The 65814-nt window shown below is 52.7% G+C and overlaps 2 protein-coding genes and 1 pseudogene across 15 annotated transcripts; all 3 read right to left on the bottom strand.

Moving 5' to 3' along the window:
• Nucleotides 1–6151: 6151 nt before the first annotated feature.
• On the bottom strand, nt 6152–29294 carry FLYWCH1 (FLYWCH-type zinc finger 1). 14 transcript variants are annotated; one of them, XM_088017286.1, is made up of 11 exons: nt 29212–29294; nt 26740–26857; nt 17271–17372; nt 16033–16473; nt 15302–15763; nt 13601–14047; nt 13201–13464; nt 12603–12866; nt 11440–11712; nt 9678–9750; nt 6152–7088 (listed from the first exon to the last, which is right to left on the bottom strand). In XM_088017286.1, exons 4-11 carry the CDS (start codon nt 16364–16366, stop codon nt 6863–6865), a joined length of 2343 nt encoding a protein of 780 aa, XP_087873412.1. In that variant the 5' UTR covers nt 16367–16473; nt 17271–17372; nt 26740–26857; nt 29212–29294; the 3' UTR covers nt 6152–6862. The 14 variants fall into 14 exon arrangements, with proteins under 14 accessions (XP_087873412.1, XP_087873415.1, XP_087873414.1 ...); XM_088017289.1 differs by lacking the exon at nt 29212–29294 and adding an exon at nt 28974–29193 and having other exon boundaries at nt 13225–13464; XM_088017288.1 differs by lacking the exon at nt 29212–29294 and adding an exon at nt 28974–29193 and having other exon boundaries at nt 15302–15760.
• Nucleotides 29295–31190: 1896 nt separating this feature from the next.
• Nucleotides 31191–33096, bottom strand: LOC148162829 (10 kDa heat shock protein, mitochondrial pseudogene; annotated as a pseudogene).
• A 2863-nt stretch (nt 33097–35959) lies between these two features.
• On the bottom strand, nt 35960–45914 carry FLYWCH2 (FLYWCH family member 2). The gene is made up of 3 exons (XM_088017282.1): nt 45815–45914; nt 38764–39207; nt 35960–37144 (listed from the first exon to the last, which is right to left on the bottom strand). Exons 2-3 carry the CDS (start codon nt 39092–39094, stop codon nt 37041–37043), a joined length of 435 nt encoding a protein of 144 aa, XP_087873408.1. The 5' UTR covers nt 39095–39207; nt 45815–45914; the 3' UTR covers nt 35960–37040.
• Nucleotides 45915–65814: the final 19900 nt, after the last annotated feature.

The following is a 65814-nucleotide window of genomic DNA, read 5'->3' as shown; positions in this document are numbered from 1 at the left end:
TCTTCCCCCTTCTTTCCGTAGGACCCCCAGCCCAGGCTCGCTGGAGCCCTCGCAGAGCAGTGGAATTCCCCCAGCGGAGCGCCCCCCCCCGAACCTGGCGGGGGAGGGGGAGGGGAGCAGGCCCAGGCAGGCGTGGGGGGAAATTCCCCGCCCCCTCCCCCGGGCCCAACTCCTCCGAATCCTCTGATCTCCCAGCGCCGCCCGCCGGCTGCCCCCAGGGCTTGGGGGGAGGCCAGCGCAGGTGCGTGGGAGGGCGGGGGCGGGCGCCGGGAGGAGATGGGTGGTAGCCCGGGCCCCGGAGCGGCCTCGCCCCGCCCAGATCCCTTGCCCCTCAATCCAGCCTCCCCACCTCTCCTCAGCCTTCACCAAGCTCTACAGCCCTGACGGACTGTGCCCGCCCGTCAGCTAGGGGCGTGCAGGAAGGATTCTAGAAAGGCCAAGATGTAGGTAGCGACGATGGGACCGGAGACCTAGCAAAGTCAGTGCCTCTCGTGATGAGGCTCCTGCATCCTAGGGGAGGGCAGCCCAGGGGGTGAACATTCGAAGGAGGTGGGCTTGCTGAAACTCGAATTGGACACCAGGGTCGCCTCCGGGGGAAGCCCTCTCAGCTGCCAGGCTGGCCAGGACCCGCCTCCCAATTTCCTGGCCCTGCTGAGCACTGGACTGGGAGTCTCACATGCACATGCTAGCCCAGCATACAACCTGTGTCTGAGGCCCCCCTAACCAGGGAATGACCAGGGGCCACCCTTTGACCTGGCCCCCTTCTCCCATGAAGGGGGGTACGGAGACAGGCAGTTGCTGCTGGGGCTTGTAGGTGTCCTCCCAAGTCTCTGGCCCACAGGCAGCATCTGGGGACCGCAGGCCTGGACCATGGCCTCTGTGATGGAGGTGCGTGGGGAGCATCACCTCCAGGGTCACAGACTGCCCAGGAAAGGGCTAGGTGGGGGACAGGGACAGGGGTCAGTAGGGAGAGTAGAGTAGGGACAGGCTCCTGTCCTGTCAGGGATGGACCAAACTGTCCATCCAGTCTACTGTACTTCAGCCTTCCGTTCCCCAAGCGCTCAGTCTCCTGCAGAGGAGCTATTGGACGACAGGGATGGGGTGCTCAGTTCTAGGACTGGGGCACTGAGATGAGGGGCAGGGTCTCATTGCAAGCTCCAGTCCCAGATGGCTCACAGAGCCTCAAACTAAAGAAGACCTTGGCTCTCACCCTGTCACTTACAGAGAGTTCAGGAAGGCTGAAGGGCCCCACAGTCTCAGTGAGTACTTCCCCTTGGTCCCTGCAGAATAACGGGACTGCCGTGGTCCCTCCTACCTGCTCCTGCCCTCCACCTGTGTTTACTGATCCTGGTTCCTCCAGCTCCGTGAAAACAGCTGAACTTCATTTCCCCACCTCCCTTGCGTTTGACTATGGGAATGAGTTCAAGCCAATGGGGCGTGGGCAGGAGTGATGCCTCTCAAAGTGGGGGCCCAGACCAGCAGCATCAGCATCACTGAGGCGCTTGTTAGAAATGCAGATTCTCAGCCTCCACCCCAGACCTCCTTCATCAGAACCTGTATTTAACATGATCTCCAGGTTTGCAGCACGCACATGTAGGTCTCTGCCAGGGCTCTCTCTCCTCCCTTCACCAGCTAGATGTGGGAGATGCCCAGGGCCCGGGGAGGGTGGAAGGAGCTGGATTCCTGAGTGACCTGGTGGAAGGTGCCCACCAACCCGAAGTGTGGGGATGCATGCAAAATAAACGTGTGTTGTGTAGCTGCTGAGATTGGAGTTTTGCTTGTTACACCAACCGGCACAACTTAGCTCCACCAGCGCACCTCCTGCTCCACCTAGTTGTTGTCTTCCCTTTGCTTTCCTAGGGCGTCCTAGCGGAGTCCCACAGACTGGGGGCTGGAATTCCAAGACCAAGCCGTCAGCAGGGAGGGTTCCTTCTGAGAGCTGTCAGTGTGGATTTGTTCGATGCCTCTCCACTGGCTTCTAGAGGTTGGTCATCACAGGTGTTCCTTGGCTTGTAGAAGCATCACCTTGATGTCTGGCTCCATCTTCATATGGTGTTCACCCTGTGTGTGTGGGTCTGTGTCCAAATTTCCCTTTTTTATAAGGACACCAATCATATTGGCTTAGGCGCCCATCCTAGGTCAGTGTGACCTCATCTTAACTAATTGCATCTGCAATGACTTATTTCCCAATAGGATCACACTCTGGTACTGGGGGGAGGTAGGACTCCCACACACATGAACAGGGAGTGCACAGGTCAACTCATGACATTTCATCTCTTGTCCCTTTTCCGTCCTTGCTGCCACCTCCCTAGTCTGGGCCACTACCATCTCTTCCTTGGGCAAATCACACTCCAAACTGAGGTCCAGCTCCCCACTCTCACCCTCTACAACCCCTCTGGCAGCCAGAGTCTTTGAGGGGAGGCATTTATTACAAACACCTTCTGGCTCTTGGCATCCGCTCATTTTTCTTTTTTCAGTGGTAAACAACACCTAACATTAAGTTTATCATCTTAGCCATTTTTGAGTGAACATTTCAATAGTGTTAAGTATATTCACATCATTGTGCAATGCTGAAGGTCTAGCCCATCAAACACTAATTCCCCTCCCCTCTCCCAGCCCCCCAGAACCACCTTTCTACTTCCCCTTTCTGTGATTTTTTTGTTTTTACTACTTTAGGTATTTCACATAAGTAGAATCACACAGTATTTGTCCTTTTGTGACTGACTTGTTTCACTTCACATAATGTCCCCCGGGGTCATCCATGTCACGGCATATGACAGATTTCCCTCTTTTTAAAGGCTGCAGGCTAGTCCATGGTATGGCTAGCCCACATTTTCTTCATCCATTCATCGGTCGATGGACATTTGGGTCACTTCCACCATCCAGAGTCCAACAGATGTGGGACAGGGGCCTGAGCAGCACCCTGACTGGGCCCCCACCCGTCCCCTCTTCACTTAATCACATCTTTAACAAATATTTTTGAGTACTTGCTAGGTGCTAGGCAAATACTCCTCCTTTCTCTCAAGCATTGGGGGTGAGAGGCCAGAGCCCAAGGTCTCATTTCCAAAGCTCAGGGGCCCTTCTAGTGCCCTCCGAGCCCTTGGGGGGACAGTGGGGTGGGCAGCCAAAAGGGTCTGGGCTCTGCAGGGCTGTGGTGAGGATATGGCCCAAGGCCAGGGGCTGCCCTGTCCTTGGCTGGTCTCCAGAGGACGCCCCGCCCCAGTACCTCTGGCTTTCGGTCCTTGAACCAGGCAGTCGTAAGTAATGTGGAAACCAGAGAGAGAACACCTGGGCCACGTGTTGCATGATGGGACTGCGCTGTAGAAAAGCCCCTGGCTATCTGGCTACCTGGCTATCATAGGGATGGACTGCTGCTGTGGTCATGTAGGCAAGTGGCTCGGGCTCGGGATGGGGATGTTTATTAATGTAAGGACCAACTAAAGTGTCCTCTTTACTATAGGAGTGCCTTAGCTGGTGCTGTGGAGTGAATGTTTGTGTCCCTCCGAAATTCTCATGTTGAAACCCTAATCAACTGTGATGATCTTAGGAAGTGGAGCTTTTGGGAGGTGTTTAGGTCAGAGTGGAGCTTCATGATGGACTAGTGCCCTTAGGAGCGGAGGTCAGGGAGTTAGCCAGTCAGCCCTCACCCCATAAGAGGACCCAGCAAGAAGGCAGCCATTATGCCTCAGGAAGGAGGTTCTCGTCACAACTCACTTGTGCCTGCACTCTGATCTCAGGCTTCCAGCCTCCAGGACTCTGAGGAAACAAGTGGGTTGTTTAATTGCGCCCCACCCCCCATCTATGGTATTTGTTATGACAGCCTGAGTGGACTAAGACCCCTGAATTCCCCAAAACCTCCCAGTGCCAGAGAAAGGAACCGCAGAGCGAGTGAGGCTAATGGGTCTGGGGTTTCCTTTCGGGGTGACGAATATTCTGGAATTAGATGACGGGGATGGACGCACCACTCGTGAATATACTAAGGGCCACTGAGTCACACTTTGAATGGGTGAACCGTATGGTGTGTGGGTGACAGGCAGGGTGGCGCCAGTGGGCAGTCACAGTTAACGGGGACAGGGAAGACAGCGTCAAGCACAGCTCTGGGTTTCTCCTTGTGTGGCGGAACCATCGTGAGGCGGACAACAGGTGGATGCCCCCTGTTGTTGCCTGTGCCCCCTGCCCACAGGTTAGTCAGGGCCAAGGCCGCGAGGCTCATGCTGCAGACTGACAAACTGGGAACCCTCCAAGCAGCTGGGCAGAGAGGGGCTGAGGTCCAGTCCCCACAACACCCAACCACGAAGCTTCTAGGCCAGGTGGGGGCAGAACAGCCCTCCAGGGAGGCCGAGGACTGAGAGGAGCCATCCTTGGGAGGCGTTGGCAGGGGCTGGTCAGAGCCTGAGCGCGAGAGAGCTCTGAGAAGCCTCTGCTGACTTCGGGCCCGAGGAGGTCCTTGGTGCCACCTTCCTGCAGGAAGGATGTGGGGACCGGAGGTTAGGCGGGGACCAAGGGGGAGCGGAGCCGTGAGAAGCATTTTGATGATGCTCACCTTACCACCCTGGGGACAGGGCCTGGGGGCCGGGGCTCCCATAGCTGGGCCACTGCTCCCCATTTTTAAAAATTGAGCTCCTTGTTGATACTTTTGTTATCCCTAGTGAGCTTTTTTAAAGAATTTCATAATTGAAACATAATTTCATAATTGTCGCTCACTGTCACTAACTACCTGCTCCGTGTGGTGCAGACATCATAAAATCGGGTTTATTGGGGGACACTAGCAGCAGAGCGGGAGCAGGGAAGGAGGAGGGCACTGCCCTGCTGATCCATCTTCAGCCACGGAGGGGCCAGCTTCCGAGGGCCTGCCCCCGGGCACTTTGCTCCGTGACAGGACAGGGCAGGGGATGTCTCTGTGGCTAGGCAACGGTGGAGGAAGTGGCCGTATGGGAGGAAGCTTCTGGAGCTGGAGCAGCCAGGGGGCCACCCAAGGTGACGGTGGTGTCAAAATTCCTGTCCATGTGAGCATCCTCGGTCCAAGCAACACAGGCCATCCATCTGTCCTCTGAAGTCAAAGCAGGAGCAGAGAAGAGGAAGAGCACGCAGGCCTTCGTCAGCATGAACGTCCAGGATGAGAAGCCTGTATCCCTCTGTGATTCTCCTTGTGCTGCATCCTGGAGCCTGGCCAAGCTGAGGGGCACGGGACGTGCGGCGGAGGAAGTCACTGTCCCCGCACAGAGCCGGCTGGGGAGGCTGCAGAGCCAGCAGATCCTGCAGGCCGTGCAGGGGTAACAGCCCTCAGGACTCAGCGTTTCTCGCTGGAGCACCTCATGCCGTGTGGGGCGCCCCTTCCACAGTGGGGCTGAGCAGAGACTCAGCGGGTAGAGGCACGGACCTTCCTCCAGGTGTGGCCACCTCTCGTGGGCATGCATATTTGAGACACGAAGATGGGCCCGGGATTGGGGTCTCCTATCTCTTCCCACAGGGCTGTGTCTTTGGCCTTGGCCGTGGGCAGTCACTGTCTCAGGGCAGTAGGCTTCATGGCCACGAGCACTGCTCAAAACATAGTCCCTGCGTAGAGCGTCCATGTTGAGGGCCGTCAGCACAGGGGTCCTCCCGCAGATAGCTGCCTCCCACCTGGGAGGTGGGCTGCCGGTTCGCGGCCCGTCTTCTTGACTGCTGGCCAGGCTGCTAGGGTAGGGCCCCATGGGGCCGGTAACCGGGTCAGCCGATGGGCCACAGACTCGCCTGGGAGGGAAGCCACGGTCTGAATTGGGGGTCGGGGTTGCCCTGTCCTTGGGGGCGCCACTTTCATTTTAAGCTCGTCCCAGTTCATGAGAAAGACGGGGCTCGGGACGAGGGGCTGCCGGGGAGAACCAAGGCCTCTCTTCCAGGGCAATGAGGGCAGTGGTCAGCAGGGGCCGCAGCGCCCCCTGCAGGCCGGAGGCAGAGCCCTCAGCAGCTGCTCCAGAGGGCGCCCCCCTGCTCTTGGTCCAGCCGGCATCCGGGCAGGTGAGCTGCCTGCTGCGTGGGGGTCTCTTCTGGGGATGCCCAGCCAAGCTCCATCACTCCCGACCTCGTGGCACGGAGACACAGTGCGTGTGGCTCCGTGGTGGCCGACTGCTGTTGCACAAGGGATGTGGGCGCACATACCAGTTCTACACGGTGAGATATAAAACGGGGTTTATTGGCGGGAAATCTATCAGCAGAGGGACAGTGGGGTCCCAAGCTGTCGCTCTCCCACAGCCAGACAGCAGGCTCGGCGGCCAGCTTGGCAGGAGAGGGGCCCTGGGCTTGGGGCTCCCTCTGCGACTACAGCACGGGTCACAGCGCGCGCAAGAAAGCTGGCGGTGAGGCGTGGCCCCGTTAGTGACCCGTTAGCAAGCAGCTGCCTCTGGAGCTCCTGGCCCATGTCAGCCTGCTTCTCCGCGGGCCTGCTAGGCCAGCCCGCTGCCGCGCTCCCAGCCGGGAGAACGGGGTGGGCCTCCGCCACCACCGGGCCTGCCTCTCGTGCTTCAGCCAGACAGGGCAGCCCGCTGGTGTCTGCCCCGGCTTCCCGTGGGCATCCGGGCTGGCTCCCGCTGCCGGGAACGACACCTGCTGTGCCGACCAAGGCCCTGGTTTAAGTCGGAAGCCTGCAAAGGGGAGAGACTCCGACGGGGGGTGTAGTGAGGCCTCTGCTTTGGCTTGCTCTGCCGCCACGAGGGCCGGCTGCAGCGCAGCAGCAGGTGGCCCAGGAGCGCGAAGGTCCACTTGGCACCGGCCCGGAAAACCCGTGGGGGGGGGGGGGGGCGGCGCTCCGCGGGGGCAGCTCAGCGGGAAGCAGCGGCACCTTCTCCGAGTACGCCCACACCACACTGGACCGTCCTTGGCAAAGTCACGCTCTGAAAATGGATGGGTGCTTGCAGCTGGGAGCAGCAGCGCAGGGAAGAGGCCTCTTTGTGGAAAGACGCTTCTTCAGCTCTTTCGTGGGCCGGACCTTTTGCCCCAGGTCACGCACACCTGCAAGCCGCCAGCTCCTGGCACTCTTGTTTGCCTGCTCGGAGACACCACCAAAGCAGGGCTCCTGGGAGACCCTCGAGGAAACGTGAAGGCCACCAGCACTGCAGAAGGGCGGAAGAGAGTTTGTGTGAAGCAAGGTCTAACCGGGTGGGAAAGGCCAGGGGCCCGGGCGCACTCGGCGCGCCCTTGACGCTGGCAACACATGAGGTCCGTCTGCTGGAGTTGGGAGGAGATTGGCCTCACGGGGACTGGCTGTCCCGTTTTGTACCTTCCACCTTCCTGATTATAAAGAAACACATATTCATTATACAAATCCAAACACGGCAGAAGTAGGCAACACAGAGGGTTTCCTTTTCCCTAGAGATGACAGTCAGCTAGGTTGTTTTTATACACGTTCGCATACGCACATTGCACCATTTCCTTTAAAAGGGGAAGTTGCCCCATAACACGCACTCTGGGGGTGCCTGGCTTTCTACACTAACGTGTCCTGGGAGGAGACCCACACTCCTGAGAGGTCCCGCCTCCCGCTCCGGAAGATTCTTTGTCGAGAAAGGAAAAGTTCTCTTGGATTACTGTGATGGGTTTGGGAAATGTCCACAATTCTTTGCTCTCCCACAGGGGATGTGGGACGGGGCAGAGGGAAGGAGCCTGATTCCCCTCCCCTTGCGCCGTGGCTGCATGTGCTAACGGGCTTCCAAGGAACAGAGTAAAGCAGGAGTGGCAGGGTGAGAGACTGTTCAGAGAGTCACTGTCGCTTCCTTCCTGGTTTTTTTAGACAGCTTTACTGAGCTGTCCTTCCCACGCCACCCGGCTCGCCACGTCAGGGTGGGACTCCACGGGGTCGGTGTATCCATACCCATGAGCCCATCCCCACAACCACTTGGAGGACGTTTCCACTCTCCCTGAAAGTCCTCTCTCTCCTTTTCTACTTTGGGGGAGAGATTGTGAAGGGCTGGTGCTAATTCTTGGCTGAGTGTTTGGTAGAGGGCACCAGGGACGCCATCCAGGCCCCAGGGGCCTTTTTTGGTGGGAAGTTTTAAAATGACTAATTCAGTCTCTGTACCTATTACAGGTCTATTCAGATTTTATTTCTTCTTGATTCGGCCTTGGTAGCTTGCCTTTCTAGGAAGGTTTTCACTTCATCTTGGGCACCCGGTCTCCTGGCATGCTGCGGCTCATAGCGTCCTTTAAGACCCTTCTGTGCGTGTGTGGTTTTTCCTGTGGGGTAGGCAGTAATGCCCCATTTTTCATTCTTGATTTTAATAATTTGAGTCTTCCCTCTCTTTATTTAAAGATTTTATTTGGGGGGGGGGCGCCTGGGTGGCTCAGTCGGTTAAGCATCTGCCTTCGGCTCAGGTCATGATCCAGGGTCTTGGGATCGAGCCCCACATCTTTTTTAAAGATTTTATTTATTTATTTGACAGAGAGAGCGAGAGAGAGAGAGAGCGAGAGCGAGAGAGCACAAGCAGGGGGAGCAGCAGAGGGAGAGTGAGAAGCAGGCTCCCCGCGGAGTAGGGAGCCCGATGCAGGGCGAGCCCAGGACCCTGGGTGAAGGCAGACGCTTAACTGACTGAGCCACCCAGGCACCCCTGAATAAATAAAATCTTTAAAAAAATAAATAACGATATATTTTTTTAAGTAATCTCTACACCCAACGTGGGGCTCAAACTCACAACCCCGAGATCAAGAGTCACACGCTCCTCTGACTGAGCAGGACGGGCGCCCCTGAGTCTTCCCTATCTTTACCAACCAATTTTGAAAAAAATAAAATTAATTTAATAAAGAAATAAAAACCAATTTTGGGGGCGATGTAGTTAAAGGTTTGTCAATTTTGTTGATTCTTTCAAAGAACCAACTTTCGGTCTCGTTCATTTTCTCTTCTCTATTTCATTCGTTTCTGTTCTTTCTCATCGTCCTCCTGCTTTAGGATTGCTCCATTATTCTTTTCATAGTGTCCTGACATGGAAGTGTAAGTTGCGGATCTGAGATCTTTCTTCTCCTTTAATGTAAGTCTTTCCAGCTACAAGTTTCCCTTCAAGCACTGCTCTACCACCGCCCACGTGTCTTCGTGTGCCATGTCTCCATTTCGCTCACTTCAGACCATTTTCCACTTGCCTCGGGATATCTTCAAGTCACTCAGGAGTGTGTTGACTGTCAGATACTTAAAAGTTCCCCAACTTTCTTTGTGTTGCTGATTTCTGGCTTCATTCTGCTGTGAACACATAACGTACTTCGTGTGATTTCAGTCCTTGTTGTTGGATGAGTCTTGTCTCGGGGCCCACGTTCCGTCTATCCCGGCGAGCGCCCCACGTGTGCTTGGGGAGAATACCAACTGATCTTGCTGGCGGCCTCCCCCTCGCTCTGCCCTCCCCCTCGGGCCCCTCGTCTGGGGGGGCGAGAGCCGTCATGTTGGAGGAGCGGTCCACACAGCGAGGAGCTGAGGCCCGCAGCCCATGGCCGTGCGAGCAAGCGAGGCACCGTGGACAGGGCTCCTCAGCCCACGCAGGCCTTCAGGTGACCGCAGCCCTGGCCCCTGTCCTTCTCCAACCTCAGGAGAGACCCTGAGCCAGAACCAGCAGCCCAACCACTCCTGACATCTTGCCCACAGACACCGTGAGAGATAGTAAGTGTTTGCCGCCATAAGCCACTACGTGTTGGGGTGACGTGTGTGCGAGACAACTCACAATTACCCACACATCTGCTGGCTTTCCGGAGAGCCAGGCTGGATGCACACCTGCACTTCCGGCGGAAGTTTCATCTTCTCTGAGGAAAGAAAATTGAAAACATGGATTAATCATTCTTTTCTTGTTTAAGATTCTTTTTATTATTTTTTTAAGTAGGCTCCATGCTCAGGGTGGAGCCCAACATGGGGCCTGAACTCACAACCCTGAGATCAAGAGTCACACGCTCCTCTGACTGAGCAGGGCGGGCGCCCCATTAATTCTTGTTGAAGCTGCTAGAGCCAAAGGTACACACTTTGTAACAATGACCTTAAGGCCTTGAGGATAAAGAAAACCGGGTAGAATGACTCTGATTTGGGCAGTCATTGGGAATTCTGGTTTTCGAATGCCCCCAACTACCTGTGCCTGGTGAAAGAAGCTATTTGGGACCCCGAGAGTCATCGTTCAACCCATCCTTCAGCAGAGCAGGACTGAATGAGACACCAAACTGAGGTGCCCTCGACTGTGCCACAGGCGTACCACAACTCCTATTGCTTTTTTTTTTTTTTTTAAGATTATTTACTGGGGAGCCTGGGTGGCTCAGTCAGTTAAGCAGCTGCTGCCTTCAGCTCAAGTCATGATCCTGGAGTTGGGGGATCAAGCCCCATGTCAGGTTCCCTGCTCAGTGGGGGTCTGCTTCTCCCTCTGCCCACCCTCCCACGCCCCCCTCTCGCTCACTCTCTCTCAAATAATCTTTTAAAGATATTAAAAAATCTTTTTTAAAAAAGATTATTTATTTATTTGACAGAGAGAGAGAGAGCACGAGCCGGGGGAGCAGCAGAGGGAGAGGGAGAAGCAGGCTCCCCGCCAAGCAGGGAGCCCGATGCGGGACTCGATCCCAGGACCCTGAGATCACGACCTGAGCTGAAGGCAGTCGCCCAACCAACTGAGCCACCCAGGCGCCCGACTTCTGTTTCTTATTGACGCCAAACAGTGGCTTTTTCCCAGAAGCCTCCATTTTATTCGAGCAGAAATAGTATTTCTTTTGGTTTATACAACTTGGATTCATTTTCATATTTTATAAGATATGGACCTTATTATTCACATGAATTAATATGAAACACAAAAATGCTTCCTAACAACTAGTTTTCTATTCTGTTTATGTGAAGGGAATCCATTTTCAGTTCAATAAAATTAATTCTTGGCAAAATCTCACAAGTGTAAGTTGATGTGCACGTGTGCATATGCATGTGTATATGCATGTATGCACGTCCATGTATGTGTGCATTGTGCACGTGTGTGCATGCTGGTGCATGTATGAGTGTGTGCATTGTGCAAGTGTGTGCACTGTGCATGTGTGTGCACGTGCATGAGTGTGTGCATTGTGCACATGTGTGCGTGCTGGTGCATGTATGAGTGTGTGCATTGTGCACGTGTGCGTGTGTGTGCGTACACACAAACATTTGCATGCTCTTCTGGAGCAGTCTCTGTTTTTTCATCTGATTTTCAAGAGACTGATCTGTAACCAGTTAAGACCTCCTAGGATAAAGGAAAGGAGAGGAAATGAACTAGAAGGGGAGTCATTTTGAGAATGGGATGATCTAGGGGTGTTTTCAGGTTCCGGAGAAGGTGCCAGTAGCCAGGATTGGTAGAAGACTCTGGAAAGGCCAGGGCACAAAGCTCCTCAGATGGTGCCTGTCCCTGAGGTGTCTGAAACTTAGGCTGGGAGAGTCAGTCGAGAGGCCCACAGCTGTTTTGTACTCCCACCTCTGACCCCCATCCCCATCTGCACCTGGGTCCTCCTGCTGGGCCACGCTGGGGAGCCTCTCCCGCTGCCTCAGGGCCTCCAGGCCTGCCAGGTCGGGCGGGTGGCAGTGGCTACGCATCACCGTCACCAGCTGGCCCTGTGTGATGGCCCGGCTGCGGCAGCCCAGCCGGGCCTGGTCCCGGCACATCCAGTACACCTTCTCCCCAGCTGCCTTCTCCTTCCTGTAGAGGAAGGACTCGTACACCAGGAACCTGCCCCCGAGGGACGTCCTCAGGAACTCCAGAGGCCGGAGGGTTCCTGGAAGGAATGTGGCAGCGTGAATGGGGCAGCTTGGAAGCAGGGTGCAGAACCTGGGCGCCAGGGACAGAGGCTGTTTCCTTTGTGCCGGCAGCCTGCCCCAGGAAACCGCAATGCTCCCACAGAACCCACTCTGCTCTCTGCCTCCACGGCAGCCCGTGCTGTGGGGCCCCGAGGACTGCAGCTCGGATCGCCACCCAGGGCCCATGGCCCGGCACCCTCGAGGACAGACTGGCCGTCTCCTTCTCAGGGCTCTGGTGCTGCCCGGGAGGCTGGCCCTGCTTTCCTGCAGGCCTCCCCTGACCCGGCTTGGATTCCACACTTGCTGGCGAGCACCCCGGTCAAAGGCTGGGCTGGAACATTCAGCAGGGCCCCCGGCTGGTTGGGGCCATGCACCAGGAGCCTCCTGGCTCGGTGTCCACCGTCTCCTCAGCCAGCTGACAACCAATCAAATCTCTCTTGAGGCTTTTAAGACCCTGATTTGAAAGGTCATGTAATGTTGGGGTTCGGGTGGCTAAAGAGAACTGGGAGGGGGAGGGAGGAAAACAAACACGAGAACCTAGAGAGGGGAGACAGAGGGTCCCTGAGGTCCAGGCTCATTGCCCCGTAAACGGGTGCTGAGCACTTCCTGTAGCGGACCATGCCACCCCACCCCCTTCCCTGCAGCTGTCTGAGTGGGTTTCTCTCTGCTGCCAGCCAATCCCAGACTAGCACTGGCCACGGGTGTGGAGCCCACATGCAGCCCTGCCTTTAGGGAGCTCACGCTGTGGGCCGACGGCCTACCACACGTGGGTGGCTAGACCCCACCAGGCACGGGGCCGCGGGCAGAAGGTCCCAGCAGGGAGGCCAGGGCCGAGCACCCGCCCCGCTCCACATCCTCTCACCCGCACCTGAGCCTTCCCTCTGGGCCGGGCTGGGGAGCTGCTCCCGCTGCCTCAGGGCCTCCAGGCCCCCCAGGTCGGGCGGGTGGCAGTGCCTGCGCATCACCATCACCCGCTGGCCCTGCGTGATGGCCCGGCTGCGGCAGCCCATGCGGGCCTGGTCCCGGCACGTCCAGTACACCTTCTCCCCGGCCGCCTTCTCCCTCCTGTAGAGGAAGGACTCGTACACCAGGAAGCTGCCCCCCAGAGGGGTCCTCAGGAACTCAGGGCCTCCTGGGGAGAAACGGGAGAGGTGGGTGGGGGAGGGAGAGCTGGGAGCCAGGTACTGGGGTTCAGCAGTGAGGTGAGGGGGGCCCCTGTCCTCAAAGCAAGAACAGCATAGCTCCTGGAGGGAGCAGGCCCAGGAGGACCCCCCCCCCCCCACCGAGAGAGTAGGACTGAGGTGAGGAGGGGAGGGGAGAGCAACAGGAGAGGGCTGTAACCCCTCACAGAGTGCTCCCTTAAGGCTGGGAGAATGCTTGCTGGGGGCAGAGGAGGTCAAAGGGAAAAGCTGGTCGTCTGGGTCTCCTGCCCGTCACCACGGCCCACTGGCCACAGTCTGTCCTACCTGGGCTCCCCCGCTGAGCCGCACCTGGGCGTTTCTCCCGCTGCCTCAGGGCCTCCAGGCCCCCCAGGTCGGGCGGGTGGCAGTGGCCCCGCATCACGGTCACCCGCTGGCCCTGCGTGATGGCCCGGCTGCGGCAGCCCATGCGGGCCTGGTCCCGGCACGTCCAATACACCTTCTCCCCGGCCGCCTTCTCCCTCCTGTAGAGGAAGGACTCGTACACCAGGAAGCTGCCCCCCAGAGGGGTCCTCAGGAACTCAGGGCCTCCTGGGGAGAAATGGGAGAGGTGGGTGGGGGAGGGAAGTGGGAATTCAGGGTCTTGGGATCCCCTCCCACCTCCCTGGACCTGAGGAAGCAAGACTTGAGGGGTCCCAGCTCTGGGCCAGTGCTGTGAAGGACTCACCAGGGTCCTCGTCCGGGTCCTCAGTGGGGGATCCCTGCGGGGCCTGGGGCTGGGCCGGAAGGACTTTTGTGCGCTTCCTAGGCCGGGCTCTGGTGAGAGTCAGAGTCCCCGGCCCCCTGCGGTAGAGCAGGCTGTCCACGCCTTGGAGCAGCTTGTCCACTTGGCCCCCAGGCCCACCAGGCCTGGCCTGCAGCGTTTCCACGGCTTTCTCCTGCTGCCGCCGGGCTTCCAGGCCCTCCACATCAGGCGGGTGGCAGTGGCCCCGCATCACAGTCACCCGCTGGCCCTGGGTGATGGCCCGGCTGCGGCAGCTGTGCAGTGCGTGGTCCCGGCACGTCCAGTAAACCTTGTCCCCCACGGCCTTCTCCCGCTTGTACAGGAAGGACTGGTGCACCAGGAAGCTGCCCCCATAGCACGTCCTCAGGAACTCCAAGGGCTGGGGTTCTCCTGGAGGAGGAACCCAGGGCAGTCATGGCAGGCCGAGGAGAGGAGGCTGGGGGAGCATGGGGGGCCAAGGGCTTTTCCCCTTTATGTGGACACTGACTGTGGCTTCCCCCGAGCTGGGCGTGTGTGGGCCCCGCGTGCATTCCCACCAAGCCCCCACCCAGTGCACCAGGGAGAAGGTGCAGTTCCACTCCTGGAGGTCAGTGGGGAGGCCACGGCTCACGGTGGTTACACGTCACATCCAAGGTCGCACACCCGGGAAGGACAGAGCTGGCTTTGACATCCTAGCCTATGTGTTCAGTCACTCCTGGCCACACTCTTTTTTAGGGCTTGTTTGAAACTTTTATTTAATTTTTTTTTTAAAGATTTTATTTATTTATTTGAGAGAGAGAGAATGAGAGATAGAGAGCATGAGAGGGAAGAGGGTCAGAGGGAGAAGCAGACTCCCTGCTGAGCAGGGAGCCCGATGCGGGACTCGATCCCGGGACTCCAGGATCATGACCTGAGCCGAAGGCAGTCGCTTAACCAACTGAGCCACCCAGGCGCCCTATTTAATTTTTGAATAGCACATGCACACGCCATAAAATTCAAATGGTGGCAAAAGATAGACAGTAAAAAACAAGTGTTCCCCCCCACACACCTAGTACCCAGCACAGCAACTGCCCTAAATCCTTAAACCCTCGAATCTGGGTCAGAAGGGAGCCAACCCTTGGGATCAAGCCCACCTCCCACTTGCTGGTAATAAAAGCCACCAAGAAGACCCCAGCTACTGGGCACTCAGTGTCACCACACGTGGGACGGGCGCTGGGTGCTTCCCGCACATCGAGCATCTAATCTCCCTGGCATCTGAGTGATCACCCATCCCCGACAAAGTTCCCAAAACCCAAGAGGTTCAGCACCTGTACTGAAACCAGGTGGGGCTGTGATTTGAACCCGGTCCAAAGCTCTCCCCTAGGCCAACCTCCCCTAACCTCATGGGCTACCAGGACCACCTGGCCCTGTTAAAACTCAGGTTTCTGGGCCTCACACCAGACCCTGCTACATCAGAAAGTTCCAAAAGGACTTGAGCCCTTGGTTTTAGAGCACTAGTTCTATCCCCCAGGCTTGATGATTTCTGGGACAGGTTTCTATCTTTTAGCCATGTTGACTTGGAGCACATTACAAACCATGTGGGACCCCACGTTTCCATCTGGGCACAGGTAAGGACCCATGGGTTCCCATTTGCCCCAGAGTGGAGCCCAGGTGCAGGGCACTCACCGATCCCCAGTGTTGGGCGTTTCTTGGGGGGCAAGCTCAGCAGTGACAGGGCTCGCAGCCCCTCATCCTCCTCTGTGGCCGGTTTGCTCAGCACCAACCCGGGGGTGGGCTCTGGCTCCTCAGGGCACAGCCATGGGCCCACCCCTTCCAGCGGCTCTTCCACTCGGCCCCGAGGGCCCTCTGGAACCCCCAAGCCTTCAGGCAGGGCTGGGCCGGGCAGTTTCTGTCTCCGGCGCCGCGCCTCCAGGCCCTCCTCGTCCGGCGGGTGGCAGTGGCCCCGCATCACTGTGGCCCGTGGGCCTCGGGTGATGGCCCGGCCCCGGCAGCCCAGCTCACAGTGCTCACGGCACTTCCAGTAGACTTTGTCGCCCACTGCCTTCTCCTGCTTGTACAGGAAGCACTCGAGCACCAGGAGGCGGCCCCCGAAAGGGGTCCTCAGGAACTCCAGGGGCTTGGGGGCTGCTGAGGACAAGAGAGGGCTGGGTCAGCTGGAACAGAGCAAGGCTGGAGGCCAAGGGCATGGATGAGAGCAATGTGGGATGCACAGGGATGACATCCTGAGATCATCACACCAGCCTGAGGCAGAGTCCTGATTAGAGACAAGGATGCTTAGCTCTGAGCAGAGATGGGACCCCAAGGCCACCCCCTAGAAAGGGGGTGTACAGGGCCTATGTCTGAGCATGCAGGGCCACAAAGGGGCCTGGGCCAGGAGCAGTAGGCCTGGAACCCACCTGTATCTGGCTTGCTGCATGTCTGCTCAGGGGCCTGGGGGGTTGGCTGGGCTGCCCCCACTTGCTCCTCCACTGGCAGGATCTGGGGGGTCCTGGCCAGTGTGTCAGGACCAGACATCTTCAGGGACATGACACAGTGCCCTCCTTTGGGCTGGGAGTCCACCCCATCCACATTCTCCATGGAGGCCGTCAGCAGGACCAGTTTGGAGAACTCTTTGGGCTTTGTGGGCGCTGCAAGGACAACATCTGTGCCTGGCTCAGGGGATTCCGGGGACGGCTCCTGGCCAGCCTTCACACTCTCGCCCTCCTGCTCGCTGGGCTCCGGCAGGGGCATTCTGGGACGATGGCCCGTCCCCCAGGCCACACTCAGGTCCCAGCAGATGGACTTCTCTTCCTCCTCCTCCTCCCTGGTCGGGAACCTGGCAGTCCAGGGGCTCCGTCCTAAGGAAGGAGGCAAAACCCATCAGTGGAGGCCCCCTTGGGCCTGGGGCTCAGAAAATGGATGTGGGGTGGAGGTGGAGGCAGAGGGGGCTGAAAGGCTGGGGAGGGTCCCACACAGAGCTGGGGAACCCCGGGTTGGTGCTTCCACTCGGCTGCATCCTCTCAGGCAGCTGGGGTCTGTCACCTCCCCTCCCCAAACGCCACTTTCCCGTCTGTAAAATGTGCCACAGGCAGGGCTCTCTGGGGGCTGTTGGGGTGCAGGCAGTGAGGCACCGAGAACCGTGAGCTTCTACAAAGAGAGGCCCGTAGGTGCTGAGCATGGTGGGATGTGTCTTCACGGGGTTTCCCATTTAACTTGGCCCCGTGTTATGAAAGTCGATCACCCAGTGTACAGATGAGGACACTGAGGCACGCCAGGATGGCCAACATGGCCACGAAGTGCTGGGCTGGGAGTCTGGTCGAGGGGGATCCAGAGCCTGCCCCACACAGTACCTGGTGTGCCTCGCCCAGGATGACGGTAACTGGCCTTCCTGAGCACCAAGCCTCAGAGACCAGCACTTGGCACATGGGCTCAGGTCACAGACCCTCCCAGAATGCCCGGTGGCCTTCCTCCTGACACTGTGTCACAGGGAGACCGAGCCGGGCACCCGCCGGTGCTCTGCAGACCACAAAGGGGACACCTGGCTCTGGGAGGCAGGAGTCTCTGGACTCACAACTAGATCCGTCTCTCATCCCAGGCTGGAGGCCCTGGACCACGCAACACTCAGGAGATGCCGGGGCCCCAGGAAGGCAGTGACCTTGTGCCTGAAGCGGGGCTCGCGCTGCCTCAGCTGGGAGGGGACGGGGCTGTAGAGGTGTCCGGAAAATCCACAGTCACTCCGGGCTCCCTGGCTTCTGGCCTGGAGAAGCAGAAAGGACGTATTACGGGGGTAGAGCTAGCATGGAGATGGGGCCCTGGGTATCAGTGTGGGGTGAACATTTTGCTTTCTTGAGGGACTGGGTGGTGGGTGAATGGCTGGGTCTCCCCCACCTCTCCTTAAGAGCCCAGAAGCAAGACCACAGCCTTCCTGCACATTTCAGCTCCCCATTTGTGAGCTGTCACCCTCGGTTCCAAGTTCTGCAATTCCAATGCATTCTTGCTCTGAAGTTCCCTGGTTTGGGGCCCAGATTCAGCTCCCCAAAGCCCGGTCAGCCTAATGGCAGGGCCCCAGAGTCCCCACTAAGACAGAGCCAAGGCTGAAGACTCAGAGGAGCGCCTCATCCCCACCCCATCCCGCAGTATACGCCTGCTCATCCCAGGGCAGCAGGGAAGCCCATCCTGGAGGGGTTGGGGTGGGGGGGGGTGGCGAGACTCAAGGAAATCTTCCAGGTAACGGGCCACCTGACTGAGAGTTCCGGCTGGCCTGCCCTCCCGGGTCATGCCCCTGGACGAGCCGACCCTCGCTCCTCCCATGCGGCCCTTCTTTGCCCTGCCCATCCCGCCCCACACCGCGACGAGGCGGGGCACGGACACGCGGGACCCTGGGGACCAGCCGCGGTGAGACCCGGTGCGTGGCTCCGGCAGGAGCTGTCTGGGCGGAAAAGGGAGCCGGTGGGAGGCCCCGCCCCCGGGCCGCCCCGCCCCCCTCGCCGATTGGCCCCGGCGCCCATCCCTCAGCCGGCAGCCCGCCCCCGGCTGCAGCCCTCTGTCCCCGCACTCCGGATCCCCCCGCGGCTGGCGCGCTCCTGCCGTCCCATCGGCCTCCAGCCTGCGGGGCCAAGGGCGCTGTGTGTGTGTGGGGGGGATGCCTCAGACAACTCGGGCCAGCCGAAGCGCTGCGGTCACTGTCCACACAGCACGCACACTCCTACAGGCCTGGGCCTGGGTCCCCGCCACGCGCGGGGCAAGAGGGGACGCTGTGGGGACTCCAACACGCCATCGGCCTTAGCCTCAAACCATCAGACGCCGAAGCTGCCTCCTCGGGGGCCCAACCAGAGGGCGTTGGCATGACCAAGAGCCCCCACATTCCACGGGAACCGGACCCGAAGTCATGGGTACCCCGAGTCAGGAGACGGCGCGGTCCCTTCAACTTACAAGTTCTGCCTAAAAGGCTTCCAAGATGCACGCACCTCAATGGATACGGAAGAAATTCCAGCACAACAAAAGGCAAACTATGGCCGCCTCCCCCTCCCCCAGCCCCATCTGCGGAAAAGCATGGGTCTGGCGATGACCTAGAATTTGGATTGGATTGACGGTTACCATTCTCAACCATTACGGGACCTTGTAATATAGACTGTCTAATGACCACAAATCCTCCCATAAAGTATGCAGGTCCCCTTGCAATGTGGTCTAGAATCTGGACTGGCTTCAGCCCAGACGGGTGCCTTGCTGTGTGACTTGCTGAGTGTGGCAGAAGCATGCTGTGGGGGTTGGCAGTCCTCACCCTCAGGAGACATGGCCCTGAGCCTGCCAGGTTAGGAAGCTGTGTGAGAGGCCACATGCGGGCACGGAGGCACTGCCAGGCATGGAGGAAAACCATCTTGCAGACCCCCCAGCCGTGTGTAGCCACATGAAGGGGCCACAGGACACCAAGCCAGCCGGTGCAATCTGCATGGTGGCCACATGAATGGGCCACCCACCTTATGGAACACTGATCAATAATAAACCGTTATTTTAAGCCAGTGAGATCAGGATCTTTTTTTACTCAGCAGTAACTGATACTCTTGGCAAGTGACTGAACCTGGTGGGTTTGGGCTTTTTTTTTTTTTTTTTAAGATTTTTATTTATTTATTTGACAGAGACACAGGAGAGCCGGAACAGAAGCAGAGGGAGTGGGAGAGGGAGAAGCAGGCTTCCCGCTGAGCAGGGAGCCCGATGCAATGCAGGGGTTGATCCCAGGACCCTGGAATCATGACCTGAGCCGAAGGCATAAGCTTAATTAACGACTGAGCCACCCAGGCGCCCCAAGGGTTTTGGCTTTTTGATGGATGGAACAGTAAATGTTGTGAGATACACATCAAAGTGCTTTTGAACTTCAGGTGCCATGCTACACAAATGTTATATCCCTCAGTTGGTCACGTTTAAAGGGCTGCTAATTCAGTGAGAAGAACAAAAATATTAAGTATAAAGGATAGCAATGAGAATTAAATACTTAAAAAGTCCGTAACGGGGGCTCCTGGGTGGCTCAGTTGGTTAAGTGTCTGGTCATGAGCCCGGAGTCCTGGGATGGAGCCCCGTATTGGTCTCCCTGCTCAGCCAGGAGACTGCTTCTCCCTCTACCTCTGCCGCTCCCCCTGCTGTGCTCTCTCATGCACTCTCTCTCAAATAAAATCTTAAAAAAGTAAAAAGTCTGTAATGCAAAATAAACCAGTCACAAAAAAACTAATGCTGTATGATTCCACTTATGTGATGTCCCTACACTTGTCAAATTCATAGAGGCAGAGTTGGCGGTGTTGCGGGGCTGATGGGGGGTGTGTGGAATGGGGGACTGTTGTTTAGTGGGTGTGGTTTCAGTTTGGGATGACAATGACGTTCTGGCAGTAGATGGTGGCGATGGTGGCATGCCAGTGTGAGGGTCCTTAATGCCACCAAGCTGTGCACTTAGAACGATTCAAATTGTAAATTTTTGTGATATATATTTTACCACACACACACAAATATGTAACAACCTACATGTAGTAATGTTCCTTTTACCTAACATCATTGGTGAATGAAGTTCTTCAAAAAAGGCAGACTTCAAACTCACTAAAGTTATCTCTCCATGATGTGGGCTTTTACCATTTTATGTTTCAGTTTACCCATTGAGGATGGATCTCTTCATAAGCTCTTATCACTCTTCTCTATCTGGATGTAGGGGGCATACATATTTTATCCTGATTTGGAAATAAACATGTCTCCACCCAGTTCCCTTGGTACAGCTGCCCTCCTCCCTTGGGGCCCTTTCTCTACCCTTTGAGTCCTGCTCTCTCTGGTCACTAGAGCTCTCTGCCTCTGCAGTTCTTTGCACTGGGACCACCAAGGTTTTTCGGTCTCCTGTGTCCAAAAACAAGACCTAACAAAAGCCCCTCCTTCCCTCAACAGTTCAACTTTGCAAGAACAGCCCACACTCCTTCCTTCTCAGCCCAGCTGTCTGCAGGCGGCCCGCCAGCTCTGTGGACACCGACCACTCTCGTCTGGCCACCACGCAGGGTCGGCACCAGCTGGGTCCGTCCGGACACCGCGTTCTCCCTTGGAACCACCTGCACTGGCCTATGTGTTGTCCATCCATACAATGGAATATTATTCGGCCATAACCAGGAATCATGTTTTGGCACGTGCTGGATGAACCTTGAAAACGTCATGTTCAGTGAAAGAAGCCAGGCACAGGGGCCCCTGGGTGGCTCAGTTGGTTAAGTGTCTGCCTTCGGCTCAGGTCGTGATCTCCAGGTCCTGGGATCGAGCCGCACATCAGGCTCCTGGCTCAATGGGGAGTGTGCTTCTCCCTCTCTCTCGCTGCCTCTCCACCCTTCTTGCGCTCTCTCTCTCTCAAATGGATAAATAAAATATTAAAAAAAAAAAGAAGCCAGACACAAAAGATAGCATACTATATGACTCCATTTATAAGGCATGTTCAGAACGGGCAAATCCACTGACACGGAAAGCAGATGAATGATTGTATAGGACTGGGGGAGAGGCAGGGGAAATTTAGAAGTGATGCTAAGGGGTGTGGGGTTTCTTTTTGGGGTAATGAAAATGTAAAATTGACTGTGGTTGTTCGACTCTGAATACACGGAAAACACTGAGTTACACACTTTTGATAGGGGAGTTATGTGTATGTAAAACATATCTCAATAAAACTGTTTTTTAAAAAATCCTTATAGGGACTCAGGTCCTCAGGGTCACTTGGATGAAAACTGGTTTTCTTTTTCTTTCTTTTTTTTTTTAAGAATTTTTTTTAAGTCATCTCTACACCCAACGTGGGGCTTAAACTTACAACCCTGAGATCAAGAGTCTCACACTGCACTGACTGAGCCCACCAGGCACCCCCAAAACCAGTTTTCTACACCATAAGCAGGACTTTCACTACTGGGCTTGGTTTCCTCATCAAAGAAGAGGGGTGGCATGGATTACATATTAAGATATTGTGTAAGTTGCTAATAGTATATTGTAAAAACTATATACCAATATGTTTAAACTGTTAAGAACCTAATTCCTAGTAAACGGCCCATAATCCTGCCACCCAGATGCACTTGCACTGCTCTGTTTGTTCTTGGATCAGAGCTCTTGAATGACATTTTGTTTCCTGTGGCACATACATTGCATTCAACATGTTGTTTCCTATTTCACCCCACTTTACAGTGGGAGGCCCTCACCTGCAGACCAGATGGAGCCCTTGCAAAGGACCAAATCATTATGTAAGGTAGGCCCAGAACAGGCAGGAACACACACCTAAATCCTCGGCAGCAATGCTCCTGAAGGCCACAAGATAGCGGTGTTGCTCCTTAGGATGAACGCACTGCATCCTTGGTAAAAAATTAACTGCCTGACACAAACGTTTCCAAAACAAGAATGTGAGAGTTCTTCCATGTAGCAAAAATAACTGAAGATTTCCAAAAATGTTTGTATTTACAAAACCTAACAGTTAGACAGCAGATGCAGTTAGCAAAGTCTGCAAATACTATCTTTTTAAGCTAAGGTTTTCCCCAAAAAAAACCCACCCAAATCCAAGTATGGCTCAGACCCGGCAGGGCCTGTGGCCTTCAGCCCACACGCCTCTCCAGCCTCTGGAGGGATCTGCTCACAGTCGTCGGTTATGGACTAATTTTATTTTATGTATTCATGGCCTAACCCCCCCCCCCAAAAACAAAAACAAAAACGAAAACAGGGCGCCTGGGTGGTTCAGTGGGTTAAGCATTGGCCTTCGGCTCAGGTCATGATCCCGGGGTCCTGCCATCGGGCCCCGTGTCGTGTCAGGCTCCTTGCTCAGCAGGGAGTCTGCTTCTCCCTCTCCTCCCTGCTTGTGCTTGCTTGCTCTCCCAAATAAAAAAAAAAAAAACAAAAACTTAAATACCTAGGAAGAAATATCTCAAAATGTTAAAAGTAGTAAGAACAGTGATTTATTTTCTCCTTCCATTTCTTTTGTTTTCTTGAAATTGTGGACAATGTGCATGAACTCTCTGTACCGTGGGGAAAGGGAGATGCTGTAAAGACAAGCTGCATCTCCTCGCTTGGTCATTTGTCCTTTAACTCCATCAAAAGTCTCCTGTGACAAGTCACACGAGAAATTAAAGGGTAATATAAGTGACAGAACAGATAAACGAACAAAAATTGAGGCTATTAAAAATCCCAGTTGTGGGACCTGCATAGCCTCAGACATTCCCTCCAAGATATTTATTAACTACAAAAGGAAAGACAGTAACTTGACAGTGGGGAAATCCCGTGGACACCCCCCTATGTGATCGAGGTCAACTTCACCGGTCATAAGACACATCAACACCACGATGTCCTTGCACCAAGGACACCCCACCGTCTCTGTGATACTCTTGCCCCAGGTGCACACCCCCACTTTAATCAGACGAACCACATCGAGGGACAGTCCACGAAACAATGACCAGGAGACTTCAAAACTGCTGAGGTCATCAAGGACAAGGGCAGGCTGAGGGCCTGTCACAGACTGGGGGGTGCTGAGGAGACACAACAGCTAAATGCCACGTGGGATGGTGGGATGGAAAAGGACGCTGGGGACAAGCTGGGGAAACCGGAGTCAGGTCAACAGTGTAGGTGAGGAGAACCGTACTCACGGTGATTTCCTGGCTTTGATCTCCACGCAGCATCCGGTAAGATGCTGACAATCAGGGAGACCGGGTGATGGGTATGTGGGAATTCTTCGTCCTATCTCTGCAATGTTTTTTGTTTTTTAAAGATTTTATTTATTTATTTTACAGGGAGAGACACAGTGAGAGAGGGAACACAAGCAGGGGCAGTGGGAGAGGGAGAAGCAGGCTTCCTGCTGAGCAGGGAGCCCAATGCGGGGCTCGATCCCAGGACCCTGGGATCATGACCTGAGCCGAAGGCAGACGCTTAATGACTGAGCCACCCAGTCACCCCTCTTTGCAATGTTTTTAAAGTCGAAAATTAACTCAAAATAAAACGTTCTTGAAAACCCAAGTTTCAAACTTACAGGCACAATTGGAGTTGACAGAGAAAATAAGTGATGGAGACCTCCTGAGTATAGGGTGAGAGAGAGAGGGAGAGGGAGACACCCTCCTGTCCAGAGCCTCGTCATCCATCCTGGGACCTGCGACCTGAGCCAGGAACAAAATTCCTCCGGCATCAGCCCACACCTCCAGTCCAGTGACCCAGCAACCTCCTTGCCAAGCGTCACCATCATCCCCACTCAACTTCTGGGGCCTTGAATGGCCCAGGACCGCATGGCTAGTGAGAGCCAAGACTCCAACCCAGGCCCAGCTGGTGCGCAGCCAACAGGGTACCTCCCTGTGCCCTGGGCAGCTGCAGGAAGAGGTAAGAAGCGCCAGGTGCAGAGGAAGCTGATGCTCAGGGCTGCAGTCAGGCCTTCAGAGTGTCTTCAGCTGCACTGATGTGTCCCTACAAACCAGCTATTTTATGGTTTACCAGGGTGACTTCCGGCTGATCTGGCCAATGGGAGACATGGTGGGACACTGGCGGGTGGAGCGAGGAGGGTGTTCCAGAAGCCACCTGCCTGGCGGGGGCTCACCAGGGCTGTCTGCTGCAGCTTTGCAGGACCCCTGCCTGCTGCCCTGGAGCTCGGCCTGGCTGTGCTGGCAGCATCGAGTCTCTGCCACCCTCGGGCTCGGGCTCGCTCACCATTTCCTGTTTGGCCTCTCAGCTCCTCCACCACCAGGGATCGCAAGGAAACTCCCAGTTCAAATCTTAAAGTAGTTTCTGTTTTCCTGGCTGGATTCTGACTGACACAACCCTCGAGAGTCTAGAGGACTGTGATCATAATATGTAATATTTACCAAATACAACGATGTGCCTGGCACTACCCCCCAAGGGCTCTGCACGTACTATTCCAGTTTATCTTCCAAATAACCCCGTCAATTAGAGTCCACTGTTCTTTCATGTCACAGAGGAGGAACAAAGGCTGAATCTGTGACCAAGAGCAGGCCGATAAAGACAGAGTCCGCATTCAAGACACCGGTGTCTGCCTTCAGGGCCTCACCTCTTAAAACCAGTAAAAATGGTTCTTTTCACATTGAGGATTCTGACCATAGGTATCAAAGGAGTGGGTTAAGACTGGTGGTTGTCAGTCAAGGTGATTTGCTTCCCAGGCAACACCTGACAGTGTCCAGAGACATTTTTGGTTGTCACCATGGGAAGGCAGGGCATGCTACTAGCATCTAGTGGGTAGGGCCCAAGGATGCTGCTCAACATCCTACAGTGCCCAGGGTAGCTTCTCCAACACTCCCTAAAGAAGCATCTGGTCTAAAATGCCAACAGAGCCAAGGCTGAGAAACCCTTCTTGAGATCAGTGTTTTAAAAAATGAAAAAGAATTTAAAAAATAGAATAGAAAGAGTGAATCCATATAATGAGGTTAAGTATATTTTTCATGCAAGTTTTATTATAATTAGTTGTTTGTGTAATACTGGTCTTCATAAAAATTCCCCCGGGCCCTTGATAAAAATGCAAATGACTGTATTTCCATCTAAAATTCTGACAGAGGATCTGGAGAGGGATTCAAGAATCTGGATTTTTAGCAAGTACCCCACAAGGCTCTGGTGGGCCAGGACTGTGTTTTGAGAAACACCTGAATAGATGCCCTTGAGAAATAGGCAGTCCATCAGTAAGTGACGAGCCTAAGAAGGATTTGAAGGGGCTTTTTTTGTGTGTCAGGCCCCACATTAAGTATTTTCTATACATGATCTCATTTAATCTATCACATTGTATGTGCTCCCTCATTAATGTGTTAAATAAAATCATTAGCATCTGTTTATTTTATGTCAGTAGGAGAGTCATGATTTCATCTTTTCTGAGATGATCCTGTAACAATTTATTGCGTTTCACACACCTTGGGCTATTCAGGGGCCCTCAAGAATACAGACAGGAATTTGCTCAAACTCCTAAGTAGTATAAGTGAAATCTGGTGGAGAGAGCTTCTGGAGCATGGCTTCCATTCCTTGGGATAGCAAATACCAGACTTCTAAAAATCCCACCAGATATTCCTTATGAAGGCTTCCAGCAAAGCAAACTAAAGAAGGCCTCTACGGTGAATTAACGTGCTCGTACTTATGCAAACAATCAGGCCAAATCTAATGAGACCAGCCTTATTTTGTGATCAGAAGTATCTTTCATTGAGGTTATGAGACTGTAAAGGACCTTTGCGCCTCAATGGAAACAATGCAGTGTTTAGAACACATCCTTCCAGGTTACAGGATTCTAGTCTTTGAGCCATTTTGACAACTCTGCATAGTGCAGATAACCGAGAGCAATGCAAAATTATTCTAGGCTGTAGGCAATAAACTCTCTCTCCATGTAAATAAGTACATGGAAATAATTCTCCCCCCTGAAGAAAAAGCCAGTTTTGCCTCCATGTGCACATTTTAATGTCTGTAGTCTTCTAGAATCTTCTCTGGATTCTCTTGCAAACTGGTTGTTAGATCTTTCTGGTTCCTTGGTCAATCAGTTATGTAAAAGCTTCCATACATGTTCATTCTACATCTAAGTTTCTAAGGTCTAAGGTTCTGCTTTTCTAATTGGCTAGGTCATTGGTCCTATAATCTCTGGCTCCAGTCAGCAATTTTTAAAATTACATGTGAAACATCAATCTGCACTGCATGAAATAAAACTGGGTATTATTTTATGAAATTTCCACTTGTTATACATATGTCTATTTATCGTAGGTGGACTTGAATGTATTTTTTTTTTACTTTGGATGGTCATTGCTTTGAGGTCAATACTTGGGTCCTTGTGTTTGCTTTGTAATACTCAATTTTTACTCACTAAAGATTTATTGAGTGACTGGAGTATTTTTAAACCAGGCAGATTTAAATGGAAAGTTTGAAAGCTTCACGGTTTATGCTTCATCACTCTCTTATCCCCTCCCCTCCCCCAGAAATGAGGCACAGAGCAATTCTGGGCGCAATACTCAGCTGCCCACTCTGACATTGCTGTCGTGCAGGTGGTCACAAAGGGCTCGGTGTCAACCTAACACCCAAGAGACACACAGTATTACAAACTGCCGGGTGCCTCTCAGGCAAGATCTAATCGGTAAGGTCCTCAAAGTCTGAGCCTCACTCGGAAGCTGATGGTGGGTCAACAGAATTACCTTCACGCACAGAGAGTGAGAACCGCCATCCCCATCCGCCAGTACCCGGGTCCTTACTGCCAGCTTGCTGGGTGCAACACTTGGGGCAAATTCCATCGATTCTCTGGACTGATTTTACCTGCGAAACAGGAAAAGTGGCAAGTGAGATACTGCATGTGAAATTCTTCTATAAACTGTAAATCATCACACAAGGACAAAGAGTTCTTTCTTGCACCCAGGGGTCCTGATGTTTGAAAAAGCTCCTGGGTGACTCCAAATTGCTGTCCCCCTCCCACACATGCTAATGAGCTATGAGGGGTAGAGGTGTGCACTGACTGACTCGTGAACTCTCCTATGAAACACGCATGCACTGTGTGCATACGGGTATCATTCCTGGGCGGTGTTGAGGGTGGCAGTGACCCCCCCAACCCCGGCGATTAAGAATCACTGTTCTAAAGCAGGGCTTCTCAACCTCAGCACCATTGGCATTTTGGGGAAGGGGGGCTGGATGTTCAACAGCATCCCTGGCCTCTGCCTGCTGGATGCAGCACACCCCTGCCCAATGATCGATATTGCTGTATGTCCCCTGGGAACCCCTGCTCCTGAGCACCTGAGAGATGCACAGAGCACAGAGAGGAAGATTCTACCTCCAGGTCCTCCCAGCCCCAAGTCCTTCAGTCACCAGATCAGAACCTGAGCTTTTATTCTTTCCTTTTTTTTTTTTTTAAGATTTTTATTTATTTATTTGACAGAGAGAGACAGAGCGAGAGGGGGAATACAAGCAGGGGGAATGGAAGAGGGAGAAGCAGGCTTCCTGCTGAGCAGGGAGCCTGATGCGGGGCTCGATCCCAGGACCCTGGGACCATGACCTGAGCCGAAGGCAGATGCTTAACAACTGAGCCACCCAGGCGCCCCTATTCTTTCCTTTTTTTTTTTTTAAAGTAATCTCTATGCCCAACGTGGGGCTCAAACTCACAACCTGGAGATCAAGAGTGGCATGCTTTACCCACTGAGCCAGTCAGTGCCCCAGAGTCTTAGCTATTTTTTTTTTTTTTTTTTACTCCTTCCTTACCAGGCCTCATGTGTCCTCAAATCTCATTCTCTGTACACCTGGTCACACCACCTCCCATGGCCTTCCCACTGAACAGCACTCCGGGGCTTTGATCCTCACCTACTCCTCAGCGGCCTTTCCATCCTGCATCCAGCCGGGCCAATTCTCCCTATGCAGTGCCAACCAGTTAATCTTCCTAAAGCTGAACTTTAATTATTTCTCTCTCTAGTAAAAATCGTCTCCCTCTCCATTATAAACACTCCACACTCCAGTCCCAACCTCACACACTATCTCTTCTCCAAGTCCGACTAGGAGCTTTTGGAAGAGGAACAGGATAAACCTGATGGCATCAAACTAGAACATTCAAATCAAGTCCTCGAAGTGATTTTGGCCCTGAGAAGCAGAAATGTCAACATATTAAAAATATACCTTTTCTATGGAATTGAAGGTTACCCGTGATTATCTGATTATTAGAACTCAGCATCCCCCAAAGGCAAGACATAAAGGCGGAGAAAGACGGATGTTTGTTAAAGCAAGGGTTTCAAACTGTGGTCAGAACCATTAGGTCCTGAAATCAATTCCATGGGTTAGCAACAGTCATTTGGAATGGAAAGAACGGAAGAGAACAGAATGGAATCAGAACAAAGGTAGAGTAGATCTGGCTGTTATCATGAGAGATTAGGGTCATTTCTCCCTTTGAACTTATCTTCCAGTAATCTACATCTACAGGCACAAGTTATGCATGGAGAACATATTTCTTGAGTCAAAAGTTTGAAAGTCTCAACAGGCAATCTGCGTAATCAGAAGTGGAAGGAGGGGTGTAACAGCAGCAAAAAGTGCAAGGTCACTGGGACCTACAGAGCCGCGCAGACGGGACGGGACTGGGGTGGGTGCCAGCGCGGGTCAGCGCCGGTGCGGCGGACACGGCCGGGCTGGGGGTGGGGACGAACGGGGGGCTCCCTTGCTGGGGGTGTCAGGGTTCAGTCCGGGGTCGGCTGGATTGGGGCGAAGGAGGAGCCAGGAGAAAGGAGACGAGTCTCGGGTGAAGGACAAGGAGCGGCCTGAGCGCCGGGACACTGAGCTGGGTGACACCACCCCCCTTCCAGCCTCAACAGCCCTCGGGACCCTCGGGGAGGCCTGGCCGGGGGCGCGGCCACGCCGTGGGACTCGGGACCCTCCCCGGCCCGCTGGGGCCCGTGCTCACCGGGCACCGGCCGGGCGGCGGCAGCAGCGGAGCCCTCCCTCTCCGGAGACCGAGCCGCGGCGGGTCCTTTGGCCTCGGCCGCCGCAGCCACAGGCGTCGACCTCGCGGCCCAGGCGCCTCCGGCCACCACAACCCTAGCGCCCGCTCCCAGCCCCCACCTGCCCTCTCGGGAGCGAGCCCCGTGCCCGCGCGCCGCCCCACTAGCCGGGAGCGCGCGCCACCCCGCGGGGAAGCGGACCTCTTGGAACGCCCAAGCGGGCTCCCAGCGAGCATGCGCAGCAGGGCCGCGGGGCCCCATTCCTTGAGCAAACTCCGCTTCTCCGGCTCTTCTGTGAGCGGCGCCGAGCTGGCGGCCTGACCAATCGGCGCGGGGATATGGGGCAAGGGTTTGCGAAAGGGGCGGGGCAAGCTCAGGATTGGGCGGGGGCGTCCGGGGGCGGGGCGTCGGCCGGACAGGCGGCTGGGACTGGGGATTCTGGGCGGGGGCTCTGAGACCAGGGAGTTGCAGGGCTTAATTCCGGGCCCCCCCGCAGGATTTGACTCCATGCTCGCTAAGCGGGAGCATTTGTTTAAATATCGTATTAGACGTGTCACTTTCTTTAGCCAGCAGAAGGAAATTTTTTATACACCTTGTTAAAACCTTCAAATGACTCCACCCCAAAGCTGGGCCACCTGGGTGGCTCAGTTGGCTAAGCGCCTCACTCTTGGTTTTGGCTAGGGTCATGATCTCAGGGTCGTGAGATCCATCCCCTAATCCGGTAGGCTCTCTGCTGGGTGTGGAGTCAGTTTGAGATTCTCCCTCTCCCTCTCCCTCTCCCCTGCCCTTCCGCCCACCCCACCCCTTACTCCCCCCACCCCAACCCCATTTTCTTGCTCCTTTTCTAAAAAAAAAAAAAGTAAATGGGGAGAAGGGAAAGCTCTTTCTTACAGTAGAAGGTCAACTAAGAAATGCAGAAAGGATGATCACCATTTGTCAACCGTCCTAATTAATAGCTGATTTGGGCAAAAATCATCAATGGCCACTAAAGTTGGAGGGTGAAAACCTAACAAGGAAATGGTATTTACATAATCCCAAAGATACTTATTAATTACAAAGGGGGAAATACGAATTTTACAGTAAGGGTAATGGTTCTCAAAGTGTAGTCTGGGGGGGGCTTCCTAGAGGTCCCTGGGGATTTTGCAAAGGTGACATGACATGATGTTGTACCAGGTCGATTGCCAAAGCACATATGAGAACCTCTAGTATTTCTTTAGGCCTACGTTAAGGAGATTTGCAAAAATAAAAAAAACAGTGTACAATTCAGTGTGTTTCAGTATATTCCTAAAGATGTGCGAACATCACCACAATCAGGTTTAGAACATTTTCTTTGCTCCAGAAAGAAACCTGTAGCCATTGTGAAGTCCCTCACCCCACGACCCTAGGCAAGTATTCATCTGTCTGTATAGATGTGCCTATATTGGACACTCATATAAATGGAATCATACGATATGTGGTGTTTTCTGTCTGGCTTATTTCACTTAGCCTGGTGTTTTCTTTTTTTAAATTTCTTTTATTTTTTTTAAGATTTTATTTATTTATTTGAGAGAGCGAGAGAGATCACAGAGGGAGTGGGAGAGGGAGAAGCAGACTCGCCGTTGAGCAGAGAGCCCCATGTGGGGCTCCCTCTCAGGACCCAGAGGTCATGACCCCAGCTAAAAGCAGATGCTTAACTGACTGAGCCACCCAAGCGCCCCATGCCTGGAGTTTTCAGAGTTCATCCATGCTGCAGCCTGTGGAAGCATTTTGGTTTTGTAATGGCCAAATAATATTGCATTGTATATATAGACCACGATTTGTATATCCGTTAATCTGTCGATAAGCATTTGGGTTGTTTCCAGGTTTTGGCTACTATGACTCATGCTGCTATGAGCATTCATGTCCAGATTTCTGTGTGTACGTATGTTTTCAGTTCTTTGGGGTGTGCACCTAGGAGTGGAATTGCTTGGTCATATGGTAACCCTATGTTTAGCCATTTGAGGAACTGCTAGACTGTTTTCCACAGGGTCCTCACCATTTCACATTCCTGTGAGCAGCTTATGAGGATTTTGTTTTCTCCACATCCTTGTCAACACTTGCTATTATCTGAGTATAGCCATGTGGGTAGATATGAAATGGTATCTCATTGTGTTTTGTTTTTTTTTAAGATTTTATTTATTTATTTACTTGAGAGTGGGAACACAAGTAGGGGGAGGGGCAGAGGGAGACACTTAATTGAGCCAAACAGGTGCCCCAAGCTTTTGCAATTTTTTTTTTTTTTTAGTTTGGATACCATTAGTTTATTATAAAAGAGAGACATGAAAATTATTTACATGATGAAAGATTTCACAACTTCACTGGAATGGGCAGCTTCACTTCATGCCATTTTAATAATGATTTCTGTCCACATACTTTCTGAGAATGTCACCATCTCTAAATAAGAAATAATCCTTGTCATCTAGAACTACTTTGGTGCCTCCATATTCTGGGAGAACTTTATCTCCAACTTTCACACTAACTGGATGAATCTCTCCACCCTTTCCTTTAGAGCCTGATCCAACAGCTACTACTGTTGCTTGCAACACTTTTCCTTGAGATTTTTCTGGAAGCATAATACCTCCTTTGGTTACAGTTTCAGCTGCGCTCCTTTCAACTAAAACTCGGTCAAAGAGGGGAAGAAATTTTCTAAACGCCTCCCCTGCCATGACGCTGACCGCCGCAGTAGGTACTCTGCTTTTGCAATTTTTTAAAAAGATTTCATTTATTTGAGAGAGAGAGAGCATGAGCATGGAGAGGGGCAGAAGGAGAGAGAAAGAAGCAGGCTCCCTGGGCTCGATCCCAGGACCCTGCGATCATAACCTGAGCCAAAGGCAGACCCTTAACGGACTGAGCCACTCAGGCGCCCACCTTTTGCATATTTACTGTTAATTGCTTGTTTTACACTTTGCTCTTACTGAAGTCTAGTTGATGAACAATGTTACATTAATGTCTTAATACATACATAATTGTGTACAACATTGTGACTGGACAATTCTATATACTAGGCAACAGCACACCACAATGAGGGTGGTCACACCTGTCACTACACAAGGTTATTACAGTATCACTGTATTCCCCAGGCTGCACTTTTCACCCCTGTGATTTAGCCAACACATTCTAAAAGCACTACATTTTTACCCCCCCAGCACCCAAACTGAACAGCAAAAACAATGGAACTTCATTTTTTGTTGTTGTTTCTTGTGTTTTTGGTGTCATATCTAAGAAATCACTGCCTCGGGGTGCCTGGGTGGCTCAGTCAGTTGAGCATCTGCCTTTTGCTCAGGTCATGATCTCAGGGTCCTGGGATCAAGCCCCTTGTGGGGCTCTCTGCTCAGCAGGGAGCCTGCTTCTCCCTCTGCCTCTCCCTTCACTTGTGCTCTCTCCCTCTAATAAGCGAGTAAGATAAAATAATCACTCTCTAATCCAAGTTGACAAAGATTTACTCTGTATGTATTTTAAGAGTTTTATACTTTAACTCCTACATTTGAGTCTTAGACCCGTTTTCAGTTATTTTTTGTATATGGGGTGAGGTAGGGCTCCAACTTCATTCTTTTTCACGTGGATATCTTTTCCACGTAGTGGTCCCACTACCATTTTTTTTAAAGATTTATTTATTTATTTATTTATTTGAAAGAGAGAGACACAGCGAGAGAGGGAACACAAGCAGGGGGAGTGGGGGAGGGAGAAGCAGGCTTTCCCGCCGAGCGGGGAGCCAGATGCGGGGCTCGATCCCAGGACCCCGGGATCATGACCTGAGTCGAAGGCGACTGAGCCACCCAGGCGCTCCCCCCACTACCATTTGTTGAAAATGAAACTATTATTCCCCCATTTAGTTGTTTTGGCTCCCTCGAAAATCAGTTGGCCATAAATAAGAGGGTTTATTTCTGGACTCTCCATTTTATTTCATTGGTCTATGGCCCTTCTTATACTAGGACCACACTGTCTTGACTATTGCTCCTTTGTAGTAAGTTTTGAAATCAGAGTGTGAGTTCTCCAACCTTAATCTTTTTCAGGATGGTTTTGGCTGTTCTGGGTCCCTTCAGTTTCTAGGTGTCATCTTCTTTTCAGTTTTTTTTTTTTTTAAGATTTTGTTTGGGGTGAGAGAGAGAGAGAGCGAGAGCGGGAGGTGGGGTAGAGGGAGAGGGAGAGAATCTCAAGCCGACTCTGCACTGAGTAAGGTGTAGGACATGGGCTAGATCTCATGACCCCCAAGATCACGACCTGAGCCGAAATCAAGAGGCTGGAGCTTAACAGACTGAGCCACCCAGGTGCCCCTCTTTTCAATCCTTTTGAGAAAAAATCTCTATTTTAATTTTATGTCATTGAGAAAACACTGCACAGCAATTATTTTCGTGGGTCTCTGGCTTTTCACTGAACTCTACATTGTAAACATCCCCTATGTCATAGGCTTATTTTATATGACTAGCTATACAATTTAGTTCTTTTCTTGGTGGATACTGCAGTTCTAAATCCAGCTATTATAAATACTAACCCGTGGCTGGCTTCATTCCTAACATTTGGGAAATCTGGGTGAAGAGCATATAGGAATGCTTTTACACTTCTTGCAACTTTCCTACGGGTGTGAAATTATGCCAACATAAAACGGCAAAGGGGGACGCCTGGTAACTCAGTCGGTTAGGGACTGACTCTTGATTTTGGCTCCGGTGGTGATCTCAGGATCCCATGAGACCTGGCTCCTCCTCCCTCGCCCACGGTCCCTCCCTTGCCCTCCGGTCCAGCCCCACCCACAGCCCACAGCCGCTGGACGCTTGTCGTTCTCTGACCACCTAGTGCGGTGGGGACCCGGACCACAGTGGGGAGCTGCGGGTCTCGGAGCTGCGGGCTTGGGCGCTGCTTTCCTGGACACTTGGCGGGCGGCGACCTGAGCGGCCCTAGTATCAGCCCAACTGCCGCCCCAGGTGCGGGGACGCCCCCGCCTCCACTCCGCACCGCGCCCCGGGCCCTCTGCTCAGCGCGACCCTCCCCAGGCCCGCGAGGACCCCTCGATCCGCCCTTCGCCGGGCCGGAGCCCCCAGTGTTCCGGCTGCGCGTCCTCAGCCTTTGCAGAGTGAAGACGCTGCTCCTCTCCAGAAACCCCCACGCTGTCCTGACACCCCCGCCCCTGCGCCTCCCTCCTGTTGCCATAAAGCTGCTGCTGGAAGTGCCCCCCCTCCCGGGCCGGTGCAGGTGCAGGTCCCGTGGAGCCAGCCGGTCCTCCGACTCCCGGCACCCCTCGGCGCGCCCCCCTCCATCAGCTCCAGATCCACAGGGACGTATCAGGGACCCAAATCCACAAAGACCCCTGCTCCGGGGTGCTAGAGCTTCTGTCTGGGGGACCGGGCGAGAAGCAGTGGGTACAAACAATGAGTTGCGTGGGCGGTTACAGGTGGTGCGTGCGACAGGGGTGGGGCGCTGCAGGTGGTTACGGAGGAACCCTGTTGGCCGGATCGCCTACGCCCACACCTGCGGAAGGCGGGTGGGAGCCGCTGCGCGCTCCTTCTGCTGGGGAGGCTCCCCCAATCGGCCGCTGGCTGCCTCGGCGCGGGTGCGGGCGGTGGGAACCCCGGGAGCCAGCGCGGAGGCGGTGCTCACCTGAGAGGCGGAGCGTGCTGCTGTTGTCGCTATTATGATTACCATTCTCTCGGTGACAGCACCGGTGGGCAAGGACGCGTGGGGCCGCGGGGAGCGTGGGAGTTGCTGGTCCTCCCCGTGAGCAGCGGTCTCCCTTCTAGAGCTTCGTCCCAGGAAAACCCAGGGCTACTTAAAGGCTTGTAGAGCAGCTGGAGAGGACCGGGATGCAGCCGGCGTCAGGACAGCAGGATGCATGGTCTCCCGTCCCCGTGGTGGCATGCTGCAGTCCGTAAAACCGCGTTGGAAAGTCATTCGTCATGGATTAAGAGAAAATGAGCTGTATCATCCCAATTTTCTGAATATGAAAAATTTATAGACTTATCTCTAGATGATAGAATTACTGGAGATATTTGTAACACTTTTTCATAATCAGTATGTATTTATTTCAATGACCATGAATTATCTTTTTTTTTTAAGCTTGAAGACCAATAAATTGTTTTGAAGGAAGTGTATAGTCATCTTCTTTACTTTTTTTTTTAAGGGGCGGGGAGGGGCAGAGGGGGAGGGAGAGAAAGAATCTTAGGCAGACTCCATGCCCAGCGCCCAGACGGCTGGGACATGGGGCTCCATCTCAGGACCCTGAGAACATGACCTAAGGTGAGCGGACAGAGCCTCTCAGATACCCTGACTCTTGAGGAAGAGCCCCCTTCATTCTATAATGAAGCTCCCCAACCCAGCCTCTCACAGAGTGCAGAGACCCAGCGCTCGCATCAATCTGTGACCTCTGAAGATTTTCTGCTCTAACATCAAGGGAACCACCCTTCACAGGAACACGGCGATTCTCCTCCTGGTCGCTGGCACTGTCCCTCCCCGATGGGACAACCTGTCACTGAACCGGTGTCAGGTGTTGAAGCACTGCCCACCTCCCCTCGGTCTCCTGTCCCCCAGGGCCGTGGTGGCTTCCTTGCCAGCCTTTCAGAGCCCACTTTGGACTTTTCCAGTCGGTTCCCCTCATGGAGCCTGTGGGCTTTGTACAACGATGCTGACTGTGTCCCTCATCTGCCTAAATCCTTCCCCAGCCTCCCACTCCTCATTGTTAGCCTGGAATCCTCCCTGTGGGCTCCAGGCCCCCAGACCCTGAGCCACTGCCCACCACGTCCTGCCAGGGGCCGGGTCTGCTGGGATAGCAGGCCGAGCTGCGCCAAGTCACCCCTTGCCGGCCCCCCTGTCCTCCTCACGCCCCTTCTTCACTCTGCTTCCCAGGAGGAACCCCACCACCAACTCCTCAGGCGTTCCTGTCATCTGACCACACCAGCCCACCAAGGGGATGACGCAGAGCCACAGGAAAGGAGAAACGTGGTGAGGAGCAGAATCTATTTAAATATCAAATTAAGACAAAGGAATATTTCAAATGATGGTTACAGAACATAAATGTAATAACCACACTGAAGGAGAAACTGAGCGAGATGGAGCTGGGCCAGGAGGGGTGCTGAGGAACTTACTTTTCCTAAGAGGGGTCCATAATGCAAGCTAAATTTTGGAAAATGATATTCAAAAACATAAGGCCTCTAGTCTCAACATTTTAGAAATAATACATTTGTTTCCTTTGCCCAATGGCAGTTTCCACAAAACGAGGACCACGTGAGGTGAAGCAAACTGGAGGCCGAAGCCTTTCCTGTGGGGGGGGCCTCCAGGGAACCCTGACTTCCGTTTACAGGGGGGGTAACTGTGTTCTGTTCACTTCCTCCTCCAGCAGGGGCGGCACCCAAGGTGCCTGGGGAGGGGTCAGGTGCCCAGGAAGCTCAACCCCCAAAACACCCAGAAGGAACATGATAGGGGCATCATACACTACGGTCGGGGTCCACCCACCATGCCGCAGGCCCACCCCCTCCCCAGCAGAACTCTGGGCAGCCATGAACACAGGCCTTCATGAGGGGTGGGGGGAAGCTGTCAGTTGGTGGGATGCCTAGAGGAGGCAAGCCTCCTGGGAACAGGCCCTGGAGGGATGGTCAGGGAGGGGCTGGATAGGCTTCCCAGGGGCTCAAGCCTGGGGGTCCCATTGCCCCCCTTTCAGGCCAGAAGCAGCAGGAAGGAGAAAGCTCAGAGACCCCACCTAGTCTCCAGGCCAGTGGTGGCTCTCCAGGCTGAGGGGCCAGGGGTCTGAGCCCTGGGACAGGGCCCGGGGACGACTGGTGGGGTTGCAGCGGGGTCTGTCTCAAAGGACCATGGAAGGTTATAAAACCTGTCCATAATGGGACCTCGCATACAGCTTCTTTTATTCTTTTTGAGGGTTTTTTTTTTCTGTTTATAAAATTAATTTATGCTTGATTTGGAAAAAATTACACAATGTTTGAGAATGAAAACCAGTTGCAACTGGGTCCCCAGCAGAAGTCACAGCCAAGGTCACTGACCCAGTAAGGGCATCCCCGTGCTTGTCAGAGTTACACGAGGGTGCTGGGCATGACGGCATCTGCGGTGGGCTCCGCCCCTACGACCTCCGTACGGGGGGCAGACTGCCCCGCCAACCTTCCATCTTCTTTTCCAGCTGGAAGAGAAGGGAGTGGGTCAGGCTGGTGTCAAAGGAAAAGGGAGGGGGGGCAACCCAGGGCCTGAAGCTCTCAGCCCAGCCAGGGGATGTTCTGGGATGCCATTGGCTGACTTACAGAAATAATTGCTGATTTCAGAGACATGTTCCCTAAGACCACCAGCCCAGGGACAAAGAGGCTATTAAAGTCATTTCCAGGGAACTTTGGGCTAAATCTGGGTTGAGTACCACTGCTACCCCCACCACCTGGCCTGGGATGGGATAAGAGGTGGGAAAGTCTGGGGACCAGGTATAGAGGTAAACACAGGGTGGCAGGTTGAGGGGGTTGCTCACTGCTCAAGAGCACCTGCCTAGGGGAACCTGTGGGGCTGAGATGTAGCCCTTGCTCTGCCCTCCAGCCCTCCATCTGAGGACAAGTGGCTTCATTTTAATTCTCACCAAGGGGCCACCTGCGATGGGTGGGGCCCACATGGTGCCAGAGCCCAGGCAGATCTGAGAAGTGCACAGAGGTCTCAGACGGGGTGGAAGGACCAGGAGACGGCCCATCCCACCCAGCTCCGTGAGAAGAACAGGCTCTGACCAGATGCTCCCTACTCCACCCTCTGCAGTGACCAGCTGGTGGCCTCAGAGTGGTGACTTAGCTCCTTGAGCCCTGCCTCTTCACAGGTCATGGGGACCACACTGTCCACCCCTTGGACTGATGGGAGGCAGCAGGTAGACGTGAGGGCACACTTGGGGTGGAACTGGCCAGTAGAAACACTCAAGGGTGAGCTGGACATGCCGCAGAGGGGCCTCCAAGCTCTGGCGGGATGGGGTCCCCCGAGTCCTTGAGTGCAGATCCTGTCCAGCAGTTGAGGGAAGCTGAGGGGTCCCTTGGGTCCCCTGAAACTCCAGGCCTGTGGCTGGGGACACCCCCATCTCGGGTGCCGTGGTGTCTCGGCTCCAGGGGAAGCAGTGGAGTTCCCTCCCCTTGGACCTCAGACCACTCACTCCTACGCTTCCATCAGTGAGTGGGGTCCCCTACACTGCCCAGGCCAAGTGCCCTGGCTGGCTCCAAGGGGGCCACCTGTTCACAGGCAGCAAATGGGGGCCAAGTGTTGTGGCTTTTATTGTCCCCATCTTCTCAGGGTACAGCAGACCCCACTTCCAATTGGGAAGAAACCCAGCTCATCTTTTCCCCAGCCACTGGGCATCCCTTCCCTCGAATGCCCCTCAGGACTCCACGCTCAGAGAATTCATCCATGTGCCAGTGTCGCCTGCAGCAAGCCGGGTGTGGGTGGGGGGCCTGCCTGGGGCCTCAGCAACATATACCCCTAGACCCCCAGACACATAAACACATAGACACATAAGAACAGACAGGGACAGAAATAGGCCAAGGACCCACACAAATATATCTGGAGGGACACACACACTCACCCTCCCAGGCCAATCCACACATAGACACGTGTGCGTGGAGGCCTACGGACATGCAGGCCCTACACCGAGGTATAACGTGGACAGCACATGACTGTCCAGAGCCAGCCCGGCCTCTGGCCCCCAGGCTCTTGGGTGTCAGGGGACTTCCAGTCCCAGGAAGGTCTTGACCACACTGTGCTCACTCCGACCGCCCGGGGCCTCACCTGTGTCCAGCTTGCTGCGTTTCTGCTCAGGCTCCTGGGGGGGTGCCTCGATGGCCCTCTGAGCCTCAGGATGGATCTTGAGGAGGGCTTTGGCAAGCGTGGCGGGGCCGGGCACGCCCAGGGACATGATGCAGTGCACCCCTTTGCGCTTGGCCCCCGCCACCTTGGCACTGTCCTTAGAGGCCGTCAGCAGGACCAGTTTGGAGAACTTCCTGGGCTTCCTGGGCGCTGCAGGGACAACATCTGTGCCTGGCTCAGGGGACTCTGGGGACGGCTCCTGGCCAGCCTTCACACTCTCGCCCTCCTGCTCGCTGGGCTCCGGCAGGGGCATTCTGGGACGATGGCCCGTCCCCCAGGCCACACTCAGGCCCCAGCAGATGGACTTCTCTTCCTCCTCCTCCTCCTCCTCCCTGGTCGGGAACCTGGCAGTCCAGGGGCTCCGTCCTAAGGAAGGAGGCAAAACCCATCAGTGGAGGCCCCCTTGGGCCTGGGGCTCAGAAAATGGATGTGGGGTGGAGGTGGAGGCAGAGGGGGCTGAAAGGCTGGGGAGGGTCCCGCACAGAGCTGGGGAACCCCGGGTTGGTGCTTCCACTCGGCTGCATCCTCTCAGGCAGCTGGGGTCTGTCACCTCCCCTCCCCAAACGCCACTTTCCCGTCTGTAAAATGTGCCACAGGCAGGGCTCTCTGGGGGCTGTTGGGGTGCAGGCAGTGAGGCACCGAGAACCGTGAGCTTCTACAAAGAGAGGCCTGTAGGTGCTGAGCACGGTAGGACGTGTCTTCATGGAGTTTCCCATTTAACCTGGCCCCGTGTTATGAAAGCCTGTCATTCTTGGGGCGCCTGGGTGGCTCAGTCGGTTGGGCGTCTGCCTTCGACTCGGGTCGTGATCTCAGGGTCCCGGGCTCAAGCCCCACATTGGGCTCCCTGCTCAGCTGGGAGGCCTGCTTCTCCCTCTCCCACTCTCCCTGCTTGTGTTCCCTCTCTCGCTGTCTCTCTTTCTGTCAAATAAATAAATAAAATCTTTAAAAATAAATAAATAAATAAATAAAATGCTTAAAAAAAAAAAAAGAAAGTCAATCATTCTTATTGACCCAGTGTACAGATGAGGACACTGAGGCACACCAGGATGGCCAACATAGCCATGAAGTGCAGGGCTGGGAGTCTGGTTGAGGGGGATCTAGAGCCCACCCCACACAGTACCTGGTGTGCCTCACCCAGGATGACGGTAACTGGCCTTCCTGAGCACCAAGCCTCAGGGACCAGCACTTGCCACATGGGCTCAGGTCACAGACCCTCCCAGAATGCCCAGTGGCCTTTCTCCTGACACTGTGTCACAGGGAGACTGAGCCGGGCACCCGCCGGTGCTCTGCAGACCACAAAGGGGACGCCTGGCTCTGGGAGGCAGGACTCTCTGGACTCATAACTAGATTCATCTCCCATCCCAGGCTGGAGGCCCTGGACCACGCAGCGAGATGCCGGGGCCCCAGGAAGGCAGTGACCTTGTGCCTGAAGCGGGGCTGGCACTGCCTCAGCCAGGAGGGGCGGGGCTGTAGAGGTGTCCGGAGAATCCACAGTCACTCCGGGCTCCCTGGCTTCTGGCCTGGAGAAGCAGAAAGGACGTATGACAGGGGCCGGTGGCAGGGCAATGTGGAGTAGCCTTTTTGTCTGTTGGGCGCGACTGAGTGGTGGGCAGATGGCAGGGTCTTCATCAGCATACAGTGTTAGCCCAGAAACAAGACGTCATCCTTAGCAGACATCTCCCCTCCTCATCTCAGGACCCAGGCAACGGCAAGGCTCACAGACATCTACCTGCCCCCCCGACCCTGTTTATCTAACCCGGTTTGCAGTTCTGTTTCCTGGGACCCCTCCCAATACATATGGCTTGAGGTGGTCATGCCCCGATTTCCAAAGTTTTCTAAGACCTCATTCATGAGAGAAGTCAGGGGTGCAATGCCAAAGAGGTTTTGGGGTGCCTTGTCCCCTGCAAGCCCTCCTCCCCAGTCCCTTGGCCACTAGACATAAAAGCAGAGACCTCTTGGACTGTGACAGACATGGAGCCCCCACCTCCAGGGGGTGAGCCCTCAAGGAAATCTGCCTGGTAATGGGTCACCTGACCAAGGCACCCCTGGGATCAGTGTCTCTGTATCCCTCCTGCCCCTGGCCCCCCAGTTCAGCCCTGGGACAAGCCAACCTCTGTTCCCCCAGCGCAGTCCTTCCCTGCCCTGCTCATCCTGTCCCACAGGGTGACGTAGCAGTCCTGGAGGAACATGGGGACCAGATTCAGAAAGGACAACGCCAAAGCCTCCCCTGGAAGAGCCATTCTGGGCAGAAAGAGGTTATGGCAGAAGCCCTAGCACAGGCCATCCTGCCCAATCCACACACAGATCAGCTTCAGTGCTCATCTCCCGGAGCCAGCTCACCTTTCCGGCTTGCAGGCTCCCCCTAGTCTGGGGATGAAATCCTGCAGCGCTGGACCCCCTCCTCACACCATATACAAATACTAACTTTAAAATACTCTTTAGGGGGGCGCCTAGGTGGCTCAGTTGGTTAAGCGACTGCTTCCAGCTCAGGTCATGATCCCAGAGTCTGGGATCGAGTCCCACATCGGGCTCCCGGCTCAGCAGGGAGCCTGCTTTCTCCCTCTTACCCTCTCCCCTCTCATGCTGTTTCTCTCTCTCTCTCTCTCAAATAAATAAATAAATAAATAAAATATTTAAAAAATAAAATAAAATACTCTTTAGGGGCACCTGGGTGGCTCAGTCGGTTGAGCATCTGCCTCTGGCTCAGGTCATGATCCCAGGGTCCTGGTATTGAGCCCCACATCGGGCTCTCTGCTCAGCGGGAAGCCTGCTTCTCCCTCACACTCTCCCTCTGTGCTTTCTCTCTCTCTCTCTCTCAAATAAATAAATAAAATCTTAAAGAAAGGGGCGCCTGGGTGGCTCAGTCGTTAAGCATCTGCCTTCAGCTCAGGTCATGATCCCAGGCTCCTGGGATTGAGCCCCGCATTGGGCTCCCTGCTCAGCAGGAAGCCTGCTTCTCCCTCTCCCACTCCCCCTGCTTGTGTTCTCACTCTCTTGCTGTGTCTCTCTCTGTCAAATAAATAAATAAAACCTTTAAAAAAATAAAATCTTAAAAAAAACTCTTTAAAAAAAAAAGATAGGAGTAAAGCTTCATGACCTAAAATCAAAGATTTCTTCAATATGACATGGAAAGTACAGGTGACCAAAGAAGAAGGAGATAAACTGGACTTCATCAAACTTTAAAACTTTTGTGAATCAGAGAACATCATCCAGAAAGTTAAACGACAGCCCACAGAGGGGGAAAGAATTTTTGCAAATCATATCTTTGATGAGGGAATTATATCTGGAATTTATAAAGAACCCTTACAACTCAGTAACAAAAAGACCAATAACCCAATTTAAAAATGGGCAAAGGCTCCAAATAAGCCTTTCTCCAAAGAAGATATACAAATGGCCAGTGAGCATATGCAATGCTCAACAGCATTAGTCATGAGAGAAACAGAATAAAACCACCATGAGACACGACTTCACACCACCAGGATGCACATAATAAAAGGAACACGCACAAAAAACAGACAAAACAAGTGTTGGTTTGGATGAGGAGAAACTGGAAGCCTCTAACACTGCTGGTGGGCTTGTCAACAGTGCAGCCATGTTGGCAGTCTGGCAGCTCATCAAAATGTTAAGCACAGAGTCACCATATGACCCAGCAATTCCACTCCAAGTACATGTGCAAGAGAACTGGAAACAAATGTCTACATTAACACTTTTAACTGAGGGGCGCCTGGGTAGCACAGTCAGTTAAGCGCCCGATTCATGATTTTGGTTGGGGTCATGATCTCAAGATCCTGAGATCAAGCCTCTCTTTGGGCTCTGTGCTCAGCACAGAGTCTGCTTAGGATTCTCTCTCTCCCTCTCCTTCTGCACCACCCTCCCCCCCCCACTCTCTCTCTGAAATAAATCTTAAAAAAATTTGTATATGAATGTTCACAGCAGTATTATTCACTGTCACCAGAAAGTGGAAACAATTCAAATACCCATCAACAGATGAATGGATAAAAGATGGCATATCCATACAATCGAATATTGTTTGGGTATTCAAAAAGATTATGCTGAGGGGTGCGTGGCTGGCTCAGTCAGTAGAGCATGCGACTCTTGATCTTGGGGTCATGAGTTCGAGCCCCATGTCAGATAGTAAATTGTAATCTTAATTAAAAAAAACTTTAAAAAATAAAAATAAATAAATAAAAGATTATGCTAAGTGAAAGAAGCCAGTCATAAAAGACCACATATCATATGGTTCCATTTATATAAAAAGACCGAGGGACCAATCTATAGAGTAGAAAAATCTATCCTTAAGAGATAGTAGATGCGTGGTGGGCTAGGGGTGGGGGGCGGCTAGCGGGAGAATGAGGAGTGGCTGCTAGTGGGGATGGTTTCCGCAGTGGGGAAGGCAATCTTCTGAAACTGACCATGGAGATGGTTGTGCAAGAAGAATTGTACCTTGTGAGAGAGTGAGATGCACAGTATGTGAATTAGTTCCCTAAAACTATTAGAATTAGGAAAAAGGGAAATGAAGTCTACAACCAGTGGTCCCCCAACTTCACCATACCTTAGAATCACCGGGGTTCTTGTGACAAATGCACAGTCCTGGACAAATGCACATACTCCACTACCCACCCCCATTCAAGGGGTCTGGAGAGGGGTTGGAGAATCTACATTTTTTACCAGTACCCCATCTGATTCTGATACTGTGAGAGACACGGATGACGCCATGGGCCTTTCACTTGGGAAATCTGTAACTGCTAGTTGATGGGTTGAACTGCTTGTCAATCTCTCCATGAACAGGAGTGGGTACGTCCTTCAGGCTGGATCAGCCTCTTTTCTGGAGTCATCCTTCTAGAAATTTTCTAGGTATGGAGGGAAGACTTGACAGGCAGCTATTTTAAGCCTAATATATATTTTTTGAAAGTTAAATTTCACTCAATGAAAGTTCACTGAATGAACAGAATTTTTATTTTATTTTATTTTTTTAAAGATTTATTTATTTATTTATTTGACAGAGAGAGAGACAGCGAGAGAGGGAACACAAGCAGGGGGAGCAGGAGAGGGAGAAGCAGGCCTCCCGCCGAGCAGGGAGCCTGATGCAGGGCTCGATCCCAGGACCCTGAGATCATGACCAGAGCCGAAGGCAGACGCTTAACGACTGAGCCACCCAGGCGCCCCTATTTTATTTTTTAATAACAAAATAAAGTAAAAATAAAACACAGGGCTCACGACCCTGAGATCAAGACCTGAACTAAGATCAAGAATCAGATGCTTAACCTACTGAGCCACCCAGGTGCCCCAAATGAACAAAATTTTTAAAAGCGAAGTAGAAATGAATTAAAAAGAGCAAAGGCCTTAATAGTTCACTTCCCTCACTTGACACCCTTCCTCTAATTCTGAAATCCGGTGGTTTGAGATCACCATTGACCTCCAGTCACACATTCATCCTAACCCGCTGTCATGACATGGGTCTGCACAAAGCCAACCCAGAAGTGTCAAGACGGCTCAGTGCGAACCCCAAATCATACAACGTTAGGAACTGGCAGCAGCCCCTCAGACACTCTGGGAAGCAGAATCACGGCCTAATGGCCGTAACCTCTGGAACCTACAGGATGAAGTCTGCAGATGGGATGAAAGTTACTGAAGTAGGAGAGCAGCTTGGATGACCCGGGTGGGTCCAATCACAAGGGTCCTAAAAAGTACAAGACGGAGGCAGAAGAGAGGAGAAAGCGGGGTAGAAGCAGGGGCAGAGAGACCAGGATGGTGCTGGCTTTGAAGGAGGAGGGAGCGGCAGGGAGCCAAGCAGGAGGCGGCAGGGAGGCCTCCAGGAGCTGGAGAAGACAAAGAAACAGATTGTCTCTCCTGGAGCCTCTGGAAAGGAACACAGCTCTGCCTGCACCTGGCTTTAACCCCCTGAGACCCACATCGGACTTCTGACCTCCAGAACTATGACTGTTAGGAAGCTGTGTCGTTTAAAGCCATTATATTTGTGATAATTTGTTACAGTAGCAATAGGTAACTAATACAAGGTCTGATCCCTTGTTCCTGAGGCTCTGGAAGGCGTGAACCCTGCCTGGCCACTGACAAGGGCTCAAAAGAATGACCTCCACACATATGGGAGAAAAATGCCACCAACATCCACCAGCACCTGTGTCCTCAGCCGCCAGGACAAATCCCTTACCCTCTCCGGGTTGGTTCCACCTGTATGATGGGAATAGTGGGGGATTTGGCAGAGGTTCTTAATAGCGGGTAGGCAACGGTACGCTGTTTCCAAAAGTCCTGGGGGTACTGGCAGCTGCACCCCAGATCATCACTGTCCCACGGGGCTCACGGAGGACTGTGATTGGGCTGCCGGTGGGATGACGGGCCCACTCAGGTGCGCAGGTACACATCCTCACACGGAGAGTTTCAAGGCAGCAGGAGTCCAAAAAAGGTCAAGGACTGCTACTCTAGTCCGTAGGGGAGAGCCTGCCCACAGTGGGATTTTCAGGTAACGACACCTCCTTCCCCTCAGCGCCCTGGCTCTTAGGTACCTGTGCTCCTCCTCACACATTGTAATTTGTCATCAGTCCTGTCTGTGCTGCACCCAAATGGCCCCTCCTCTCGGCTCTCCTCCCCTCCGGTTAGTACCACCACCTCGTCAGCAAGCCTCCGGGGTGTCCCACCCCCCTGCCCCAATATCTCACAACTCCAACTGCCAGAGTGGGACGAGGCTGAGGATGGCTGCAGGGAGGGGGGCAGTACTGGGTGTGGTCAAGGAAAGGCAGACCAATGTGGGGATCCTTGACTGGGGGTGTCGGGGCTCAGTCCGGAGCGGGGTGGGATGGGGGGAAGGAGGAGCCAGGAGGAAGGAGGCGGCCTGAGCGCCGGGACGCAGAGCCGGGTGACCCCCCTCCCAGCATCAGCAGCCCTCGGGACCCCCGGGAGGGCCGGGCCACTCCGTGGGACCTGAGACCCTCCCCGGCCCGCTGGGGCCCGTGCTCACCGGGCACCGGCAGGGCGGCGGTGGCAGCGGAGCCCTCCCTCTCCGACGACCGAGCCGCGGCAGGTCCTGCAGCCTCTTGCCTGGGGCCCCGCCTCGGTTCAGGCCGTCACCTCAGGCTGGGGTCACGGAGCGAGCATGCGCAGCAGGGCCGGGCGGGGGCATTCCTTGGGTGAATTTCGCTGCTCGGATTCTTCGCCGCACCGAGCCCAACTGGTGGCCTGACCAATCCGCGAGCGGGGGCGGGGTCACGGCTCGCGAAGGGGGCGTGGCCATCTCGGGATTGGACGGCAGCGTCCGGGGGCGGAGCGCCAGCTATCCTACGGCCTGGAATCGAGCTCTGCGCTGGGCTCTCCCAGCTTCAGAGGGTGGGTTTAACCGAGACCCCGGGACTTCCCCCCGGGTTTGACGCCTGCTAGCGGCGAAGGAAACCAGAGTTTTCGTTTGAAGGCCTCAACATCGCCTGTCACTTGCCTGAGCGAGCGGAGGCTGTTATGCTCATTGAAACCGCCCGCTCCGCTCAACCCAACATCCTAGACGACGCAGCATCCTCGCCACCGGCCCCTCCCTCGCCCATCCGCCCCCTCTCCCTCGCCCACCAGTCCCTCCCATGCCCACCAGCCCCTCCTCCCTCGCCCACCGGTCCCTCCCTTGACCCTCGGTCCAGCCCCACCCACAACCGATGGACGCTTGTTGTTCTCCGACCACCTAGTGCGGTGGGGACCGGGACCACGGCGGGGAGCTGCGGGTCTCGGAGCTGCGGGCTTGGGCGCTGCTTTCCTGGACACTTGGCGGGTGGCGGCCTGAGCGGCCCTAGCATCAGCCCAACTGCTGCCCGCTGGCCCCTCACCGGCCCCAGGTGCGGAGATGTCCCCGCCTCCACTCCGCAGGACGCCCCGGGCCCTCTGCTCACCGCGACCCTCCCCAGGCCCGCGAGGACCCCTCGATCCGCCCGCTCCCCTTCACCAGGCCGGAGCCCCCAGTGTTCCGGCTGCGCGTCCTCAGCCTTTGCAGAGTGAAGACGCTGCTCCTCTCCAGAAACCCCCACGCTGTCCTGACACCCCCGCCCCTGCGCCTCCCTCCTGTTGCCATAAAGCTGCTGCTGGAAGTGCCCCCCCTCCCGGGCAGGTGCAGGTGCAGGTCCCGTGGAGCCAGCCGGTCCTCCGACTCCCGGCACCCCTCGGCGCGCCCCCCTCCCTGTTCTCCATCAGCTCCAGATCCACAGGGACGTATCAGGGACCCAAATCCACAAAGACCCCTGCTCCGGGGTGCTAGAGCTTCTGTCGGGGGAACCGGGCGAGAAGCAGTGGGTACAATGAGTTGCGTGGGCGGTTACAGGTGGTGCGTGCGACAGGGGTGGGGCGCTGCAGGTGGTTACGGAGGAACCCTGTTGGCCGGATCGCCTACGCCCACACCTGCGGAAGGCGGGTGGGAGCCGCTGCGCGCTCCTTCGGCTGGGGAGGGTCCGGGACCGCGGCCGGCGAGCCGCGCGCGCCCCCTGCCGGCCGCTGGCCGCCTCGGACCGGGATGTCAGGTCGCGTGTACAAGGGCGCGGGGCTGTTCGCACCCGGTTTCTGAAGAATTCGAAGACCTCCTTTTTTAGGCGACCGACTTCCTTTCATCGCAGTTTCGCTCTTTGGCCTACCCCGAAGTGACACAGATTTAGCCACAAGGCTTTTTTGAATTATTTATAACTAACGGGGAAACAAATGTGAAGTGACTCAAGTGTTCATCAAGTGATGAATGGATAAACAGATGGCCGTGCTCACAATGCAGTGTCATTCAGCCAAAGGACAAATATTGCCTGATTCCACTGACATGAAATGTCCACAATCAGCAAGTCCATCTAGACAGAAAGTATATTAGTGGTTGCCCAGGGCTTGGGGGAGTTTTGAAGGGAACGGTGGACTATTGATGGGTGTGGACTTCCATTCTGGTGTGATGAGAATGTTTTGGAATTAAATAATGGTGACATTGCCCAGACTTGAGGATACACTGAAAACCGCTGAATTGGGGGCACCTGGCTGGCTAAGTGGAGGAATCTGCAACTGGATTTCAGGGTCCTGAGTTAGAGCTGTACGGTTTGGGGGAGAGTACTTAAATAAATGAACTTAAAAAAAAAACCCTTGGGGCGCCTGGGTCGCTGAGTTGGTTAAGCGGCTGCCTTCGCCTCGGGTCATGATCCCAGGGTCCTGTGATGGAGTCCCCCATCGGGCTCCCTGCTCACTGGGGAGCCTGCTTCTCCCTCTGCCTGCCACTCCCCCTGCTTGTGCTCTCTCTGTCAAATAAATAAATCTTTAAAAGAAAAGAAACCCCACTGAATTGTACACTCTAAAATGGTGAATTTTATGGCATGTGATTTAAATTCAATTAACATATAGTAGATTATTAGTTTCAGAGGTAGAGTTTAGTAATTCATCAGTTGCCTGTAACACCCAGAGCTCATTCCTTCCCCCAGTTACCCCATCCCCCCCACCCCACTCCCCTCCAGCAACCCTGTTTGTTTCCTAGACTTAAAGAGTCTTTCAGGGTCGCCTGGGTGGCTCAGTCCATTAAGCGGCTGCCTTCCACCTGGGTCATGATCCCAAGGTCCTGGGATTGAACCCCACATCGGGCTCCTTGCTCAGCAGGGAGCCTGCTTCTCCCTCTCTCTCCCTCTGCTTGTGCTCTCTCTGTCAAATAAATAAAATCTTTTAAAAAAAAAGTCTTTCAGTTTGTCTCCCTCTCTGATTTCGTTGTTTGATTTTTCCCTCCCTTCCCCTATAATCCTGTTTTGTTTCTTAAATTCCACATGAGTGAAATCATTGGTATTTGTTTTTCTCTGACAGACTTATTTCACTTAGCATTATCCTCTCTAGATCCATCCACATCATTGCAAATGGCAAGATTTTTCTTTTTTGATGGCCAAGTAATATTCCACTGCATATATGCACCACATCTTTTCTATCCATTCATCAACTTTTTGGGGTTAAATCTCAATTTAAACAGAAGAAATGAACAAAATGCAGCTTCGTTAAAATTGCTCCCTCAAAAGCGGTTTGTACTGGGGAGGTGGATGGGAGAATGGGTGAAAGAAAGAAAGGAGATTCAGAGGTACAAACTTGTGGTTTTAAGTGTTAGGGATGAGAAATACAGCACAAGGAATAAGGTCGATAATGTAAGAACGTTGCTTGGTGACACTGAGCACAGGTATCGTGGTGAAGACTAATGGATGGAACTGTTGAACTAATATGGTGGACACCTAAAGTAATATAACATTGTGTGTTATACTTCAATTAAAAAAAAAAAGAACACAGGATGTAGGGTAAATAAGATGAACTCAGGATGCCAACCACAACACTTAGTAAGTTGTATGGCCTTGGGCAAACAACTAATTATTATGAGCCTTAATTTCTTTAAAAGAAATTGGAATTCTTTTTACTTTAGAGGGGATGTTGTGAGGATTCAATAAGATGCATAGAAATCATTTAGCACATGTCTGGCACAAAACAGTGCTCAATAAATGTTAACATTTAATATGCCTTATGTAAATACATCTCTTTTCAATCCTGTGGGTATTCTATGAGGTTGTTATTATTAGCCCATTTTATGCATGAGCAGATGGAGTCTAAGAGAATTTGAATGGTAAGAGAGCTAATGATAGGCAGAGTCAGGAAATAAACCTAGGGAAACAAACCTAGGTTTATCTAGCTAAAAAAAAAATGTTTTGCACATCCACAATTACATTTATATATTATCTTTTTAAGATTTTATTTTTAAGTTATCTGTATACCCAACGTGGGGCTCAAACCTACAACCCGGAGATCAAGGGTTGCGTGCTCTACAGACTGAGCCAGCCAGGCGCCCCTCAATTATTTTACACAATTACATTTTAAATACTAAACAGTGACACTAACATATCTTTTGTTCCTTGATTTTAGACATGCATTTTCTGTATATTTTCATTATCCGTTTCACACTAAAATCACTACTTGTTTAAATACCTGCAAAGGTCACTGATTTATTTTGTATTGATCCTGACCTCATTGGACTCAGGGGGTACTGGCTCCACTTTGTGTATAGTTTTCAATCAGATGTTACATGTGTCGAAAGAGTCATCCTCTTCACAAAGGCGAAGAAGGCACGTGTGTACTCCAGCTGGTGGGCTGACGGAATCAAATTACCAATGTGCCTTAAGCTCAGGCACACACGAGATGGTTCTCATTCCTAAAAGTATTCAGTGTCAATCTGGGGATAAATATAGCTTGAATCTTTTTTTTTTTAATAGCTTGAAATTTAAGCCAGACTATTGTTGATGTGCAAGCTAGCGGATGAGGCCACAAAAATCATTCAATTTCCTAGTTCATATTTTTCAAATAAAGTAGGACTGATGAAAATTTTGGGTCATGTGATTTAATACACATATGATTCAAATTACTAATGTTTGTAAGCATATTCTGGTTGTTGTCATTGATTAGTGGAGGCTAAGGAGACAGGACAAATAAATGCCTTGTGAACACAGGTTAGATCCTGCACCAGAGAAGGACATTATTGGAAAACCTGGCAAAATTTCAGTAAGTTTGAGAGTTTAGAAATTTAGTTAAAGGGTGGCTCAGTTGATTAAGTGTCTGACTTGGGCTTGAGCCATGATCTTCGGGTCCTGGGATCAAGCCCTGTGTTAGGCTCCCCACTCAGCAGGGAGTCTGCTTCTCCCTCTCTGCCCCTCCCCCACTTAGTGCACACTCTTGCTCTCTCTCTCTCTCTCAAATAAATAAATAAAATATTTTGAAAAAAGTTTAGGGGGCACCTGGGCGGCTCAGTCAGTTAAACCTCTGCCTTAGCTTGGGTCATGATCCTGGGGTTCTGGGATCAAGCCCCAGGGCTCCCTGCTCAGTGAGGAGCCTGCTTCTCCCTCTCCCACTCCCCCTACTTGTGTGTGCTCTCTCTCGCTCTCAATTAAATAAATAAAATCTTAAAAAAAATAAAATAATAAAAAATAAAAAAGTTTAAAGGGATTGTACCAATGTTCATTCCTGTAATTATACTGGCTATGTTAGATCGTAATATTAGGAAAAACTAGGTGAGGGGTATAACGGGAAATCTTTTTTGCAACTTTTCTGTAAGGCTAAAATTATTTCAAAATTAAAAATGAAGAAAAATTCTACTTCATGGTTAAGATATTTTCTATACTTTATCATAGAAATACATACATTTACAGTTTGATCTCCCTTGTGTGTAAAAAAGTGTACAGGGCGCCTGGGTGGCTCAGTCATTAAGCATCTGCCTTCAGCTCAGGTCATGATCCCAGGGTCCTGGGATCGAGCCCCACATTGGGCTCCGCACTCAGCGGGAAGCCTGCTTCTCCCTCTCCCGCTCCCCCTGATTGTATTCCCTCTCTCGCTGTCTCTCTGTTGAAAAATAAATAAAATCTTTTTTTTTAAAAGTGTACAGTTATATCCCCCAAAAAGGTACATTCAAGTCTCAGTCCTCCCCCCGCCCCAGTAGCTGTGAACTTGACAGTATCTGGAAATAGAGTCATTACATATGTAAATAGTTAAGGACTTCAGGATGAAATCATCAGAGATTTATGGCGGCCCTAAATCCAATGAATGATGTCTTGAGAGAGAAAAGAAAGGAAGATGGGGGCCGTGTGGCATTGCAGGCAGAGATATGGGATGCACCCACAAGCCGAGGATGCCAAGAGCCGCCAGCATCTCGAAGAACCCGGGAAGGAGCCTCCCCCTAGAGCCTTCAGAGGATGCCTTGATTTTGGACTTTGAACTCCAGAACTGAGAGAGAACAAAATGTTGTTTAAGCCACACAGTTTGTGGTAATTTGTGACAGCAGCCCCAGGGGACTAATACAACTACCTGGATTTGTCTGCACCACGAACACTGGAAGAACAAGGTGCAATCCACCGGAAGTGAGGTCTATAATTGGAGATGATGAGACAGGAAAATGTCTTTACTTAACAGTTTCCTTTGTAAATTTCTCTTCCATGTGAAATGTTTACTAGATGATGATTTCATCTGTTTGTTAAACTGCTAAGAACTACACACACAAAATAGAGTCCTTTTGCCATTGTAATCATATTTGAGTGTATGATTCGGTGGCACTAATTATGTTCACAATGTGGTTCAACCACCACCACGGTCTATTTTGCAAAACGTTCCCACCCGAACAGAAAATCGGTCCCCATGCCCCCCAGCCCCCTAGCCATAGAACAGGAAGATAATAAATTGGTGTGCTGTGTTAAGCCGCTAATTTTTTAAAAAAGATTTTATTTATTTATTTTGATAGAGAGAGAGACAGCGAGAGAGAGAACACAAGCAGGGGGAGTGGGAGAGAGAGAAGCAGGCTTCCCGTGGAGCAGGGAGCCAGATGCGGGGCTCGATTCCAGGACCCTGGGATCATGACCCGAGCCTAAGGCAGACGCTTAACAACTGAGCCCCCAGGCGCCCAAGCCACTAATTTTGTGGTAGTTTGTTAACGGCAGCAATAGATAAATAATCTAACCTCATTCATTCATTCATTGTGTTCATGGAGCACCTGCGTTGGGCCAGGCACTGAGGAAAGGAAAGGGAAACAAACAGTAGCAAATCTCTGTCCTCCCAGAGCATAGGTTCTGGGATGGAAGGAGATGGTGCCACTGTCGCTCCATGATGATGGGTTGGGGGGGGGGAATCAAGTCATGAGGGGAGACAGGGAAGGCGCCAATCACTGCTTGCTTTCTGCTGACTTCTTATTCCATGCTAAGGCAGAACTAGAAACCTCATTTCATCTCCCCACCAGCCCTTGAGAGGGCTGTGCTGTGATTCCCATTGTACAGACGGGCCCAGAGAGGTTAAGGAACTTGCCCAAGGTCACACAGTAAAGTGCAGAACTGGGATTTGAACAAGCACTGTAATGCTTCCCTATGGCTGCCAGGAACCCGCCTGCTTGTTTCCACCTAGACTGGGCACAGTGGACAGCCGGTATTACCTCTGGGCTCCCACAGAGGCCTGAGCATGCCCTTTGGTCCCATGGCTGCTTGCATAGACTCTTCTGTGGCCCTTGGGGTGCCTGGCAGCCTTGGAGTTGCCATAGCTGAGCATTTAGTGTGGGTGCACCTCTGGGGAGTGCAGGGGGCCCCTGGGGAAGCTGTCAGGGCAGGGCCTATGAGGCAGTGGGGTGAGGGTGTGATGAGAGGTAGTGGACACGGGCAGGCCAGAGTGATGTTACCCAGGCCCCTCAGCCTCCTCGGGTCCCCAGAGGGATTCGGGCTGTGAAGTAGCATCTCCACAAAACAATCATGGAAAGACAAGTTCAAGGAGACCCACACCACAGAGGTAGCTGGATGCCCCACATCTGTCCCCCCAGGTCCCCTCAGCCTTGACCTCTAAGGCCTGGGTCTGCCCGGCCTCTGCTTCCATCTCCTATCCCACAGGGACCCGTGTCCATTTTCGGCTGCAGACACTCCACCTCAGAGCTCTTTCCTTGGCTGACCCTGGCCCGACCCGAGGCAGTTTTTATATTTTTGCCTTGTACTTTGAGCAACTGCAATTCTTCTCTTCTTCAGACTTACAGAGTCAAGGGTTCTAGAAAACCATGCATCCCGGCTGCTGGTGCCAGAGCCTGGAGGTGATTTGGTAGCCCTCTGTCCAGCTCTTTGGTGCCTCGTGTAGCTCACCAGTCCTGCGAGCCCCTGCTACGTGCGCAGGCCTGTCCTGGGCGCTGGGAGGGCAGCAGCAGGCCACGCAAATGTGGGCTGTTACGACTGGGTGGGAGCAGGGGACATCTCGCTTTGGAAGGGAGGACTGTCAGAAAGGAGAATGGCCAGGCCATACGACCAGCCTGGCCCACCGCCCCTGCAATGATTGCCCTCAGAAGCCGGAGCACCAGCTCTGCAGCCAGCTGCCCAGATGGTCAGGGCTCAGCCAGTGACCGAAGTGTCTCTATTCCCCGCCCCCACGTCCAACTCAGGACCACAGAGAAATCCCGCTATGCTCCCCCATCTAGGCACACAGGACACCCCCTTCTAGTCAGCTGCCTCCAGCTTCTCCAGGTGCCCCTACCCCCTCCCGTAGAGCTTTCCCACCTTCAAGTCTCTATCAGACACAAGTGACATGGCAGAGGCGACAGAGCAGTGGAGAGCTCCACAGACCTAGGGCTGGAGTTCACCCTGCCTGGCCAGTGCAGAGAGCTCAGCAAGAGACCCCCTGGATTAGCCACGTCCGCATCTGGTGGGGGCGGGTTTCATCCGGAAGCCAGTTGTGGGGGGCAGGGGTGCAGCAGGTCTTATAAACTGAAACTGATGGAGACAGTGAAGGCTGGAAAAGAGGTTACCAGGCCTGGTGCCCTAGCCATGCTGGGGGTCCCACTGCCCCCTTTCTGGTCCAGGGCAGCTAGAAAGGGAAACCCCAAGGACCCCACTTAGTGAACAGGCTGATTTTCAAGGCTGAGCGGCTCCAGGGGTATGATACCCTGTGACATTACTTCCTACTAAGAAATTGATATTTGGTCTCTGCCTGTGGTTTCTGAAGCAGAGCTCCCCAAACCCCTGCAATTTCCTGAGTGATAGGGGTGCTAGGAGCATCTTTGGTTCCAATATTTGACCTTGGACCCTGAGGTAGGGCTCCTAAATCCCTTGGAATTTCCCGGGTGGCAGGAGCAACTTTTGTTCTAACGTGGGCGCTCTGGGTGGGCTCCTAGAGAGCTTTGCGAAGGAGGGCCAGTCACCAGAAAGGCTAAGTCTCCATTAGAAACTGGGGACCCTCCTCTGGGCGGGGGCGCGGGGACTGAGATAATGGTGGATCATGCCCACGGGATGAATCTCTGTAAAAACCCCTGAACCACGGGATTTGGGTGGGTGAACACACGGAGCTGCTGGGAGGATGGCACACCCAGAAGGGGCGAGTGCATTCTCCCTCCCTCCCCCACCTCCTCTCGGGTGTTCCCAAGTTATATCCAGTAAGTGAACTGTTTTCCTGGGTTCTGGGAGCCCTTCTAACAAATTAGCGAACCCAAGGAGGGGGTTCTGGGAACCTCTGATCTGCAGCCAAGTGAAACAGAAGTTTGTGGGTAACCTGGGGTCCCACTGTCTGAGATTGGCATCTGAAGCAGGGGGAGTCCGGTAGGACTGAGTCCTCACCCTGTGGGGTCTGGGAGAATGCCTGCTGGTGTCTGAATTGAGCTAAACTGGAGGAATCCGTCTTGTATGCACAGCGAATTAGATGATTGCTCAGTGAGGAAGATCCCACACATCTGCTGTTGGAAGTGTTGGTGCGTGAAGAGAAACAGACTTCTTTTTCCTTTTTCAGGCCCTGATTCGGTGGAGGCCCCAGGAGGGCCCTGGGGGTCTGAGGCCCCAGGTCTCCCTGGCGGCTCAGGAGCTGGGTCTCTGGGGAGTGGGAGCCCAGCTCTGGAAAGGAGTTAGACACACAGAGAGCACCCAACAAATGTGTGTTCAGTGGATTTTGTTTTTGCCCCAAAGTTGACTTTGTTCATACCTGAAATGTCAAACACGCATAGTGTGCTGCCTCACAACATTACCGTTCCTGAGGAAGGGGGCCCTCCCCTTCTGTGGGGGGCTGGGGGGGCTGGAGGGGGAGCTTAGAGAGGGTTCCTGTCAATACATTTCATGGTTCTTGTTCATTTCATCTGCAAGACAAGGGGGGCAGGCAGGGCCCAGACTCACTAGGGAGGAGGGTGGGGTAGCCAGTTGGGAGGGGCTGCTGGGCCTCAGGCCAATGGAGGGGTCCCCCATCTTCTCCTGACCTTACCTACACCTCTCCCAAGCCATCCCGTGTCCCCCCTGTAAGTCATGTGCACTCCACCCTGCCCCAGCCAGCCTGGGGCCGGTGCTAATCCCAGGACTGCTCTGACCTACTCCATGGGCTGCTGGTCTCTGCAACAGTGGTACCCGTGGCAGGAAACACAGTGGGCTGCACTGCAGACCCTGTGGTGGGGGTACAGGACCCCAGGCTGACTCCACAGGATGGAGACAGGGAGGGGACTGTGGGGCTCAGCGTTCTGGGCTGACTGGCGCAGGAGCCAGAGAAAAGACAGGGACCCCTGAGAGAGCCTGCCCCACCAAGCTCAGTGGGAAGAACAGGTTCCAAGGCAGATGCTGGCCCTGCTCCACCCTCTGCAGTGACCAGGTGGCGGCCCCAAGATGGTGACTTGGCCACTTTGAACCCTACTTCCCTCAGGGCTCGGGGACCGCACCCTCCATCCCAAGGCTGGTGGAAACACTCACAGGGTGAGCTGGGCATGCTGCAGAGGCTCTGGTGGCACTGTCCCTCGGACTCCCCCAGCATGGCTCTGGCCAGGCCTGGGACCCCCAGCAGGGCCTGGAAGCCAAGGGGTCCCTAGCGTCACCTGAGAATGCCTGGCCTGTTGCTGTGAATGCCCCATCCTGGGGTTGGGGAGGGGTCTCAGCCCAGGGGGAAGTGGTGTCCTTCCCCACAGACCCCTGGGGCCTTTAATCATCCTAGGTGAGCCTGGTCAACAGGGGGAAATGACCAGGGTCCTGGTTCCCGTCCCAGAACCGGTGGCTGGGCGTGGCCAGGCCTGGCTGAGCGTGAGGGGGAGCTCAGGTCTCAGCATGGTGACAGCCACCGTGGGCCCTCCTCCTGCTGTCATCAACTCAACGTGTCAGAGCTCAGCCCTGTAGGGAGGACCCCCCATGCTGTCTTCCTTCCTACATACTCCAAATCTCCCAGACCCCGGGATGGTCCCCAAAGGCCAAGGCCAGGTGTCAGCCTTACAGCCTGAAGGGTTCACCTGTACAAGAGACTGGGGTGCTGAGGGTCCTGGAGCCTGTGCAGCTGCCTCAGGCCCATTCTCTGCGGGGGTCTGCGGAGGTCCCATGACCTGCCTGGCCTCTGGCTTAGGAGTCACCTCTGCAGGCCTGGGGGTGTTCACATCCCCCTCAGGACTTTTTGCTGGGGGACCAGGCATGGGGGGGCCCTCACTGCCCCCAGGCCCCAATACACCAGGAGCCACCATAGGCTGCTCTCTATCCACCCCACATCCTGTTCTCCTGGGGCCCCCCCGGGAGGGTGGGGCGGTGGCAGAGGGAAGAGGGAGGTCCGCCTGTCCTGCCTAGGGATGGTGACCGCTTCTCCAGGGGCCAGCTTCCTGTCCCCGGACATTCTGGGGAAACTGGCCTCTGAGAAACTCCAGTGGCTGCCAGCCTGTTCCCCTCCCTTCTGCCCCCTCCTCCCCCCCCCACTACCCCCCCCCCGTGCTTGCAGCCCGAGGCTTGGCCCATGGGCCCCTCTCCTCTGCTCCCTGGGCCATCTGGGGACACCCACCAATGGCCCCCTGCCCCCTCTCTCCCTGTTCCCTAGGCAGTCTCATCTAGATGCTCATAATCCTGACATCCTTCTCCCATCTTACCACTCCCAGCAGGACTCGCGGGAGGCAGCCTTAAGTGGATGCTCTTGATGAGGACAAAGTACAAGCGGACAACCTGCAAACCCCGTCCCCCACTCCCAGGTGGGACACTTGTGACATTCCTCAGGCACTCGGGGGCTGCCCTAAAGCTAAGGGAAGGAAAAACCAATGGTTGACTTACAGAGATTACAGTCCAGCCAAGACACGAGTCTCCCTCAGTTTACAAATGTCTCAGTGATTTACAAGAAAAAAGCATTCTTTTTTTTTTTTTTAAGGTTTTATTTATTTATTTATTTGACAGACAAAGACAGCAAGAGAGGGAACACAAGCAGGGGGGAGTAGGAGAGAGAGAAGCAGGCTTCCCACGGAGCAAGGAGCCCAATGTGGGGCTCGATCCCAGGACCCTGGGATCATGACCTGAGCCGAAGGCAGACGCTTGACGACTGAGCCACCCAGGCGCCCCAAGAAAAAAGCGTTCTTGGGGCGCCTGGGTGGCTCAGTCGGTTAAGCGGCTGCCTTCGGCTCAGGTCATGATCCTGGAGTCCCGGGATCGAGTCCCACATCGGGCTCTCTGCTCAGCAGGGAGTCTGCTTCTCCCTCTGACCCTCTTCCCTCTCGTGCTATCTCTCATTCTCTAATAAATAAATAAAATCTTTAAAAAAATAAAGAAAAAAGCGTTATCAGTAACCTGATTTACAGAAGGAAACTCTCAACGGTCCTGATATTAATACGCCTTGCTAGAGGGAAAAACCACCTTACCTTGACAATGGCCAGGCCTCTAGTATCTTATAGGTCCTCTTTAGCAGAGAAGTTCTTTTGAAAACCTCCCTTTTTCTTACATCCCCCAGCTCCCAAGTATGTGATCAGCCACCCATCACAACCGCGGGGCAGCAGCTCTTTTTGCCCACAGGTCTGTCCCCGTGCTTTAATAAACCACCATTTTGCACCAAAGACATCTGAAGAATTCTTTCTTGGCTGTTGGCTCCGGGCCTCACCCCATCAACCTCACCTATATTCCAAAGCTACATCAGTCTGCTAGCAGGTGACAGTAGGGCAGGGTGGGGTGGGGGGCTGGGTGCAGAAAGGAGCAGCTCAGGCCCTCAACCTGCTGACATTCCCTGCCCAACCCCCCCCCCCAAACCAGCCAATTTCAAGGCCCACATTGCAAGGCCAGGATGCCCCAGCTGACCCTAGTCCTCACCCTTGTGCCCCCTCACCCCTTCCCTATTCAACCTAGGCCTCCCTTGGCTGAGCACCCCTCTCCAGACCCCACCTCCCTCCCTGCAGAGACCCTGTTCATCCCCTGCGCGAAGCCGCTGTCCCAACCTGACAACAGACCCCCTGTGGGACCCTGCATCTTGATGGAGCGGCTCTCCTGCCCTGGTCCTCTGCCAGGCCACCTGGCCGCATCTTGAGAAGGGGGCCACGTTCTCTCCCTACAGGCTCCCTCAGACTCTGGCTGGGGCAGACCTGGAAATGGACTTGAGAGTGGCATTTCCTGGCTCCTCCCTCCTGTAGCTTCTTAGAAAAGCAGGGGTTTTGCTGAACCCACGTGACTGTTTGAGGTCCAGACGGTCCTGGTTTCATTTCATTTCATTTCTCTTTCACGTGCTCTGAAATAAAAGCACTTGGAGGGGTGCCCGGGTGGCTCAGTCATTAAGTGTCTGCCTTCCGCTCAGGTCATGATCCCAGGGTCCTGGAATCGAGCCCCGCATCCGGCTCCCTGCTTGGCCAGGAGCCTGCTTCTCCCTCTCCCGGCTTGCGTTCCCTCTCTAGTTGTCTCTCTCTGTGTGCCAAATAAATAAATAAAATCTTTAAAAAATAATAAATAGGGGGGCGCCTGGGTGGCTCTGTTGTTAAGCATCTGCCTTCGGCTCAGGTCATGATCCCAGGGTCCTGGGATTGAGCCCCGCATCGGGCTCCCTGCTCCGTGGGAAGCCTGCTTCTCCCTCTCCCACTCCCCCTGCTTGTGTTCCCTCTCTTGCTGTGTCTCTCTCTGTCAAATAAATAAACTCTTAAAAGATAATAATAACAAATAGTCTTAAGTATGAAAAAATTTTTAAAAAAAAGGCAGCTGGAATGTTCCTAGTGTGGGAGACAACTAAAAACTCCATGTGCGAGTGAGGGAGAGAGCGAGAGAGCTACCTTCTGGGCAGGCTAACCAACATGGCTGCGAGAGAAGGAGCCCAGGTGAAGCCCCTGACAGCAGGGCTGGCTGGTGCTGGAGATGGCGTTAATACTGGCCATTTGAAGAGTTCTCTCAGCTCATTGTGTAAACCTGGCTTCAGGTCAGGCCCCTGTGTCCAATCCCTGTCCCACAGTCTGCATCCCCTGCCCAGTACTCATTACTGGAGCCAGTGTTTTTAGCTGAAGACCCTTCCCCTGGGAGCTTGCAGCCTGGGGCCTTCAGTCCTGGGAGACTTCCTGGAGGAGGTGACTCTGGGCTTGGGAGGGCAGTGATTGAATTGCCCTTTAGCAATGACCATCAGGAAATTTTAAGGAAGAAAACGGTTTATAACTTACTAGACCTGGAGGTGCCACAGTGCACCTGGAACCACACAGTCAGGTAGCTGGGGAGAGGGAGGGATGGGGAGAGGGGGAGGGCCGGTTGGGGGAGAGAAATAGAGAGAGAGAGGGCACTCATAGGCAGGCCGGGGCTTCTGCTTTTATTGGGATCAGGAGTCCGAGGATTTTGCAGACTCACTCTATTGCTGAATTTAAAACAAGAGCAGGAATTTAAAGCTGGGTAGGGGGTGGACAGGCGGCCCACATGGTCGGTTATTGAAGCCAGACTCTCTGAAACAGCAGCCCAAGTGTGGGGCCTGAACTGGCATTTTCTAGCGTGGCCGGCAACACGTTTATTTGAGATGGCCTTTGAAGTCGACGCCTCTTGGAAAGGGATGCCTCAGCAATCAAAGTTTAAGTTGGGCACTTGGATCACAACAGAGGGAAAAGCCCGTCAGTGCTTACACTCCTATCCACACTCCGATCTGCTCCAAGTCCGCCAGGACGCTATGGGGGTAGCTAACACGCTGCAGGCAGGGTTGGGCACGTTGTAACACAGAAAGTGCACTACCACATTATGGGAGCAAATCGTATAAAAATTACACAGGCAGGAGTCTGGAATGTAGTCTGTAGCCATCGTCCCAAACTTGAAGTGGGGGGCCAGCTCAGGTGATCTGTGCAGGGATTTGGGTAATACCACCAGATATTTTAACATCTTGGGCCATTTAGTGTGTGGGGTGACCCAGGCGGGGGCCGGCCACTCAGGCGGTAAAGGATTCACCCGATGCAGAACGGAGATAGAAGTTGATAGAATAAACCACAGTGGAGCAGCGGAGGGCAGGACAGCAGAGGAAAGGCTGTCTGTGGAGGGGGTGGTGGGGGCTGTAGATAAAGGGGAAGGTGAGGAGGTATGGGAACATATGGAATTTTCCTTTTGGGGTACCTGTGTCTGGGAGTAAGCAGCCCATTGGTCAGCTAGGGCTTATGGGTATTTTGAAGGCTGCCTAATGGACCTGTTTGCAGTCAGTCAGGGAAGTGGGGGTCACTGTGGGCCTTATTCAGGACTCCATTGCTCAAGCTGGTCGCCTGAAAGCGGCCTCTACACCATGTGAGCAGGTTTGAACCTGTCCTGAGCTGGTAAATTGTTCCATATCTCATCGAACCGATCTGAGTCCTGAGAAAAGGTCAGTTCAATTAAAGGTTGGGTCTCATTTCAGGAGGTGGTGATGCAGGTGGACTTCCCAAGTTAAACCTACAGTAGTCCCCCCACCCACTTATCCACAGGGACACACTCCAAGGCCTCTAGTGGATGCCTGAAACTGTAGATAGTACCGAGCCCTGCATATACTATGCTTTTCCTATACGTATATACCTCGGACAAGATTTAATCTATAAATCAGGCAAAGAGATTAACAGGAAGTAATAATAAAATAGAACAATTATAGAACAGTTAGAGCCACAGTACTAATATACTGTATTATAATATATAAATTATACATAACATAATAACAATAAACCATGATAGAAGTTATGTGAGGGACGCCTGGGTGGCTCAGCAGTTAAGTGGCTGCCTTTGGTTCAGGTTGTGATCCCTGGGATCCTGAATCCGGCCCCCTGCTCATGGGGGAATCTGCTTCTCCCTCTCCCTCTGCCCCTCCCCCACTGATGCTTGTGCTCACTCTCTCTCAAATAAATAAATAAAATATTTTTTAAAAAAGAGTTATGTGAATGTGGCCTCTCTCTTAGAATACCTCATTGTACTATACTCAGCCTACTTCTTGCGATGATGTGACACAGTACCACAAAGATGAATGTCTGGCGCAGACTGAGCTCTGAGGGCAGCCAGTGGAGGAGACTTCTAGGTCTTCACAACTCGGGCTCGAAATGTCTTCACAAGGAGGGAGGGCAGGCAGCGGCAATCTGGCAGATTTTCCAGGTTTGCAGTTTGAATGTCTCTGGTGATCCTTCTGAGGGGCCCATAGGCAACAGGCGTGAACACTGTCCATACGTGAGCTGTTGTGGTTTCTCCGAAGTCTGGATCAAGCTGTCCCCCATTAGCTTGCGTGGCTGGGGAAAAGGACAGTTTTAGTTCTCAAGGATTCCAAGTCAGAGGGCGGGAGAAAAACTGGAAATGCTAAAAATTTGGAGGGTTGCAGCCAAATATTGGAGGACAGTGGAAGAATTGAGGATCTAGTCTAGGTGAAGACAGAACCCCAAAGATCATTACCAGCATTAGAAGAGATCCATAAAGGCGTATTAACTGAAACATGACTGTTCCCTCCGCAATCACCCCGATTTTATCAAAGATAACCATAGCAAGACCGTTTTGTTTTCGAATTCAGTCTAGTTTCCATAAACTTGCCTTGATTATTTACCTACATGCAGCAAGAAGAGTGACTGACCACTGAGGCTCTTTTAAGTCGGGTTTGCTGGAACCTTTCATAAGGAACCTCACATTGAACTTGGAAAAGCCTTTCAGGCTAAGAAGCCAAGCCAAGAACTTCCTGTCAGACTTCACCTGGAATACCTTTAGATTTCGGTGAATTCCTCTCTTCTTGAGGTTCCTGGGTCTGTCAGGAGGCGACCTTCCTTACTCACATGATAAGACTGCTGGGAACCCCATTAGCAAGGTTATCAGGCTGATTTTTTGGCTTTATTGGCTCTGTAAGGCCAACCTTACTTCCTTAAAGCTGTCTGGTCATATCTGAGTCTACTCACATACTCACATCTTTCTCAAATACGACATTCCAGTCAAAACTTTGGTAATATGACCAGTGTTTCCAATAGTGTCCTGTTACAAAGGGAACAGATTCTTATTGAACTTATACAAATGAATATGTTGCTATGAAAATATAAGAATACTTGGAGTTTCCAAATTCTGGGGGGATCAGGTAGGGAGAAAAAGTAATTGTTTCATCTTTGTTTACAAAGGTAGATTTTACAAATTGCTATAGGTCATAGCTGGTGTAAGAGAAAGTTTCCTTAAATCTGAAAAACAAAAGATTAAAGAACCAGCAATGTTTCAAACAAAAGTCAAAAAAATTTATAATCATCCCTATCAGTTCCGTCATTCCCCTGAAATTAATTCTTGTTGATCTTGATCTTTTGTTGACGGTTTTATGAATCCAGGTTTTCTTTAGAGTTGTGTAAATTCTTTCGCAGTTGAGTGATATGATCGGAATTATCAGAAACCCATATTCTAGAGTGTCTATCAGTCCTTTCCAGGGATTTTTCTGAAGATGAAACAGTTTTGCAAAAGCATCAGAGTCCTACAATAACTGTCTGTATATGACAAAAGACTTAAAAATGGCCACGGTTAAAGATCTGATGAGAGTTTGTTACAAGGCAATTGACAAGGAAATTTGACTATTTTGGTGACACATTTTGAGATGATAACTGGAATAATGACTGATAATATTATATATCAGACTTTTAGGAGTTTCATATAATTTCTGGAACACTTATATTAATAACATATCTATATTAGAATATTAATAAAGAGTGGTGCCTGGGTGGCTCAGTCGTTAAGTGTCTGCCTTCGGCTCAGGTCACGATCCCAGAGTCCCGGGATCAAGCCCTGCATTGGGCTCCCTGCTCCGCAGGAAGCCTGCTTCTCCCTCTCTCACTCTCCCTGCTTGTGTTCCCTCTCTCGCTGTGTCGCTCTCTGTCAAATAAATAAATAAAATCTAAAAAAAAGAATATTAATAAAGAACTTACAGCACTATTTCTTATTTGAAATACTTCCCATGTAATGTCACATATCAAATAAGACTAAGTAGTTTAATGTCTCCCTTCTTACAAGGACAGAAAATAAATCTTTCGAGATGTTCCATAAGCATTCTTGAAAAATCACGGGGCGCCTGGGTGGCTCAGTTGTTAAGCGTCTGCCTTCGGCTCAGGTCATGATCCCAGGGTCCTGGGATCGAGTCCCGCATCAGGCTCCCTGCTCTGAGGGAGGCCTGCTTCTCCCTCTCCCACTCCCCCTGCTTGTGTTCCCTCTCTCGCTGTGTCTCTCTCTGTCAAATGGATGAAATCTTTAAAAAAAAAAGAAAAAGAAAAATCCCCAAATTATTTCCAGGTCAAAAGACTTCATTTAGAATTTTATTTCGGGGGGTGCCTGGGTGCAGTTGGTTAAGCATCTGACTTGATCTCAGGTCAGGTCGTAGTCTCAGAGTCCTGAGACAGACCCCTGTGTTGGGCTCCACACTCAGCGTGGAGTCTGCTTAAGATTCTCTCTCTCTCTCCCTCTGCCTCTCCCACTTGTGCTCTCTTTCTCTCTCTAAAATAAGTAAAATCTTAAAAAAAAAGAAATAAAAAAAGAATCTGATTTTGGGAAGTTTGTCAAAAATATCAAAAGGTTTTGGGCACTTGACTAAATAGGATCACAAATAATTATGAAACAATACTTACCCTTTAACCAAAGTAACAAAAAGATTTCAAAGGCAAATATAGGTGACATAGATCTGAGCAAAACCTAGGTCTTTTAATATGGAGAAGACCCAGTATACTCAAGTAATCAAAGACTTGATGATACAGATAACAGGAAGCACAGGAAATTATTTTGATAAAACACAGGATCTTGGTTTTCTAGGCAGATTACTTAAAAGGTAAAGAAAACCCTGATAATCTCTTTTCAGGAGCAGATCAATAGTTCAAGAAAATTTTGTCCTTTGAGCAGATGAAAGAATTAAGTTTTAGTTTAATTTTTTTATTTTACGATTTTATTTATTTATTTGAGAGAGAGTGCAAGAGAGAGATCATGAGCAGGGGAGAAGGGGGGAGTGGGGAAGGGCAGAAGTAGCCACCCAGGTGCCCCTAAGTTTTAGTTTTACATTAGTATACTATCACTACTAAAGCCTATTTTTATTTTTTTTTATTTTTAAGATTTTATTTGTTTATTTATTTGACAGAGAGAGAGAGACACACACAGCAAGAGAGGGAACACAAGCAGGGGGAGTGGGAGAGGGACAAGCAGGCTTCCCGCCAAGTGGGGAACCCGATGTGGGGCTTGATCTCAGGACCCTGGGATCATGACCTGAGCCGAAGGCAGTCGCTTAACCAACTGAGCCACCCAGGCGCCCCTAAAGCCTATTTTTAAAGATTAAAAAAATTTTGGGGGTGCCTGGGTGGCTCAGTAGGTTAAGTGTCTGCCTTCGGCTCCAGTCATGGTCCCAGGGTCCTGGGATCGAACCCAGCATCGGGCTCTCTGCTCAACAGGGAGTCTGCTTCTCCCTCTCCCACTCCCTCTGCTTGAGTTCCCTCTCTCGCTGTGTCTCTGTCTGTTAAATAAATAAATAAAATCTTAAAAGAAAAAAAAATGGGGGGGCGCCTGGGTGGCTCAGTCAGTTAAGCGTATGCCTTCGGCTCAGGTCATGATCTCAGGGTCCTGGGATCGAACCCTGCACTGGGCTCTCTGTTCAGTGGGGAGTCTGCTTCTCCCACTCTCTGCTCATGCTCTCTCTCAAATAAATAAATAAAATCTTAAAAAAAAATTTTTTTTTTTTTTTTTAAGTAATCTCTACACCCAACCTGGAGATCAAGAGTGGTAGTCTCCGGGGACTTAGCCAGCCAGGCGCCCCAAGCCTATTTTTAAAACCCTTATAATAGCCATTCCATTTTTAGCCAACTTGACCATGCAAGATCCCCTGTCCCCCAATTTCTCTTTCTCTTCTCAACTTTCTATGTGCATAGTTTGTTCTTTATTTTCCTCTTTCTCATTCTGAAATCATCAGCTTTACTTTAGGACAGAATTACTGTGGGGACACCTGGCTGGCTCAGTCGGTGAAGCTTGTAACTCTTGATCTCGGGGTTGTGAGTTTGAGCCCCACGTTGGATGTAGAGATTACTTAAAAATAGGACAAAATTACTTTCTTTTTCCTTATTATTTCGAATAGTTTATTTTTTTTAAAGATTTTATTTATTTATTTGACAGAGAGACAGCCAGAGAGGGAACACAAGCAGTGGGAGTGGGAGAGGGAGAAGCAGGCCTCCTGCTGAGCAGGGAGCCCGATGTGGGGCTTGATCCCAGGACCCTGGGATCATGACCTGAGCCGAAGGCAGACGCTTAATGACTGAGCCACCCGGGCGCCCCTCTAATAGTTTAAATGACATATATTAATTAAATGACATATATTATTAAC

This window comes from Eumetopias jubatus, unplaced genomic scaffold (assembly GCF_037043125.1).
Source record: "Eumetopias jubatus isolate StellerSeaLion01/CBP00866 unplaced genomic scaffold, mEumJub1_p1.0 scaffold_12, whole genome shotgun sequence".
NCBI lineage: Eukaryota > Metazoa > Chordata > Mammalia > Carnivora > Otariidae > Eumetopias > Eumetopias jubatus.
This window is presented reverse-complemented; position numbering and strand designations above follow the sequence as displayed.

What these genes read in the sequence shown, in the direction of transcription:
- FLYWCH1 (XM_088017286.1), bottom strand. Translation starts at nt 16,366, where the DNA reads ATGCCCCTGCCGGAGCCCAGCGAGCAGGAGGGCGAGAGTGTGAAGGCT. An exon ending in GGCTCAGCGGGGGAGCCCAG is followed by an intron (nt 12,867 to 13,200) that starts GTAGGACAGACT and finishes GTTTCTCCCCAG; the next exon opens with GAGGCCCTGAGTTCCTGAGG. An exon ending in GGCCCAGCAGGAGGACCCAG is followed by an intron (nt 9,751 to 11,439) that starts GTGCAGATGGGG and finishes TTCTTTCCTCAG; the next exon opens with AGAAGATGAAACTTCCGCCG.
- FLYWCH2 (XM_088017282.1), bottom strand. Translation starts at nt 39,094, where the DNA reads ATGCCCCTGCCGGAGCCCAGCGAGCAGGAGGGCGAGAGTGTGAAGGCT. An exon ending in ACGCAGCAAGCTGGACACAG is followed by an intron (nt 37,145 to 38,763) that starts GTGAGGCCCCGG and finishes CTTCTCTTCCAG; the next exon opens with CTGGAAAAGAAGATGGAAGG.